Source organism: Cajanus cajan, chromosome 9 (assembly GCF_000230855.2).
Source record: "Cajanus cajan strain Asha chromosome 9, NIPB_CcT2T_4, whole genome shotgun sequence".
NCBI classification, from domain to species: Eukaryota; Viridiplantae; Streptophyta; class Magnoliopsida; order Fabales; family Fabaceae; genus Cajanus; species Cajanus cajan.
In genome coordinates, this window is record NC_138525.1 from 13,715,033 (window position 1) to 13,779,345 (window position 64,313).

General features: G+C 31.3%; 3 protein-coding genes and 1 long non-coding RNA gene across 6 annotated transcripts; 3 read left to right on the forward strand and 1 right to left on the reverse strand.

The window, feature by feature from the left end:
* Positions 1-2,273: 2,273 nt before the first annotated feature.
* On the forward strand, positions 2,274-4,175 carry LOC109792661 (cyclin-A3-2). 2 transcript variants are annotated; one of them, XM_083064036.1, is made up of 5 exons: positions 2,274-3,153; positions 3,244-3,476; positions 3,564-3,639; positions 3,716-3,792; positions 3,905-4,175. In XM_083064036.1, exons 1-5 carry the CDS (start codon positions 2,929-2,931, stop codon positions 3,945-3,947), a joined length of 654 nt encoding a protein of 217 aa, XP_082920162.1. In that variant the 5' UTR covers positions 2,274-2,928; the 3' UTR covers positions 3,948-4,175. The 2 variants fall into 2 exon arrangements, with proteins under 2 accessions (XP_082920162.1, XP_082920161.1); XM_083064035.1 differs by having other exon boundaries at positions 3,716-4,175.
* A 5,112-nt stretch (positions 4,176-9,287) lies between these two features.
* LOC109791465 (uncharacterized) lies at positions 9,288-11,012 on the reverse strand. Its single transcript, XM_083064155.1, has one exon. The coding sequence runs from the start codon at positions 11,010-11,012 to the stop codon at positions 9,288-9,290; it is 1,725 nt and encodes a 574-aa protein (XP_082920281.1).
* A 24,152-nt stretch (positions 11,013-35,164) lies between these two features.
* LOC145951773 (uncharacterized) lies at positions 35,165-41,582 on the forward strand. 2 transcript variants are annotated; one of them, XR_014429695.1, is made up of 3 exons: positions 35,197-35,623; positions 36,590-40,260; positions 41,308-41,582. It is a non-coding gene; the product is annotated as an uncharacterized LOC145951773 (long non-coding RNA). The 2 variants fall into 2 exon arrangements; XR_014429694.1 differs by lacking the exon at positions 41,308-41,582 and having other exon boundaries at positions 35,165-35,623; positions 36,590-40,296.
* A 5,730-nt stretch (positions 41,583-47,312) lies between these two features.
* Positions 47,313-48,029, forward strand: LOC109816964 (MFP1 attachment factor 1). The gene has a single exon (XM_020382140.3). The coding sequence runs from the start codon at positions 47,400-47,402 to the stop codon at positions 47,784-47,786; it is 387 nt and encodes a 128-aa protein (XP_020237729.1). The 5' UTR covers positions 47,313-47,399; the 3' UTR covers positions 47,787-48,029.
* Positions 48,030-64,313: the final 16,284 nt, after the last annotated feature.

Consider the following 64,313-nt stretch of genomic DNA (forward strand, 5'->3'; position numbering starts at 1 on the left):
TTTATATGCTAGCTGATCTATTTTATTTGGTTATCAAACTCAAAAGATTCTTTTGGTAAAATTTGATTTTGAATTTATCTATTTAAGATAATTAAATGTAACAAATAATATATACTTTTTATTAAAATTTTATTTAGTTATACAATTTTATAATATTTATGAGTAAATTTTGTTTGCTCATAAATTGTTCATGAGTTATAAAATTATCTATACTTACTATATATATATATGAGATATTCTTTTTAAGTTTTCACATATTTTAGGCATTTATATTCTTTAATTATGTATTTATCTTTTTTTCAATACCATATCTCTTTAGACTAGAATAGAAAAAAAATATAAAAAAATTAATTGTCTATTGTATTAATAACATTACAAAAAATTATGTAATTAGTGGGGTTTTTTTTCTCGTGATTTCAAGAAACTGCCAGAAAATATTATGTTTCTGGCAGTTATTTAATTGCCACAAAAAAATAATATTTTCAGCAGTTTAAAACCGCCACAACATTTAAATATATGTTCTACCTTTTTATACTCCACATGGCAACCATTTTTTAAATATTATTTTTAACAAAATAAAAATAAAAAAAAAATTTATGCAGGTCACAAACACGTGTAATTCCCTTCACTTCACCCTTATGTATTTGAAGATAAATTTATAGAAACTGATTTAATAAATCCTAAACCCTATTGCCTAGAAGGTGCCAAAGAGTTCATCCAATAAATTAAAAAAACAGAAATTTTGTGGCGGTTTAAAACTGCCAGAAATATTAAATTTAGATGAATTTTGTTGCGATTTTAAACCGTCAGAAACCGTAAAAGATGTACCATTAAATTGCATTTTGTGGCGGTCTAAAACCCCCACAAAGTGATTGAATTTTCTGACGCCATGTCCAGCGTGTGAAAAATATACACACCGGTTTCGCCGATGTGGATGCTGGTAATACCATTTGTGGCGGTTTTTTAACACCAGAAATTGTTAAAATAACTTCTACAAATCACACTTTTTTGGTAGTGATAACTATCCACTTATTTAAAAACTAAAAAAAAAAAATTATCCACTTATTTTGTAACTATTTTTGTTTAAAATTATTTTATCTTTTTTAATTATAAGTGATATTGTAATCTATACTATTTTTATTTTATATTATTTTTAAACAAAATTTATATAAATACGAAATAAAGATAATATAAATAGAAATAGAAGTAAAGTAACCGGCAAAGAAGATCAACGAGACAAGCGATCGAGGGATTTGTTTTAAGAGAAAATTTGGTTGAAAGTTTGATTGCACAAATTATATTATGCACCTTCCTAATAACTAAGTTTCCTAATTTCAAAATTAAATTGTCTATCTACATAAAAATCAAAATTACTGATCTAATATATAAATTATCAAAGATTTATTAAAAATTGAAACAAGTGTTATCTATAATAATATATAAAAGATATATTTTTTTTACTGTTTACTTTTTTAAAAATTATAAATACTCTATTTTCTTTTATTGATTTATACTTAAAGATAAGATAGAAAAAACATATATATAAAATAAAAACTATCCTCTTTAAAAATCATAATTACCCATTTTTAAATTTTTTTTTATATAGATACAAAGTGCCTTTTTTCAATAGTAGTTATAATCCTTTCAATTCTCGCTTAGATTAAATAATAATCTCCAAAACAAATATTTTTAGTAGGCTAATGTAAATTATAATGCTGAAAACTAAAAATTAAAACAAGTATATAATATAACGAACTATTGCAAAATGACGTGTCCAATGCATACTAGTTATCTCCAAAAATAAACTTAAATTTAAATAATCCAAAAACAAGATATTGCTGGAAAAGGAAAGTTTAACCGGAAGAAAGATGAAGATGATTTGAGGTTTGGGGTGAAATTTTTAGGCGCAAGATTTATCAAAAGATTAATTCCTAATAATTTATTTTAAAACATTAAAATTTAATTAATAAATAAAATATAAATTAAATAAGAAATCAAAAAGAATCTTTGAAATTATTAAGTTGGCGAATAGTTCTTAAAATATTTTACCTAAAACAAATATGAATAATAAAAGCACAAGTTTCAAAATTACCTTTTCAAAGATAATTTATTTTTAAAATTAATCAAGATTTATAGAGGTTTTTATTTTATAAGCTGATATGTCTTATTAGGTTATCAATCACAAAAAATTCCTAGTAAAATTTGATTTTTGAATTTATCTATAAAATATAAAATGATATAACAAATAATATATAATTTTAATTAAAATGATATTCAATTAACATTATTTGATATTATTTATGAGTAAATATTGTATATATATTTAAATATTTTTTTTTGCGTAATTTCCCATAATAAAAATCGAAACAAGTATATATCTTATTTATAACGGTTTCAACTTCCACTCGGATTCAATTTGATTGAAAATTTGATTGTTCAAATTACATTATATAAGCACCTTCTTAATTGATAACTCTCCTAGTTTCCTCTATAGAAAAGTAATTCAAAATCAATTTATATTACTTTAAAAAATTGGAATTTCAAAATTAAATTCTCTATCTAAATCAATTTGAACGATTTATTACGAGATTTAATAAAAATTTAAACAAGTATTATATTTATAACCACTTTGATTAATTCCCGCTAGGATTATATTAGATAATAATGTTGAAAACAAGTATTATATTATAGTAAGCAAATGTAAATACAATAATCTCAAAAACATGAAGCAAATAATAACGATATTACCGGAAATGGAAAGTATAAGTGGAGGGAAGATGAAGATGATTTGAGGTTTTTAGACGCAAAATTTAATAAAAAGTTTAAAATTGGAAGATGCATATAAAGAGGGTCAAAGCATTATCTTTTAATTTGCATTCTTGAACCTCCTTTGCTTCCTTCTCTTTCTCAACACTCTCCTATTCTACTATGGCCAACGCAGAGAACAACACGCACTCTTCTTCTTCTTCTGAAATATGCGATCATCTTCGTCCCTACAAGAAGAGACGCTACGTTTTGCATGGCTTCACCAACGTTGCCACGTCGAAAAAATCTGTATTACAATTTCAAAAACCCGTACCCATGTTAAAGAACCCTCGACCATTGCGTGATCGTTGCGTTTCTGATATTTACGAATACCTACGTTGGATCGAGGTACTAGGCTTTTCTTTTCGTTTTAATTTTTAAATCTTTTATATTTCAAATTATATCCTTAATTTCTTTGTAATGACTTGTGTTTTTCAGATAGATCCTACTAGGGCACCCTCACCTAATTATATTGAGAAAGTTCAGTGCGATATTAGTGCTTACACGAGGGCTATTGTTGTGGGTTGGTTGGTGGAGAAGACCGACAAATACGAACTTGTTTCGGATGTGCTCTATTCTAGTGTTGCTTATTTGGATAGGTTTCTATCCTTCAATAATACGCCCATAGACAAGATGCTATTGCTTGGACTTTCTTCCTTGCTTGTTGCTTCGTAAGTTTTCTAGTTGTTCAAATATATTTTGTATCAAGCATTTACCAAATATGAATTTTTAGCTAATTAATCTTGTTCCGTAAATAGAAAATATGAAGATAGGAGGGCACTTACTATTGAGGACCTTCGTTACATTGCGGGTTACTCATGCTCTAATCAGGAGGTGATTCTTGTCTTTCATTTGTTATTAGTTTTATTGCAGGCTTTAGCTTTGGATTTTGATGATTTTTGTTATGAAGGTTGTGAACATGGAAGCTGATATATTGAAGGTTTTGAAGTTTGAATTGGGTTCTCCTACTGTGAACACATTCTTAACGTATGTTTCTTTTTTGTTTTTATGTCCATGTTGGTTATTGGATTAATTTGGCTTGTACTAGTTTTTTCTTGGGATCTTGTCTCAATATGCTCTTTTTTTTCCTTGTTTGTAGGAGATTCGTTACGGTTGGTCAAGAGGATATTGATGTAAGTTAACTTTTATTTTAATTCATTTGTTCCACATTATGCATATAAGCTTCGAAGTGATTTTATTAATTACAATTTCTTCTATATTTGGAGAATTTTTCAAAAAAAAGAGAGAGTTATAATTACCTAATTTCTCAATTCAACATATTTATAAAAGAATAAAATGTTATAAAAATATTCTTTTTTTTTTAATTAAATAGTCTCTAAAGTAATTCTCTTGAGTATTAATACCTACCACTTTAGAATTCATATTTATTGTGTGTGCCAAATTTCATTACTTAACTACAATGTATTATGTCATTCGTTACAACACATTTTGGCTTTCTACTATTGCATTTTCTGCATGCTACAATTAATAACATTGAATAAGAGACACATTTCATTATTTGACTAATATTCTTCTCTCAATATGCAGAATTCTAGTCTTCATTTTGAGCCCCTTAGTCGCTACATTGCTGAGCTCAGTTTGTTCGATTATCATTGTCTAAAGTTCTTGCCATCTTTAGTGGCTGCGTCTGTTGTATTTCTAACCAGATTTATATTAAGTCCAAACACACATCCTTGGGTAATGATTTATTTTTTTATGTGTATTTGATATCCAATGTGGAGGAATTGCTAACTTGTTATTATTTTTTAATAGAATTCAAAGCTTCACCAAATCACCAGATATACACCTGCTCACATGAAGGAATGTGTTCTAAGCATCCATGACTTCTACCTTAGAAGGAGATGGAGTTCTGTAGAAATTGTGAGAGAGAAATATAGACAAAGCAAGGTAATATTTTAACTTGAATTATTATTTTAATTCTACTTGTCATATTGCATAATTATGTTGATTTCAATTGTATTTGGTGTTTTGGTACAGTTCAATTGTGTGGCAGCAACACCAATTCCTCCAGAGATACCCCTTTCATTTTTTGAATTTAACGAGACAGATTTTTAGATAATTGTAATTTATCAATCTTTCATTTGTACCTATTAATGTTGAATGACAGCATTTTGCCTTGAAATATGCATAGGCAAATATCAAATATAATTTTTTATGTATAGAAAACTTTATGTTCCTGTCACAAGAACACTCGTCTCCTTACTTCCTCCTTAGCAGCCTTCGTATCCTTCCGAGTCTTCTGTGCCGACCGAATTACTAACTTCGAGTGTGGGGAGGGTACCTGCAAAGGCACTCCGACGATCAAGTCAGTGTTCGGTTTGGAACAATAAATATGTTAGTTAGAATAGTAACGTACCTCATTTATGTCATACTACCTGTATATTTATAGTGACACAATTGGGCCTGGTGGGCCTTCAGTCTTGGGAGACGGGTAACCCTTGAATTAGTCTTAATCTCCTCTTAATCTGTCATGGTAATCAGCGCATAATAAGTATCTAACTCGCCACGTGTTGTTTGTGATCTACTTGTCGAAGTCCTCGGCTAGGCGTAAGGCCGAAAGGGTGTTCGGCCTCCCCTGAGGCCGAAAGGGTGTTCGGCCTAGGTCAATGCCGAGGTGTTTGACTCGTCCTTGATGGCCGATTTGTTGAAGTCTTCGGCTAGGTATGAGGCCGAAAGGGTGTTCGGCTTCCCCTGAGGCCGAAGAGGTGTTCGGCCTCCCCTGAGGTCGAAGAGGTGTTCGGCTCGGGCACCCCTCTCGGCCTATTGCCTGACCGAAGGGGTGCCTCCTATGCCTCATGGTATGACTCTTCGGTTCGGGCCCCCCCTTCGGCCTATCGTCTGACCAAGGGGGTGCCACATGGTATATTCCTTCGGTTCGGGTACCCCTCTCGGCCTGTTGCGTGACCGAAGGGGTATCCACAGGTACACTACCCCCCCAAGCCCGAGGATGAAAGACGAAGGGGTTTTAGATGAGAGAGGTTCGGTGATATTTAGGGTTTACAATATGGGGGGTCGTGCATTTTCGGGAGTCGCGTCGATTGGACAGTTGCATGCTACCCCCGCCTTAGGGTTTCGTGTTTTGGGGTTGTGTCGTTTGGCATGCAGGTGCATTTATGGTGAGACTCTTGGGTTGCCGTGAGCGGATTATATATAAGGTGTTGAGGTGGGACTCTTTTCCTTGTGCTTTCCCTTCATCACTTCGAGCTTTTCTTCTCTGAGCCGAACACTCTAAAAGGTTGGTTTTATATTTTGGTCTTAGTGATAATGGCCACCGAAGGTGTTACATTGTCGTCAGGGTCTTCGGCCAGCGAGGGGGGATCGGCCAAAAATCCGGATGCCGAGATGTTGGCGTTTAACGCCGAAGTAGAGACGATTGGGGGTCTTAGTGAGTCGGGCCCCGAGCGTAGTGGGGAATCGGGGACTTCCTCTGGGTCGGAATTGCCCGATGCCGAAATGAGTCCCGGGGATTATAGGCAAAAATTTCCCCCCTGTGAGGTCCCCGGGTACGACTGGGTTGATGGTGAAGTGGCGGCCTACTTCTCCCGTTTTCATGAGAGGGCCGCCGTGATACGCCTTCTTAGCCTTTGCACGTTGGGCCGATGGGAAGGTTGGGACCCTTATCCGATCATGCTTCGACGATGCCGAGCCGAAGGACCTGGGGAGCTCGATCTGGTTTTCCTTGCGAAGCGGGAAGAGCAGGGGGATTTCTTTTACATGTACGAGTGTTTCTTTCGGGAGTTAGGGATGTCGCTTCCTTTTGATGATTTTCAGATGGGGGTCCTCCGTGTATTAAACGTAGCTCCGACCCAGTTGCACCCGAACGCGTGGGCTTATATGCAAGCGTTTCGGGTGTTATGTAAATACCATTACGTAGAGCCGACTGTAGGTTTGTTTTTGCATTTCTTCTGTACACGTCCGTCTAATAAGACGATTAAGTGGTTGTCGCTAATTCGAAACCCCGACCGACCACTGTTGACACCCTTTACGTCGTCCTTTAAGGGCTTCAAGTCAGGGTTTGTGAAGGTGATCATAGACCCTGTTGCCGGCAGAAATTATTTTTACGATGCCGATGGGAAGCCCCTTTTTCCTTTTTATTGGACTCGTCAGCCTCGGAAGTACGATGACTTCCCCGAGGATATGATGACCGAGGATGAATTGTCGGCCTTAAGTGTTCTTAAGGGATTGCCGAAGTGCATCCCTTCTAGATTTCTGGTGCTGCTTCCCAAATCACCTCGGCCCCGTTTTGAGCTAGAGGGTATGTGTTGTTTTACTTATCTTGGATCGTGCTTGTTAGGTTGATTTGTGACTTGGTGTGTTTTTGCAGGTTGGATGGCGCAGCAAGGTTTGGGCTTGTCATACCGGCAATTAATGAGGAGCAGGGCTCCGGCTGGGTTCTCGGCTGAAGATCATCGCAGTGTCGCGATTGATTCCCAGCCTCAGGTGATGGAGGCTCCTCAACCGACGCCCCCTACGACTGCTCTTCTAGACCCAAAGAACAGGAAGAGGAAGGACAAAGGGAAGAGAAGGGCTGACACAACCGGGCCGGAAGTTCCGCGGCCGAAGCAGCGCAGGGTTGAAGGGTCTTCGTCGGATTTGGCGGTCCCTTCGGCCATTGTGGCCAAAGACTTTTTGTCGGAAGAGATCCGGCCGGCGAGGATGATGTCGTCGGATTTGCTATCGGCGCAGGGTCACACGATGCTTGACGTGGCGTCTCCCTCGGCACGGTGGGCTATGGCCTGTGAGTTGCATGTTAGGGCAACGACCATTTTTAGGAAGATGGCCTTGGAGCCGATGGGTGATCTGCACAACCTTCAAAAGAGTTTGGAGGAGACGCAGGCGGCCCTTCAGCAATCCCTGTCGGCGCAAGAAGTACTTTCTAATGAGAAGGCCGCGTCCGGTGCTGAGGTTGCCCGCTTAAAGGAAGCCCTTGCAGAGATGGAGGATCGGGCCGTGGCGGCCGAGGAAGCGAGGGTTCGGGAGGCCGAAGGGGCCATTGCTCGGGAGCAACAGGCGAAGGTTGAGGCTGAAGCTGCTATGACTGCCTTCCGTGCCGAGTGCGAGGGCAAGATCGTGAAAGAGCACGAGGAGGGTTTTTGGCATGCCGTTCGGCAGGCAACCCATTTCGGTGATTTTCCCCCTGGTTTTTCTTTTGAATTGAGCAAGGACTTTTTCCAGGGGGAATTCATGGACTATGCCGAGGCGCCGGATGACGTTGAGCCGGACAATGCAGCCCCGCCTCGATCGGCCCCGGTCGAAGATCCTGGGACGACTCTGAATGACGACGACGACGATACCGAGCAGACAACAAATGCCGACTAGTTGGCTTTCGGCTGCCATATTTTGATACATCTGTTTTGTTGTTGATGTATAGGGATAGGGTATACTTTTTTGTTTCTTTTGATTCGTTTGGCCGAATGAGCCAATTCTGACTGTACCCCCCCGGCCGTTAGTGCCTTTTTTAACTTGAATGAAATTTTAGTTCCTATTCATGCTTCCCATTTACTCTTGTGTATTTATATGGAGCTTTCGCACGGATACGTTTCTAATAGGATTTACTTCAATCGGGTGAGGTATACCTTGGAGCGAATGAGATTGCTTCAAATTAATGTAAGATTTCAACATTGGCCGAGCGAGGCTCCTCGGGAGAGAATCAAGTTTTTAACCTTGGCCGAGCGGGTGACTCGGGAGGGAATCAAATTTTCAACCTTGGCCGAGTGAATGACTCGGGAGGGAATTAAGTTTTCAACCTTGGCCGAGTGAATGACTCGGGAGGGAATTAAATTTTCAACCTTGGCCGAGTGAATGACTCGGGAGGGAATTAAGTTTTCAACCTTGGCCGAGTGAATGACTCGGGAGGGAATTAAGTTTGCAACCTTGGCCGAGTGAGTGGCTCGGGAGGGAATTAAGTTTTCAACCTTGGCCGAGTGAGTGACTCGGGAGGGAATCAAGTTTTCAACCTTGGCCGAGTGAATGACTCGGGAGGGAATTATGTTTTCAACCTTGGCCGAGTGAATGACTCGGGAGGGAATTCAGTTTTCAACCTTGGCCGAGCGGGTGACTCGGGAGGGAATCAAGTTTTCAACCTTGACCGAGTGAATGACTCGGGAGGGAATTAAGTTTTCAACCTTGGCCGAGTGAATGACTCGGGAGGGAATTAAGTTTTCAACCTTGGCCGAGCGGGTGACTCGGGAGGGAATCAAGTTTTCAACCTTGGCCGAGTGAGTGACTCGGGAGGGAATCAAGTTTTCAACCTTGACCGAGTGAATGACTCGGGAGGGAATTAAGTTTTCAACCTTGGCCGAGTGAATGACTCGGGAGGGAATTAAGTTTTCAACCTTGGCCGAGTGAATGACTCGGGAGGGAATTAAGTTTTCAACCTTGGCCGAGCGGGTGACTCGGGAGGGAATCAAATTTTAACTTGCAATTAAATTGGGCATATGAATGATTCAAAAGAACTGGTTTCATTGATAGGGTGGGCCGAGCTGCTCGAATGTTTTCCAATATAGGATGTCTGCCGAGCTCCCTTGATCAACCAACGTCTTCTTAACCACGCAGTTGTTGATTTCGACACTGATGACCATTGGGTCATCCTGTATCGGGTCAACCCCTTTGAAATCTCGGTCGGTAAATGTGATAGGAGGCATGTGAATGGTTGCTCTTCCCACGGCGTTTACCGACTTGATTGCTCTCAAGTGTCTTCTTCGGGCGGAGGATGTGCTGCCTCCTCCCGCGAATCCTCCAGCAATTGTATTTATCACCCTCTTAGGTTGACTTCGTGCAGGCTGCCGATCACTTCTCTCGGGGGTCCTACTTCTTTCCCTAGATCGACATCTTGGGGATTCTCTGTCACTGTTTCCTCTCCTTTCCCGAGAGTTGTCATATCTTCTCCTTCCCGACGGCTGGGTGAAGTTCTGGAGATGGCCAGACTTGACAAGGTCCTCAATGCGGTCCCGGAGAGCCGTGCATTCCTCGGTGGTGTGCCCCCTGTTTCTGTGAAAATGACATGTCTTGGTTTTATCCGCGTGGGGCGGAGTCATGGCTCGACGTGGGACTGCTAGGATTTCTGTGGCTAACGCCTGCTCTAACACCTTAGCTCTGGTGGCGTTGAGCGGTGTGTACTGTGTATACCGGGGCCCCCTCTGTGCTCTTTCTCTGTCGAGGACGTCCCTCGGGCGTGGTTTTGGGTTGTGCTCCTTCTCAGCTTCCTTCCTTCCTAGAAAGGAGTCGGAACGGTTCTGGTTTCGGAACTCGGCCAACTCCTCCATCTGCATGTACTTCGTGGCTCTTTGTCGAAGCTCATCCAAGTCTCTGGGTGGTTTTTTGCATAAGCTGTTCACGAACGGGCCCGGTCGCAATGCTGTGGTGAGGTGGTGCAGGGCCACTGCGGGATCTAGATTTCGAATGGACAAAGTCATCTTTCTGAACCTTTCCATGAAGGCTCTGAGGGGTTCCTTCTTTTCTTGGCGGATATTGATCAACGCAATGGACGTGAGTTGATGAGGTCGACTTGTAGCGAACTGTATCACAAATCGGGAAGATAAAGACGTGAAAGAGTCTACCGTCCCGGGTGGAAGTCTAGTGAACCAATTGAGTGCGGGTCCTTTCAAAGAAGTAGGAAAGACTTTGCACATGACTGCGTCGTCTTCGGTGTACAATCCGACCTGTGTGACGAATGCATCAAGGTGTTCTTCGGGGTCAGCAGTTCCATCATACTTCTCCAGAGTTAAGTTTTTCCAATTGTCGGGTAATCGAGACCCGGCAATGTCCGGTGTGAAGGGTGTTCTTCCCTGCCTTCTTTGTTGATCTTGCGTTGCGGCGGTCGGCACTCCCGACGCCCGAGGAATAGTAACTTCCTTGTACCATCCCGAGGATTCGCCATGTTCCCGGGTCGACTGATTTTGTGCGTCGTTCGTGGGCTGCCACGTCCGGTTATCGCTCCTAAGCTCGGCGTTCTCTCTTCTTAAAGCTGATAACTCGTGAGCGTCCTTCTCTCGGAGTCTCCTGAGTTCCATCATTTCGGCTCTTAACTGTTCGAGGGCCGAGGAGGGGTTAGGCTGCTGAGATCGGTCTACGTATGATTCCTCCATTCCGTCGTTCTGATCGGCTCGCCGTATGGGAGTACCTCTGGGCATCCCGTAAGGGTGCTCGGTGACTACGTTCTCTTGCTGACTTCTCGTAAGTACCATCTTGCTCCGGGGTAGAAGATCGCTCTAACTTCGGGGTCGAAAATCGTTCTAGCTTCGGCCCCACGGTGGGCGCCAAAATGTTCCTGTCACAAGAACACTCGTCTCCTTACTTCCTCCTTAGCAGCCTTCGTATCCTTCCGAGTCTTCTGTGCCGACCGAATTACTAACTCCGAGTGTGGGGAGGGTACCTGCAAAGGCACTCCGACGATCAAGTCAGTGTTCGGTTTGGAACAATAAATATGTTAGTTGGAATAGTAACGTACCTCATTTATGTCATACTACCTGTATATTTATAGTGACACAATTGGGCCTGGTGGGCCTTCAGTCTTGGGAGACGGGTAACCCTTGAATTAGTCTTAATCTCCTCTTAATCTGTCATGGTAATCAGCGCATAATAAGTATCTAACTCGCCACGTGTTGTTTGTGATCTACTTGTCGAAGTCCTCGGCTAGGCGTAAGGCCGAAAGGGTGTTCGGCCTCCCCTGAGGCCGAAAGGGTGTTCGGCCTAGGTCAATGCCGAGGTGTTTGACTCGTCCTTGATGGCCGATTTGTTGAAGTCTTCGGCTAGGTATGAGGCCGAAAGGGTGTTCGGCTTCCCCTGAGGCCGAAGAGGTGTTCGGCCTCCCCTGAGGTCGAAGAGGTGTTCGGCTCGGGCACCCCTCTCGGCCTATTGCCTGACTGAAGGGGTGCCTCCTATGCCTCATGGTATGACTCTTCGGTTCGGGCCCCCCCTTCGGCCTATCGTCTGACCAAGGGGGTGCCACATGGTATATTCCTTCGGTTCGGGTACCCCTCTCGGCCTGTTGCGTGACCGAAGGGGTATCCACAGGTACACTTTACATGTTTTCAGTTTTCATTGTAGTTGTTCCATTTTAAGATGTGCAACATCTCTCTCTCTCTTTTAGCAGTAAATAGGTATTGAATTAGTTACTTAAACACTACCATTTTGGTATGGATTTTTCTTTTGCTGGCTTGATCAACAAATGTATATGATAGAATATAATTTATTTTTTAGTAATGATATTTAGATAGACACTTCATTTTTTAATACTCACTCTACATTTCTCATTTTTATTTATCTCTTTTTGTTTCATAATATATTATCTCATAGATTCTTAGACAATTGTAACTTACCGGTCTTTTACGTGCACTTGTTGATGCTGAATGAGAGAATTTTACCTTTAAGTGCATTGGAAAATATAATTTTTATGTATAGAAAACTGTTATATATTTTCATTATAGTTTCTTCATTTTAAGATGCCCAACATCTCTATTTTTTAGCAGGAAACAAGTGATGAATTGGTTACTTTAACACCGCCATTTGGTATGGACTTTTCCTTTGGTGGTATGAACAAATGTATATGATATTATATAATTTCTCTTGTAGTAATGATATTTAGATAGACACTTTATTTTTTTAATACTCACTTTACACTTCTTATTTTTATCTATCTCCTACTTAAATATTTTTCTCTCTGAGTGTTAAATAAGCTTGTGACGTGTCCAAAAGTCATTTTTGTTTCACACGTTAGCGACAGTAATGGAGGCTGTGGGGAAACATTATCGAGGAAAATCCATAAGACAAATTTTGTTACTCCTACACCTGGGTTGTCTCAATTGCACAACCAGTAAACATTTCATTAATATAACAAATGGTGCGTTATAAATGTTGCAGAACTCGCAGTGCAGTGTATCGGTCATAAAAATCTCCTAATAATTTTCATTATTAATAAAATATATATTTTGAACTACAAAATATGAAATCAATCCTTTTTATTATAAACTATAAATGTGCTCCCAAGCTTTCTTCCCGATAATAATACCAACAACTACAATTTTCCACTTAATATACATCCATAATAAATAAAATAACCTTCATGCTTCACACTAACAAAATATATATATGCACACAATTCAAACCTTAAAATTATTAAAAATAATATGATTAGATATAACAAAGGTGGTTAATTTAGTTATGAATCATGATACAAATAATTTTGTAGAATACACAGTAGAGTTTTGAAAAGAAATTAGATAAGTAATAAATTTTACATTTATATTTTTTTAATTTAATTTCCCATAGTGTAAATGGCATATATAATGTGATGCTATAATTGAGTCAAGCAAACCTTATCTCAACTTAGCATTTAATTGTATTAAATATTTAAAAAAAGTTTTATTATTTATAATTGTACTAATTAATTCGAATAAGATTACATTTGGTAAAAGAGACAAAAAAAAAACACCTCTAACTTTGTAGGATAATTTTTCCTTTTTTTTTTATCTATTAGAATTACAAATACAATAACAAAATTTAGACCTTAAATCTTGTACATATTACTCCTCATCATTAGGTTGACTTTAGTGGTCAATTTTTTCTTTTCCTTTTTGTGCAAGTTGGAATCATGTAAGAAGGTTGTGTTTAAAATGTCAAAATGAAATTGGGTACGCCAATTGGCTAATTCTAGCCTACTAAGTCTTAAGGGCTTTTTATTCTATAAATTTTGGATATTATTATTGTAACAATCCAATAGGTCACTACACTTAATATAGTATATTTATTATGCAACAAAAATCATAAAATAATCAATTGCACTAGATTTCCCATGCAACAATCACCTGGATATTCATCCAACATATATATGTATAGGATGCATAAAACTTAAAGCAGTTTATGTCAATATAACTTAAAACATAAACCTTATCGATAATCAAGCATCTATACACAATCATACTTCATCAAAGTAGTATACTTAAAATAGGTCATTTTCAACATGCCCTCCACCCATAAGACAACCATTCAAGCTAATCTTACTGTACTCCTATACCAAATATGATCATTACAATTCAACTACAAGACAAAGAAAAGGTAAGCTTGTCAAAGAATCAACATAGCAAAAAGTAATGAATCTACAACTTATACAACATAAACAACTTAAACAACATCAAGCTAGTTCATAGCACAACATCAACTTAGTATCATCAGTTATAACTTTCAATCATCATATACATCTTACAACATGAACAACTTTAAATAATAAATACATTGTCGCACATATCAACTTATGGAGATCTCCTACAACAAAGGTGATCCATTTAAGTGAGTTTGACTTACTGAATCACTACATATAACTTATCACAATCAGGTCAAGTAGATACAACTTCAGGCCTCCCTATGCACCTGGTAAAAAACTTAAATTGATTTCTTAAGTTTCACTACTTAAACTAAGAAAGTCTAGTATTACTATCAGGATAGAACAACTTAAGTGTGAGTCTACCACGACCTTAGCATACATATCAAAGTCTCACATAGAATTATTCCACTAATTATCCACCAAATACTACGTATCTTTCTAGCAACCAGTTAAAGATTTTACCCCTCAACTTCATACCTTAATCAGTTGGTCACTTTATACATATATGACTTAACTTGACCCCCATATTGTTTCCACATAAAACCTAGAGGAGACAACTTAAAAATAACTTCTCTTTTAGGAGTCAACTTACTCACTAAAGGATTTCAGCTTTGAACTCTCAAAGCATCGCAACTTATATTCACACAATGAGATATTTTAATTTTTAAAACAACTTTATTCTTCTATAATTTTTATGTATCTCAACATAGACATGTATCTCATCACCACATGTCAATACAATTTAACAACTTTAAATCAACTAACAAGTCACAACTCAGTCAACTCTCATTCATTAGCAACTTAATTACAACTAAAGCAACTTTAAACATCATTATAAATCAATGCATAATGAACTATAATCATATAACAATAGAAATCATGAGAGTAATCAATATACTACACTCATTCTCAACACAATAAAATATAAACAAGTCTTTCATTCAAAAAGCCATGCTCGATGCCATCCTCCTTGTGCCCGATGTTAATGAGGAGTCTTTGACTCGCCTGTGCCCAACCTGTAACGACCTGCCATGTCTCTATACTTAATGGAATCGCACTACTACTAGTGAACTAAGAAAATATTAAGTTGGATAACTCATACATACGGTATATATATAGGAATAAAAATAACTAAATTTCTTAATTACAAAATAATACGCCATATATGTACAGTCATCCCAAAAATAATATTCCCTAGTGCCGGTCAAGCACAGACAAAATCGTTACCTAAAATGGTAACACTAACACGAGGATCAAAGCTCCCTGTCTCGCAGCAGACACCTCAACTCCAAGCTAGCCCTGACCTGCTCCCATACCAAGTATGATCATCGCAGTTCCACCACATGGAAAACAGAAAGGTAAGCTAGAATTCACAAATCAATCATACAAGTATAGAACTATAATCTATACTACACAATCATCCAACCATTAATCATATTCATAGAGTCTCACCATACACTCTATCCAATACTACTCATGCATAACATACAATGCACCAATCATGAAGTCAAACACCACACTTCATCATATTAATAATCATGCAGTAAATGCATCTCATGACAGATATCAATGCATATCAATCATCTAATGCGTCGTCACGCATACACCTAGGAGATCTCCATAACAATAGAGCTGTATAAGTGACATTCCATCCTACCGAAACCACCCCAACCGTTTTCACGCCCAATGCGCCCGCTCGGTCACAGCTAAACAGGATATATAATCCTCACTCGGGTTTACTCGGATGATGTCACTTACACAATTGGAAGTCCAGATCCACCGTCAGGTATAGCACAGCTGGGTACGGGCTTACCACGACCTTGGCATGCATTAACCAAGTCAATTGTGGAGTTCGCCCACCGACTATCCGCAAGGATCCACGCACCTTCCCGAGTACTTGGTTAAGGGAATAACCCTCGACCTCATACCCCGCTCCAACACTAGCTAAGGACTTAGAGGAGACTCACCCAACCCAGTGGCCTATCTGAGCACCACTCTCCCAAATCTAGTGGCCTCCCAGAGCACCACTCTCATATATCAGTGGCCTATCTAAGCACCACTCTCAAGAGACTCTATGTGAGCTCTTCCAGTTCGAAAATATTTTTCCTCTCCTCAAGTCCTAGGCTAGACTCATGCCATAAGGCATCACATGCAATAATGCATCATACATCATAATAGTCTACCCACCATCATGATCAACAATCATACACATGTCATAAGACATCACATGCAATAATGCATCATACATCATATATGGTCTACCCACCATTATGATCAACAGTCATACTCATATTCAAACATTCATACGTATCATCACAAAGCATACATATGAATCACACCGCACCATACATCATATATCACACATATATGATCTAACATTTTAACTTTTAACATATTTACGCTCGGCGTAGCCTGAGCTCGCCCAGCCTAATCCCAACCTGAGAGCCCTAAGCTCTTTCATGCCTGGCGCACTCAACCTGCACCTAGCCTAATCCCAGTCAGAGAGTTCAGAAACTCTCATCCAAACCAACAGCCACATGCAAACACAAAACACAATACATAGGCTCCATACAACTCAAAATAAACTCAAATCTCACATGCATCCAACCTATGCATCAAAATCATCAAAATCCTCTCAAAACCCCAAAAGATGAGATTTTCTTCAATCATCTATGGATTCTCAACATTCACGCACCTATTGAGTTTCTAAACTCACATGCAACTTACACAACAAACATTCTAGCTTCCCTTACCTGAAGATTGACTCAGATAGCCAAAGACTGAACAAAAGTAGAATTTCCCCTCGAGGCTCAACTCGGAACTTCAGTCCTCCCAAAACAAGCTTTCTAATCTGAATTTCAAGAAAAGACAGAAGGAGTTATTGATCTAGAGGAGAAAAGGAGTTAAACAGAAAAATTTGGGAGAGAAAGGAGCTCACTGACCCAGAGACCTTCTCTCTAAAACTTCTCTCTAGAATCAGAACTCCTCACGGCCCCCCCCTCACCCCTATTTATAGGCAATCCGGAGAGGCCAGAACGGCCCGTACCGAGTTCGGAACGGCCCGTTCCGAACTCCCAAATCACGCACAAAAACTACGCCCAGAACGACCCATTCTGAAATCAGAACGGCCCGTTCTGGGACTCATCCGGAACTGCCCGTTCTCCCTCTGGAACGGCCTGTTCTCCCTCCGGAACGGCCAGTTCCCAACCACGAATTTCAGTTTAATTTAATAGCTTGGAACGACCCGTTCTAGATTGGGAACGGCCCGTTCCGGGCTACTAAATCAGCCACCATTTTTTTTTAAGCTACGTTACACAACCCTAAACCCGCCAAGCCTGCCAACCTGTTGGCAATTTTTTTCCATTTTTTTTTTGCATTTTTTTAATGTAATGTGGGCTTTCTCGCCCGCCTGCCAACCCGCATTTAGGTGGGGTGGGCCAATATTTCCAACCCTTTTTAATGGCAATTAGGCCCAACTCGGCTCGTTTTTGGTGGGCTAGGCCAAAACAGCCTGGGCTGACCCATTTTTCCACCCTACCTATGTTTGATGTGGGTGAGGTAGAGAACCTCTATGTTAATCACGCTTGGCATATATAAAATTATGTCTAGTCTCATCCAGGTAAAGAGCCTCTACCTGACTCACACCAGATGCCACAAAACATGTGTTTGACATCGCCCTAGTAGAAAGTCACTAACTTGATCACCCCTAATGCCAATACACCTGAGCCCGTTGCCACAAAACTTGCATCCAACGTCCAGGTAGAGAGCCACTAATTTAATCACACCTAACACCAATACACCTGAGCCTAGTACCATCAAGTCAAATAACTCCTCAACTAATCATGTCCGGTGCCTCTCATTTCAATGCTCGATGTGACCAAGTTAGAGAGCTCCTCATTAACCAAGCTCGGCTCTACCAATCTTGCACTCGACATTGTCAGGGAAGACAACCACTAACTTTAGCCATGCCTAGTGCCATGAAGGCACACTTAACGTGATGAAGATTTTCACACTTGGGAGAATCCTCAATTTGGTTCAAACATGCAAGAAACTCATCCAAACTAGCACGCATCGCAATCTTTAACATACACACAACTTATGTGATCCATTTCCAACACAAAATATAATATGCATTAATCTCAATTCAAGAAACATAAAATTCTATCCAAAACACCTTAAAGGACTAAAAACTCAACAACTCATCATCTCATGATTTCACATGATTTTCAACTACAAATGATGATTTCAAACAACAAGTGACAATTGTACATCAACAACTTTAAGTCAACAAACTTCCCTTAATCTAAATCACTCTAAAATGAGAAGAGGGGAGGAAGAAGGAAGAACTCAAAATCTTCATACAACTCTTAGCCTTAGGTTCTCGGCTTCCAGGCTTTGAATCTAAAAATCTATTCTTGTTGCTCAACTAAGGGAAGGATCTTACAAGGTCTTAGAAGAATCAAAAGAAGCAAGATGTTTTCTAGCTCTAGAGCTTATCTCCCTAACTTTTCTCCAACTTTTCTTAAGAAATGAACTTATGAAGTTCACGTGTTAAGAAAAAACTTATATATCATTCCCTAAACGCGTGGTCAACTTGATCCTAATTGGAACTATATCAGTGGCAACTTAACACCCAAGGGTTCCTTAACCTTTAGAGCTCTAAAATAAGAAAAATTCAAAATAAATCAACATATATCATATAATTAATTAATCAATAAGATTAAAATCACACATTATTACAATTATGCTTTTGTTAAATACACCTCCATTAAATAATAATACACTTCTCTTATCCTTATTTTTTTATTATTTCCTAAATACCCTTCTTTGGAAAATATTTTTTTAGAAAAAAAATATACTTCCAAAAAATATTTTTTGGAAGACAAAAAATACACCTCTAAAAATCAACTTTTTGAAAGAAAAAAAAATCTCACAAATAGGATTGAAATGGCCACACATTTTTATTGTGTTGATTACATTATGAAAATATGTTTCTATTGTGTTTAATTAAATATAAATAATAAAAATAAATTCTATTGTGTATCTTATTGGATATTGGCATACACAACAAAAATGTACCTCTGCTTTGAATACACAACAAGACCTTATTTTATTTTATTTTATTTTATTGTATTTATGTTATATTATTTAATCTAATAATGACTCATGTAATTAAGAAATATTTTTTAATGAAAAAAATATATAATGTGATAGTTGTTAGACTTAAATATCCTAAGAGTAGTTGCATATCTTTGGAAAATTTGTTTTTTATTTAAGTGATCATGAGAACAAGAAATATCAAGAGTTAAATAAAGGGTTTCAACACCATCATAGAGATCAAGTAAAGGAAGTAAGAGAAGAAAGAACAACTTATTAGAAATTCTGAATTCCATTATAGATCCAAGTATGTCTTATAAATTTCTTATAGAAGTTACAAAGTATGATAGTAGTAAGAAATATGCTATTTAAGGTCTCTAGAGTGTAATTTTCTTGTATAATAAACACTATAAAATTATACATGATCATAAAATTCATTAATTTAATCTAAATACACAATGAAAATATGGTTTTGTTAACTCACAAAACTAGAATTTTTTTATATTAATTGAAATAATTATGATACAAGTTACTTTTTATAATAATAATAATAATAGTAATAATCAAATTAATTATTATACAAATTATCATAGTTCATATTGTAATCTTACTTGCTGAGAAATGTCCGTCCAAAGTCTTTAGTTCAAAGTCCTCAATTCACAAATCCTTGGTGCTCTATGTAACACCCAAGTTTTTATATTATTTTATTTTATTTTATTGAGGGTAATTTGATAATTTTTATAAATGTATAGGGGTGATTTAGTAGCTCAGAACGGGTCGTTCCGGAATTTGAATGGGTCGTTCCAAACTACTAAAATGAGTGTGAGTTAGTAGCCCAGAACGGGCCGTTCCAAAATTGGAACGGGCCGTTCCAAACTACTAAAAAGACTTGTAATCCTAGTTCAGAACGGGACGTTCCAAATATTGTTGTTATGGATTAAATGCAACTTCAGAATGGGCCGTTCTAGTTTGAGAACAGGCCGTTCTGGATGTGAATTTTACACATAACGTAAGAGTTCAGAAAGGGCCGTTCCGGATTCAAAACGGGCCGTTCCGGCGACGCCTGATGCCTATAAATAGAGAGCTCTGACACTCCTAAAAGCACACACTTTTCATTTCTGACTTCTTTTTCTTCTACACTCTCTGAAGAGCAAGGGGAGCCTAGAGGAAGAGACCAACAAGATCCAGTTTTAACGTCTTCTTCTGCTTATTCGGGTAAGGGGGAGTGAGAAACCTCGCTCAGGAGTGTGAGAATAATTGTTGGGTAGTAGGATTGACCCCCAATCCCTTGCTTGATGCATGCTCCTAGGAACAGACAAAATACGAATGTTTTCTGTTTTGATTTCTGATTCTTCTGTTGTACTCCTTATTGAATGAGATGTATGAATATGTGATTAATTTTGAAAATAGATAAGTTTTGATATGAATTAGAGTGCTTTGTGGGTTCCTATGGAAAACCCTATGAGAAAACAGGAAAAATATGAGTGTTTTCTGTTTTACTTTTTGAATGTTCTGTTACGTTCCTTGTGTGATGTAGAGTGTAAATATGTATTTGATTTTGAAATTAGATTAGTTCTAATATGAATTAGAGTGCTCTGTGAATTCCGTGAGAAACCCTATGAGGAATAATTATAAGTATGACTATGTGAAATAGGAACAAACGACATTAGACATGATATTGTGAAATGTGATGAAATGAGATAAGTTATAACTATAAGAATGTGAGATGTGATGAATGTGAAATGTGAAGTGATGAGTCCATGAAATTGTGAATGTGTGACATGCATCATTTGCATTTATGAGCTAATCAAGTGTACCTTTTGGTCACCAAGTGATGTAACCAGCTAATTAGGTGTACCTTTTGGTCACCAAGTGATGTAACAAGCTAATCAGGTGTACCCTTTGGTCACCAAGTGATGTAACCAGCTAATCAGGTGTACCTTTTGGTCACCAAGTGACGTAACCAGCTAACAGGTGTACATTGTGTCACCAAGTGATGTAACAAGCTAACAAGGTGTACCTTGGGTCACCAGTGATGAAATGATGAGAAATGTGATTATGAGATATGTGACTGGCGCCACATGCATTTATGAGTCGAGTCCATGAGATCATTGCATGATGAATGATTATGCATGTGTTATTGTTATATGTATAATTTAAATTTGTACCTAAATAATGTGTGACTATGACTGTGATTGTATGAACTGTGTGTGTTGCCTAACTATTATTTCTACACTTAGAACCGAGTGAGATGTTTCTCACTCCCTTGTTGTTCCTTGTATGTGTTTAAAATTGTGTTGCAAGTGATCATCAACATGAGGATGTTGGTGATGAGGCTTAGGCTTCAGTTGGGCATGCTCTGATAGGATATGTGACATCGGGGCATATCTAGGCGTAGTTAGGATTTCATTAATGTATTTTGTTTGGAAAAACTTGTGTTTTATCTTTTCCGCATTTGATAATGTTTTAAGTTGATGAATGTGAATTCTCTACTCTCACGTTATTAGAATTGTTGTTTTATTTCTAAATATTTTTAACTCAATAAGACGTTCTTTTTATCATTATTTCATATGTATATTGGAGTAGAGAGTGTCACACTCTGAATTGTAAATAGTGGTTGTACTTGCAAAAATAACCACAATGACTAAGTTAGTAGATATTTGAATTGTTCGAGTATAATTTTTTATTTATTTAATGTATCTTATGAAGATAAAATATATATATATATATATATATATATATATATGATAAAATATTACCTTTAAAGATCTTGTTATATAAGTGCATTCAAGGCTTTTTATTATTACGTAATGTTCATACTTTACTTTTTGTAAGGCTTGAATAGAAAAATGTGTTTGATAGGTCAATCACTTCTCAACACATGGGAATATTATGTTTGGTCTAAATAAATTATATTGAATCTATCATGTAGTTGCAAAAGTCTCCTTGATATAAGGTCAAGAACCGATAATTATCCGCCATGAAAATTCAAGACCTATCCAATACAATAATTAATTTCAATATTACAAAAAATTGAAACTTGTATCATAATTAAATGAATTAATATTAAAAAGGTAAAATATTGGTAACTAAATTATATTGAATCTATCTCAAGGTCAAGAACTGATAATTGTCCGCCATGAAAATTCAAGACCTATCCGATACAATAATTAATTTCAATATTACAAAAAATTGAAACTTGTATCATAATTAAATAAATTAATCTTAAAAAGGTAAAATATTAGTAACCAAATTAATTTTATTAGAAAAGTTATTCTATGAAGAGTTAAATTATAACATAAATTACTAATAATTTATATAATAATTAACTTGCTTAATATTAAAAAAAAACATTTTGTATCATAATTATTTTGATCAATAACTTCTATCTGAATTAATTTTACTTTTAAAAAAAGTAATTTGTATTATAATGTTTTACTTATCTCTTGCTTGAATAAATTAGTTTAAGGAAAAATTCTAGGACATTGGTGTGAAAGAAAAAAAAAAACTCGCATTATAATTAAATAATTTTTAATTAAAAAATTCTGTGCTTGATTTTGTTCAAATATGATCATCTTTTTTAAAATTGACATTATTTATTTATATAATTAGAAGGCATAACTTTTTCTCACAAAACAACCAATTTTAGAAATTTAATTATGATATAATTTATTTTTCAATCCTAATTGATTTAATTATGATGCAAATTAACATGATTAATCAGGATGCAATTTATTCTTTTCAATATTAATGTTTCTCAAAAAAACCTCCAAAATATTAGTCTCTCAACTCCAACTCAACGTAAATCGGATGTTTGATTTCACTTTATATCTTTTTTGGGTTCATATGTGGCTCGATCTTAACTATTGAGCTTTTTGCTTAAAAAAAATTATTGGGATTTTGTTAGACCATGGTATTGCTACGAAAAAATAAAAGACCTGAAAAGAGGGGGAAAAAAGTGAAAGACAGAGAAAAAAATCAGTAGAAGAGCGAGCATTTACAATAAGACGAAGGAATAGGAATGAAAGAGCAAATAAAGAAGAGATTTATATTACTAATATTATTAGAATAATGCTAACTGATAAACACGTGTTGCCAAAAATAATATTATTGTTATCTAAAAAAAATATGCACATCACTAATGGGTAAGGGAATATATATATATATATATATATATATATATATATATATATATATATATATATATATATATATATATATATAAGAGGAGAGATCCTTTTACTTTAGGAGTAAGTCTATCTAGAATTATTCCGTTCAATAACTCATGTTCCACATCAAATTTTAACGATCCAACCGTTCAATTTAAAGTTCTTAATGTATAGATCAAATCTGCAAATTTTTAGAAAATTTGAAAATCATTTGATACTTCGTTTCATTAATCCGAATCAATGTATAAAATGATTTTATGATTATCCGTCAATTTGAATTAATGAAATGAAGTATCAAATAATTTTCAAATTTTCTAAAAATTTGCAGATCTGATCTATGCATTAAGAATTTTAAATTGAATGGTTGAATCATTGAAATTTGATATAGAACATGAGTTATTGAACGGTGTAAGTCTAGGTAGACTTACTTCTATAGTAAAAAGATCTCTCTCTCTCTCTCTCTCTCTCTCTATATATATATATATATATATATATATATATATATATATATATATATATATATATAACAACATCAATATAATTTTTACTAAGTATTACATCTTCAATAATTTTATATTAAATACGAATTTTGAATTAATATAAAATTTTGTATATATAATTTAAAAGTAAAGAACTTTCAATTTAACGGTTAAATTTATATAATTTATATTTAATATAAAATTATTAAACAGTATAATATTTAATAAAAATTATACCAATATTATTATAACTTTTATATATATATATATATATATATATATATATATATATATATATATATATATATATATATATATATATCAGTTTATTTTGTTATAGATGATTTTATGTCATTTTTATGGCACATTGATATTTTAATTCTTTTATCTCAAATATGAAGTGATGTGACTCTATAAAATGTGTTTGAAACATGCATTATTCTTTGTATTATAAGAAGCATTCATACTTTTACTTTTAACCTTTTTTCTTTTTGTCCTTTCCTGGAACACTCTCATTATGTACCGAAGCACACTAAAGACATTAAACACCATAAATTAAACCGTACTTATGAGCTTAGAGGTTAAGATGGATTTTGTTAATAAGATAAGACATGTTTTCCTTTCTAACTATAATCTCTTTTTCATATTTCACTAAAGCCAAATGTAATTTTGTTCAAGAGAAAATAAAGAGAGGATCCACCAATGAGAAAAGAAGAAAACAAAAAAAAAAACAATAGGTAGCAAATTAATAATAATGACTCACGCAAAACTATGAATCAGATTGTTTTTTTACTTAAAAAAATTTAATCCATTTCATTGTCAATATTATCATATAAAGTGGTGAAGTTCAATGACCTTACATTCTCCCTTTCTTTTCTACTGTTTACTAATGCACAGAATAAATATTTTTCAGGAAAGACATACTCCGTACATATTATTCGTATTTTTTTTTTTACATTAAATTGGTTAAGTTGTATTAAATTTTTGTGAATGTTTATTAGTCTCTCCATTTCAAGATAATTATCACAAAAGAAGAAAAAATTTGCCATAAAATATTTTCATTTGAACATTTTAAAATAGTATTAATTATATTTTTCTATATATATTCTTAACGAATACAAAAAATGATAAAGAAAACATATATTATCGTAAATTCATAAATAAAAATTCATAGATATGTGTAAGTTCAATTGGGATTGAATTGCAGAAGCAAAAATTGGGATTTAATTGGGTAAATTTTAAAAATCGAAATACGATCCAATCTAATTAAAAAGAAATTGAGTTTCCTATTTTTGATTTGTTCCATTTTTTTTCTTTATTCAGTTTAATTTTTTTTTTAAATTTTCATTGAATCAAATCAGTTTATAAATACACTATTTTTTTTTTTTTGGTATAAGAAGTGAAATATAGAGAGAAAACAAATAGACAGAAAAGCAATATAAAAAAAAAATATACGTTGCTAGAATAGATAAAAATATGATAAAGTTCATTCACTTGTTTGGATAAATTAAATAGAAAAAAAAAAGAATAAAAAATAGAGTAGGAATAAATAAATAATTTTCTATACTAGTTAAAACTATAATGTTTTACTCTATTGTTTTCTCTTAACATAAAATTATTTATTATTTTTTAATTTTATATTATAAACAAGTCTTTAATTTTTTAAAAAATAAAAATACACAAAAATCATCTCCAAATCCTAAGAAATGGGGAGGAATTTTTAAAATGCTGAGACCCATAAAATTGACACCTTTTACTTTGCCATTTCACTTGATCACTTCCAACAAAACAAGAAAAGAAACCACACAAATTCAACTATTTTACTCCCTTTCATTTTTTTCCCCTTATAAACCACCCTATCCAAAAATTACTATTTACTTTGCTACTTCAAATGCCCAATCACTGATCACTATAGAAGCTTAGAGGAATTATTTAAAAGACGAAATTGAAGTGTGCTTAGTATTACTATTAGTGCTGGAATCTTTGACAAGACAAAATCAGGAAATTTTTCTACTTTTGAAATTTCACATATCTCTCCTGAAAGTGGTCAAGCTATGGTAGTGTACAAATAGAATGAAAATAGATCCAAAACCTGCAATTAGCAGACACATTTGGACAGAGAAACAAAGGATAGAGTGGATCAGCAAGCTTGCCCACTTAGTGCTACGGTTACTGTGAATTCACATAATTAACATTGCTTTGGGAAAACACCACCTGTCACGGAGCCACATGACAAAATCAAGCTGTTATATATATGATTTTATAATTTAAAAGACATTTTTTTTTATTTTTAAAAATTTTATCCTTAAAAAATATATAAATATAATTATTTTTGTTCAAGACCCATCTTTAAAGCATTTTTATTTTTTATTAAAAAATATTATTATTAAATTTAAAAGAAATTCTTTAAAATTTATTTTAGGTTTAATAATATGTTAGATGTACAAAATATCTACTTTCAACTTTCAAGAGGTAATAACTAATCTTTAAGCACCTAAAAAAAAACAGTAGTCTGACTCTCAAATGCTTCCATTCATTCCATGTCTCCCTCTCAAATACTTCATTCACATCATTTTGATCAATGTTTTAACATTTTTGCATATCAAAAAGTTACATAATTTATTTTATAAAATTAGATATATTTCTTAGAATTAGATTAAGAATCTAGCTTAATCTTACAAAAGATAAAAATTGTTTCTACTTATATATTATTATAACTTTATTTTTAATCAATGTGAGATATATGAGAATATTACTTATATTTCTTAAATCATATATCAAGACTTTACAATCTCATTGAATATAAATTAAAAATATTTTTAAGAATTGTTTTACTAAAAAATATTATACATTTTCACTTGAAAAACTCAAAACAAGACTTCTAAATTTGTATGTAAATAAATTATTAATGGTCAAACAAAATACATTCATTGTCCAGGTGAAAATCTAAAAACGCTTAATTCATAGACATAAGTCTTTACTATTTATGTGTAGAGAATCAAAGTGTATAATAGCAGTACCCTGTGGGTTTAAACTTTTAATATCCACAATCAAGCCATTTATTCAGGCATTTCTGAACCCCGTTGGTTGATTGGTCTCGCGCGCATGACATGACCACTCAAAAGCGTCCACTTTAAGCAAACATTGCTTTCATTGTTCATTGTTTATTTTCACAATTGTTGTACTAACAATAAACAAATGGTTACTTTAAAAAGATTCTGCAACATACGAGTCATTGAATTTGCATGCCAATACGCCATGCAATAGAAAATAGTCGGAATTAAAAGCCCTTGGAAGAATGAGAGGGCAATTATGGATGATGGCTGAGCTCAGACAGGGACACGCTAGCCTGCTACTGTTACGCATACCAAAACCATAACCATAAAGGAAAAATGTTACATGCACATTCTCACTTTTTCTTTTTCTATTGTTAACTCAAGTTTATAAATAATGAGAGCAATTTTGCATTTCGTTTCACATTAACAAATTAATTCATTTCTGAGTCCAAAATTGATTTTGCAAGTGTTTTAACATGAGTTAAGACCAACAAATTATTAGTTTAAGTGATATCTGAATTGGAACTCTTATACAAGTTCTTGAATTACAATTTTATGAATATTCTATATCAATATTTATACATTAAAAAAAATGTGTTTAAAGATGAATTTGGGTCAAGTTAACATAAATTTATATGAAAATGTGGATCCTCAAAGAAAATCAAAACATAACTCATACATACACTACATATGTAGCTTTCACGTAAATGTAGAATGATGATGTGATTCTATACTCAATTTTTGCTTGCGATATTTTATTATCCTAACGGTTTTTTCACACGGTAAAGACACACATAATTTGAGTTTAAACAATTTTCAATAATTTTCCCTTGTTTTTTTTTTAAATAAAGACATAGTACATAGATAAATTACTTTTATTTTAACATAATTCTAACCAAAATAAATTTCATTCTAAATCGATTTCATGATAAACTGATTTCGCAATTAAACACTCATCCAAATACACTAATCAATTAATCATTCTTTATAGAATGAAACATGTTTTTTTTAGTAAATAACTAAATAAATTTTATTTAGTTTTAGTTTCTAATTGTTTTTTTTTTATAAACAATTTTTTTCACGTCAAAGACCAAAATATTAGTTGCAAAAAAAAAATAGAGACTAAAATGAAAATTAATCAATAAAATTAAAAAATTAAAACTAATAAAAAAAATATATTCAGAAATTAGAGTAAGAAAATAAGAATATATTTATGGCGTGTTTAGTTTCACATCCGCCACACTTAATTCACGTCAAAAACGTGAAAATAAGAAGTAAAAATTTCTTATTTCTGCATTATCGTGATTTTTGAACATGAATCCAGACACACTATTAATCTTTTGTGTGTCTCAATGAACTTTAATTAGAGAGAGTGTGTGATTGATTTTACATTTTTGAAACTAAAAAAAGGTATGGCAAAAGGGAGCCGGAAGTTGAAGAGTAGAAGTTGCACATATTCAGGTGAGAAACAGTGATGAGTGTGTCCTGCGCGTAGCAGAAAGAAATGGTTATTAGAAGCAAAACTTGGGGGGTTCATAAAGGCGACAAGCGAGGCCAGGACAAGGAAATAAAGAAAAGCACAAAAGCCAAAATCTGAATACAACGCATACATAGGCCACAGAAATTGGACTTGGAGTGACCCTTATTTTGGGGACTGAAAGCGAGAAAGAAAATCAGAAGCGCGAGAGAAAAAGACTTCTCGTGAAACACACAGAATATAATATATATTCAAGCAAAAGCAACAAAAACCCCCTCTCGTAACATGTGCCCCCCCTTTTTGTCCACTGTCTGCATTATCAAAACAGTAATCCATTTCCTTAACAAAGTTTAACAATAATTTATACACGTTACCGAAAGATAACAGTTTCTGATATGACATGCTAAGCGTGAAGAAATTCTTTTAATATAAAAATGTTGTTTCAGGATCAACTCAACATACAGTCCAAAATAAAAGATTAATCTTTTAAAGCAAAGGTCGTTTTATTCATAATATTATTTTTTAATTCAAATTACAGTTTTGTCTTGCTAATAATTCATAAATAGAATTATTAATCACATGTTTTTATCCGAAAAGTTTAAATTAGAGTAAAATGGTAATTTCATATAAGGTAATCAACTTTCTTTTTTAATATTTTCAATGAAATTACTCATTGTCTGTTTATCATATGCATAAGTTCGAATAGAAAAACATAAAATAAAAAAAAAAAAACTGAATTTGATATCAAAAGTGGGTCAATAATCACATGTTTGTTTAAGAAATAAGGTTATTTCTTGGTAATATGATATCACCTTAAGTAATCATTTTAGTAAAGAAAATGTTTTGAAAATAATGTTCCTCTCCTGAAAACACTGTATTAGCTTTTCCCTTCAAACAAAGCCTGTTAGCTTTTTCTCTCATCTCAGATCATCAAGTGCCCTTTGCCTTCCTTTAATTCCTCCAACTTTTTGAACTAGCACTGCACCCAATATATGTATGCATCTGTGTTACCACCCTCTCCTCTCCTCTGAAGCCACCAAAAACATGCACTTTCACCAGTGCTCGCTTGTTGGGGGGTTGAAGAGGTTCATGGTTTTTGTTCTTCTCACGTTCCTAGTCTGTGGTGAAAAAGAAGAGCCTTCACTTGTTGTTGATCAGCACCACCAGCCACATAACATGCCAGAGAAGCAACACAAGCTGCATCCACGTTACCCCTTTGGCGTTTACTTCTCACAGAAGAGGAAGGTTCCTAATGCATCAGATCCTCTCCACAACCGTTGAGTCATGTGTCAGTTTTGATTATATATTAAGTGAGTCACGGTTGCAGCAAAATGAGAAGATTAATATTGAGGTTTGAGGTTGGTTTTAATGTGTAGAGGTATTGTTAGCAAATTATTGTCAATTATGATTGGATATTATGGGGGAAGAAATGAAGAATGTTGTTGTTTGCTTGTTGTAAACTACGCCAATGCTTATACTACTTAGCTCGTTCTTCAGTTAGCACTTTTTTTTTTTTTTTTTTTTTCTTTTTTCCACTTTCATATGTTGTATTTCAATCTATACAGGATGTGTAAATTTTGAACATATAGTAATGTTTACAGTGTCTTTTCTTTTTCTTTGGCAAGTGTCCTTTCTTTTGTTCTTTTTCGGTTTTGTCTCTCCCTTTTTCCTTTAGTATCGATTCCAAATTTCTTTTTGAACTTGACAAGAAGCACGAATAGAAAATACCTGTCTGACTGGTGTCGGAGTCCCTAGTGTGAGATACCCTTCAAACCATTTTGTTTTTTTACTTATTTAATTTCTTGGTGGAAAATCTCATACAAATTTAATACTTATTAGCCTTTTATTGCGCTATTAATGGATAGTGATAAAGACAAACCTTTTTCTAACTTTTGAATGTTTTAGGAGATCAAATATTATTATTTTTCCTTAAATTTTAAATGATACTGAACCAGTGTGGAAACCAACTTCAGTAGTTTAGTTACCGAAATTGAACAGCAAAGAATAAGAGTGAAAAGATTGAATGATAGAAAGAGAGGGACAGGGAAAGAAAAGTAGTGAATAAGAATATTGTCTTGCTTTATTGAATTCGTTGCATTCATGGACATCATAAACAGTGTTGCTACTTGCTAGTGTAGCTAACATTCAAGTATTCAAACACTCAAAACAGAATTGTTACTTCTCTCTGACCATCTGTTGCCAACTCTGCATCACAGAATGTATAAAGATTGAAACTAGGACTAGCTGTAATTAAGATGAAGTAATGCCTTAAGGTGGCATTCTTTTATCTCAAAGTCCATTGTGCAGCCTTCTAGTATTCCTCAAAGGGTCACTGCATGCATTGCTTGACCTTGTTCACAAAAATAAAAATAAAAATAATTCAGGTCTTGTAGTTTTAGTCCTCTGTTGTGACTGATTATATAGGTCTCTACACAGTGTTGACACTACCTTAGACTACTGCCACTTTTCGTGAGATTCAAACTACGCACAATTAGTTTATTAACCTTCTTTATTTAAACCATATGAGCTTTGACAAATAAATCATTGATGAAATTTGCTTGTGTAAAATGGACACTATCATCTTTCGATTCTTTGAGCCTCACTTCTCATAAAGTAATTTAGTGCATGTTTGATTCTCTATCACTTCGAGTTCGATCCACGTTACATAGAAGCTAATAGGAGTAGCTTCAGCAAATTGGGCATGAATTTTTCTAGAGGACATGGAGTTAGTGGACTCAGAACCAACCATACTCTTAGTTTGTCAAGACCTCTTTTCTCAATTCATGCTTTGATTGATGGAGGAGCTGCCTATGATTATGAGGCCTTTGACATAAACTAGAACATAGGTGGAAACCATGTCATAGAATTTGTTTCAATGTAGAGCGAGGAACCACATGTGTTTGTTGAGTTATTTGATCATGTTTGTATGTTATTTGACTTAATAATGTGTATTCAAACATGTTTTTATGCATTAAGGTTTTTATATTCAATTGCCTCATTCAATGGTGTGATTACAAGTTCAAAAAGCCTACTTTTCAACCCAAGTTGTAACATGATAAATTGTGTGTGGAAGCATGAGTACTAAAATTCGCAAGTGTGTTTCACTTACTGCAACATAAAAACATGCCTATTTTGTGGCCCATTGACTCGTACTTATTTTTGTATATTTGTAAATTGTAGCTATGTTGCTACCAAGAGGGCGTTTTGTACACACAGTAAAAGACCAATTCTTAAAGGAAAAGCTAATTAGCATTCATAGCGTGCACTGGGGAATGGATCTATTTCGGCGATGTTTTTCGATAGATGAGATTTTAGCAATTCAAAAAAAAAATACAATTTTTTTTATTATGAAGTAAAATAAAATACATATTTTATTTTAGTAAAAGATTTAAAACACTTAAGAATCTCTCTCCTTTTTTTATTTATAAAAAATTTTAAGTATAACTTCTTAAATATATTTGGTGTTATTTTTCGATTAGAATCAGTTTTTTACTTCGGTAATATTCATTTTCATTTAATATAGATTAAATAGATTTTAATTATATACATTTAAGAGATAAAACTTTAATTTTGATTAAAGAATAGTATTAACCATATTCAAACAATTGTATTTAAATTTTATATATTTTTTTTTATTTTATACAAAACTTAGGTACATTTTCATATATTTGAGTTGTGTTGTATTGTTTTCAATCAGAATTAATGTTTTATCTCAATAATATGTATATATATTTAATATAAATTTTATAGAGATAAAATTTTAATTGTGATTGGAAGACATTACAAACCATGAGAAAATCTATTTCCCATTCTTAGAAGGTCAGTTAGGAAGGAAAGGATTCACGAGCTTAGAATTAATTTATAATAAGCGTTTCTTCCTTTTAAAATTTATTTTTCAGTTGTTGTGAAATTTATATTGGTTACATTTACATTGACCATAAGAAAGCTGAACTTTTAAGCAAAGTCACACGGTTTTCTTTAACTCTAAACAATAGTTAAACGCTAGCAACTTTATAAACTTGTGAAGATTCTAATGATCAAGTATGGTTCTTTATGAGTACTTCATACTCTTCGTATGGGCTTTCAGAGGGATTAGTCAATGCCTATTTTATATTTTGAGATTATAAATGAACGAGACCATTTCTCATTATTAATATTCTAGAATATGGATTTCACTTTTTAGCAAGATCTTTGTAGGCCATAAAATTAGGGCGATTAATTATATTTGGCTTAACCGATTAAAGTTAGCCCCACTTGGGTCAATACATTTTTCAGGTGAGTTATGGCAGGTCAATTTAATCGCGAAATAGAAATTTGTTGTCCTACTTTACTCTATTATAGACTATCGACTAAACCGGTGAGTTTGTGAGCTTATTTTTGTTTTATTAAAAGTTATGAATTTTAGCAAATATTTATGGATGTCCTAAAACAAAAGTTTACGGATAACACTATGATTTTTTTTTCTTTCAAATTTTAATTCAAAGCATATTTTCTATTTCAATTTAGTCATGAAATAAAAATTTGTTATCCTACTCTACTCTATTATAGATTATGGAACACACGGGTGAGTTTGTGAGCTTATTTATTTATTTTTATTAAAAGTTATGAAATTTAGTAAATTAGTATTTTAGTTTGTAAAATACACAGACATGTTTATTATATATAATACAATTAAAATTTATAATAAATTATATATGTATATATTAATAAATATTATGTTTAAATATATATATATATATATATATTATATTTAAAATTAATACATACAAATATTTTAAATATATAAATTATATTTTAGATTTATGATAAATAATTTGTATTATAACAAAAAAATTATTTTTAGTTATTTATAATTTATTTTAAAATATTAATATTTATTTTTATAAATAATTACGATAAATAAAAATTGAATTAGATAAAAAGTTAAAAAAATTCTTGCAAACTTTCTCGTTGAATAAAAATTCCTAAAAATACTTTAGTGCATAATAGATGTTTGTGTTTAATATATAGAAGTTCATATTTATAGAACTACTACAAAAAGTTTACAGATAAAATTATAAAAAAGAAATTCAAAATTTAATTCAAAGTATATTTTCTAATTCAATTTTTGTTAACTTTACTATAAACTTAAGGTCTAATATGAATAAATAAAAACAAAAAAATATACATCATTTAAAATAAAAATAAACAAAATTTGACTAACATATATGTAGATTAGCCACATGGAGCAACATAAAATCGGGACAAAGATGTATCGAGCCAAAATTAAATTTGGTTGAATTTTTTTATATTTAAAATCAACTCCATTTAAATCTTTACAAGTAAAATGTACCTAAATCTTGTAGGTACTCACAAAAAATATATTTAATGAGAAGGTATAAACTTGCATAATAGAAATGAGGTGTGACTATATAGAATGGGGATTTCCTTGCAAAATTCAATGTAGATGGAATGAGTATGGATATTATAATACCCACCTTGTGACTTTACACTTTTATTTATATATAATTAATTGAATAAAATATTTTACATCATAATATAAAAAATTAAATTCTAATTTGTACTTCTTTACTTATTCAATTAAAATTTTTATTGATATTTTTTATTATTATTTTAAAAATTTTAATCCTTAGTCTTTCATGTTTTTAGTTTTTTTAAGGTATTATTAGACCAAAATAGTAATTAGCTTGATAAATATGCATTTACAACATATCTCATGATGATGAGATGAATATATAGTGTATATATTATATATATATATATATATATATATATATATATATAATATTTATATTTAATTACTAATAATAAGTTTCTTAACAAAAATAATTTAATTTAGAATTTAGAAGTGTTACTATTATACGAATGCAAAGTTAATGCTGCAAACATTTACTAACCTTTTCACATTTATAGATTTGTATTGTCTTGCATTTTGTATTTTTAATTGAGTGTTTTAACTAGTGATTGTGAATTTTTAAAATTTCTCAATTATATTTAACATTTATGATCTCCATTAATAAATTTGAAAATTTGAAATTATAGAGAAAGATACATTTTTTAACATAATAGCTTGTTAATTTTTTAATAATAATAATAGTTTTTACAAATTAAGAATGAATAAAAACCACAAAGTCAACCTAATTGGTAGAGTTGGGCAGTATACTTGAGAGGTTTGAACCATAGTGCAACCATTAAATACCAAAAAATAAAATGAATAATTTAAGCGTAGCCTAAAAGTCTTGTATAAAATAAGTTACTTAACTAAGCTTTTAGGCTAGGTAGACATTTAAACATGTTAAGTCAGACCTTAAGAAAAATGTATATAAAACATAAATAAGACATATTAGACTCTAATCTTGCAAAGTTTAGCTAAGCTGACCTGTTTCAACTCCTGCTAATTAATGATAAAGTTAAATGATTATAATTTATATTTGAAACTTTAAGTTTTTAATGTAGTTTGATTATGACTTATGTTTGAATGATTTAAAACTGAAATTTTCATTTAGTTCTAACAATTTTTTAATTAATATTTTTTTTATTGATTTATTAATTTTACTCACAAGTAAAATGAAAGTATGGGTATATAAGTACTAAGAGGGTATGAAAATAGAGATTAAAGTTGTTATTTGAACGTGTATAGGGATAGGAATTAATACCATTTTTTTTTTCAAATGCGAGTACTCAATACCTTACCCAAACCCTACCCATTGTCATTCCTAACCTAATGTAGCTATATATGGTATATAAGGTATGCGTATATAATACCCTACCCATTGCCAATTTATGTTAAATGTTCCAAATGTGTGTTTGGTGTAACATCCCAAATTTTATTCAATATTAATATTAAAAGGGTTATTTTTTTTATGTATGGGATTATTAAAAGTTAAAAAAAAAATGTGAAAAATATTTTATAATATTATTTTGATGAATAATAATCTTCAATCAGAATTCAAATCAAATTTTTCATGAATAGTATTTTATTATTTGAATAGTAATATATATATAATAAATGTAGTAATTATGAATTCAATCAGACGAAATTCAATCGAATTCCAATTCCCTTCATTTGAATAAAATATTATTATAAATAGTACATTTTGTAATAATGTATTAGAATCCAAATCAAATCCTAACATGGCCTCTTCTAAGTGCAGTAGCAATGTGAATGCAATTGGCAAAGCAATAATTGTGAATGTATAGCAATTGGCAATTATGTGCGTAGGAAATGTGATACGTGGCAAAGCAATTATATAGCAATCATATAGCTTTAGCGTAAGCAATTACGTAAGGGGATAAGATACAATTGTGTAGTAAGTGAGATTTCATTTCCTATAAATAGGCTCCCATTAAGACATGCAGCAACGGAAAAATTGAAGAGACCGTATGATAATAAAAATCTGATAAGTGTGTATTTCTAGGTAAGGGGAGGAGAACTTTATCTCTTTAAAATTTTATATACTACTATGTTTATTTATTTATGTTATTTTAGTGGGGTGTCCCTAACCTCACTATATTTATATATTTATTCAGTGAGGTGCTTCTAACTTCACTATATTTATATATTTATTCAGTGAGGTGCTTCTAACTTCACTATATTTATATATTTATTCAGTGAGGTGTTCTTAACCTCATTTAACTACTTAACTTTTAATTACAATGTTTATTTATGTTATTGTTATATTTATTCAGTGAGGTGTTCCTAACCTCATCTAACTACTTAACTTTTAATTATTATGTTTATTTATTTATGTTATTTTTATTATTTAGTGGGGTGTTTCTAACCTCATATATTTGTTTAACCTTTAATTACTATTACTTATTCTATGATTATTCTTATCCATAATAATTATTAATATATTCACATTTTATATTGTTTAATTATTTTATAATAATTGTCATTGTCATTTAATTAATTAGTGCTCTTAATATATTTTATTTAAATTTGTGTTATTTAATTAAAGCTTAAATAATGATAAATTCTTAAATCTATTTTGAGTAATTTTTTATGATTAATATAATTTGTTAAAATGTTTTTGACTCATTTTAAAGATAAATAATACTCTATGGCCATAGACGATAAAGTTTGAATTATTTGTAGCTGGAGGTTTAACCTTGGGGATTTAAATGAGTAAGAAATGAAGGTGAAATATCCTTTTGTTGGTTGCTGTTATAATGATGCTCATTTATCCTGACTAGTCACTACAAGTATAATTCAAATTTTATTGTATCACCAAAAACTAATATTTGATCGGTATATATATTTATATTTAATTTTGTTTATAAATAATTCTGTTTATTCTTTTGAATTATTTTATTTATTGGATATTGTTCTTACTCCTTTCTTTTCTTTGTTTTTTTTTTAAATTAAATATATTATAAAATAGATGGATCAACTTGAGATTCCAGATCATTTTGCTGTTGTTGTTATTGCTGTCCTACTTGGAAGGAAATCGGAATATGGAGGCTATTTGATGGATTTGTTATAACTTTACTTGTCAATCATATTATTTTAATTGAAATTTTCTTTCCATTATGAATATAAATATTGTATTGAAAGGGTAAGGAAGAGGAATAATGTGTAAATTAATACGTTATTCTAAATATTTTAGAACGATATGTCATGTATTAAATTCACAAAATAATCTTTTCTTTACTTTCATTTTTATTAAATAAATATATAGATATTGTTAATGATATAATTGCAGAAATATTATAAAATTTTATAATTTTTATTATATAAATTGGGTATTAGAATTTGGGCGTTACATTAATGGTATCAGAGCGGTCGATCCAATCGGCCGTGAGTTATGAGTTTACTATGCTTGTTTGGTAGACGAAGTCTATAGTTGCAGTGATTAAATTCAAGGAGGATGTATGTCGAGAATTGGAGTTTTAAAATTTTTTTTTAAGGCTAAAGTGTACGTCTTTGTTATTATTATTTTTATATGATTTGAAAGTTATAAATTATTCCTAACTAGGAGGCACTGCTACCTTTACTGGAATTAATTTATATTTCCTTTATTATTTTTAAATCTTATTATATGATTTATTAAATTTGATGATTACATATTGATTTTTATGGGCTAGGATTTTATTTTAGTTTCTAAGTTCTTTGTGCTAAATATGTAAGTTGTTTGGTTTAGGATTGTAGGAAAGAAATTTAAATAATGATTTGGAAGTGTCTTAAGGTATTTTTGGGGCTTTAGACTTTGGTGCACTCTTTTGCTGATCAATGCAGGGAATGTTTTAGCTGCAGTTTTGTTATGCTAGTACACGTATTATATTGACAAAATTGGATTTTATGAATTCCATAAAAGTTGTAGTCTTGGATGTTAACTTGTCAAGGGCACCAAAATCAGGTACAATGGAGATCTAGAACTTTCGTTAAGACTATTTTAATAAACAAAGGTCTAGCTGTTAAACACTGATTATATCTACTACAATCTTTGAAATTTTTAGCTAAGTATATGACCATTTTAGAAATTTCAAGTCTTTATAAGAATGATAGCTTATCCTGTTAGCTTTCTTTTGGTGATTGGTTTGAGATCATTTGGTGATAGCCTATATAATTTTCTATGTATCATTTTCTTTGATTAGTTGTTAAAGGGATATATATATATGTTATCATGATATTTGTGAGTTATTAGGAAATCGATTTTTTTATGATATATTGAGGTGTTATCTCGTGGATCAAAAATTTCTTTAAGGTCGTATGATGTTATGTGGTAAAGGTTGTTCATGTACAGGCTATACGGAGTAAATAGTGATTGATTCATACATGGTTAGGGATGGTATATATGAAGGTTTATAGTAGGTATTCTAATATGATTTGGTATGCATGTATGTTGATATGAGGATAGATGACCTTAGGAATGAATTAATGAAGGTTATGTGTTTAGTGAGATTGACCTTAGGATGTGATATCATCATATTGGAATTGAGAGTGAAAATATATTCAAGACAACTTTATGTTAAGTATAAATTTTTATTGTATGAAGTAGATTTGCTAGGTCCTATGATTTTTTTTATAAAAGAAATTCTAAGATAATATTACTTTTGTCTGGGTTAACCAAGAAGAGAGAATTACCTTTATGAAATAGTAAGTGTTATGTGGTAATATAGTAATGCTTTGAAGACAGGTTTGGGTGAATTATTTTCATAACCTTGAATTAGAAGTTGTAATAGTTACGCTTGAAATTTTGGAAACATTACTGGTATGATTCTAAGTTTGAGATATTTAGTGATCATAAGAATTTTACATATTTGTTTGATTTAAAGGAATTGAATATGAGACAGAAGAGATAGTTAAAAACTGTTAAGGATTAAGATTTTAATCTCAGTTGTTATTCAGAAAGAGTCAATGTGGTGGTCGATACTTTGAGTAGAAAAACTCTATATATCTCTTCTTATCGTTAGGAGGGATATCTTTTAGCTCACATTAAGAATTTAAGTTTGATTTGTGAAATTACTCCTAGTAGTGTGAAACTAGGTATGACTCAAGTAAAGAATGGACTATTGAAGGAAATTAGAGAAACATAATTAGTTGATTCATTTTGATGGCAAGACATGAAATTATAAGACAAGATAGTAGATATGAGGTTGCCTTGGATATAGATATGGTGGTAAGACTTAGAGATTGATTATACGTATCTAGTAAACTTACGTTTAAGTACTTGATCCTTGGAGAGGGTCTTAAAAATTTAAATAATATGGTGACAAATGCCTTAAATAGGATGATCATTCATCTATCATTTTTGAAAATATAAAGGTTGAATTTAATTGAGGAAGTTAGAAGTTTAAGCAAGATGTGTAAGTTCACCCTTAGGAGCATCAAATTGAGTATGTTGAAAGGACTAATAGATTAATGGGTGTGATTAGAGGACCTAAGAGTTAAATTTTTCTTAATAAGCCAAGTGGAAAAGATTGGTAGAGGTATAAATAACCCTTTACGCTTGGAAGTTGATGGTGTTTTAAGATAGAATCTATGTGCCTAGTAATTTCGAATTAAGGAAGATGATCTTAGAGGAAGGATATAAAAGTACTCTTAGTATTCATTTAAGAAATACTAAAATATATCAGAGTGGCGCAGCGGAAACATGGCCTAAGGAGAAAATAATTTGTATACTAGTATATAGTATGCCAAAAGTTTAAGGTGAAACATTAGAATTTTTTTTGTTGATATTTTTACAATCTTTAGATGTCCTAATTTGGAAATAAGATTTTATGAACTTAGTTGTAGTTATATCTGATATGCTTAAGAAATTTGATCTTATTTGAAGTATAATGGATAGGTTCGTTAAGTTTGCTCACCTTGGAGAGATTGATAGATTTATACATCAATATGGTATTAAGATTATGTGAGAGTTAGGAAGCAAACTGCGAGGAGCATAACTATTCCTATTTTCAAGAAAATTTCGGGGACGAAATTTCTAAAAGGAGGGGAGAATTGTAACATCCCAAATTTTATTCAATATTAATATTAAAAGGGTTATTTTTTTTATGTATGGGATTATTAAAAGTTAAAAAAAAAAATGTGAAAAATATTTTATAATATTATTTTGATGAATAATAATCTTCAATCAGAATTCAAATCAAATTTTTCATGAATAGTATTTTATTATTTGAATAGTAATATATATATAATAAATGTAGTAATTATGAATTCAATCAGACGAAATTCAATCGAATTCCAATTCCCTTCATTTGAATAAAATATTATTATAAATAGTACATTTTGTAATAATGTATTAGAATCCAAATCAAATCCTAACATGGCCTCTTCTAAGTGCAGTAGCAATGTGAATGCAATTGGCAAAGCAATAATTGTGAATGTATAGCAATTGGCAATTATGTGCGTAGGAAATGTGATACGTGGCAAAGCAATTATATAGCAATCATATAGCTTTAGCGTAAGCAATTACGTAAGGGGATAAGATACAATTGTGTAGTAAGTGAGATTTCATTTCCTATAAATAGGCTCCCATTAAGACATGCAGCAACGGAAAAATTGAAGAGACCGTATGATAATAAAAATCTGATAAGTGTGTATTTCTAGGTAAGGGGAGGAGAACTTTATCTCTTTAAAATTTTATATACTACTATGTTTATTTATTTATGTTATTTTAGTGGGGTGTCCCTAACCTCACTATATTTATATATTTATTCAGTGAGGTGCTTCTAACTTCACTATATTTATATATTTATTCAGTGAGGTGCTTCTAACTTCACTATATTTATATATTTATTCAGTGAGGTGCTTCTAACTTCACTATATTTATATATTTATTCAGTGAGGTGCTTCTAACTTCACTATATTTATATATTTATTCAGTGAGGTGTTCTTAACCTCATTTAACTACTTAACTTTTAATTACAATGTTTATTTATGTTATTGTTATATTTATTCAGTGAGGTGTTCCTAACCTCATCTAACTACTTAACTTTTAATTATTATGTTTATTTATTTATGTTATTTTTATTATTTAGTGGGGTGTTTCTAACCTCATATATTTGTTTAACCTTTAATTACTATTACTTATTCTATGATTATTCTTATCCATAATAATTATTAATATATTCACATTTTATATTGTTTAATTATTTTATAATAATTGTCATTGTCATTTAATTAATTAGTGCTCTTAATATATTTTATTTAAATTTGTGTTATTTAATTAAAGCTTAAATAATGATAAATTCTTAAATCTATTTTGAGTAATTTTTTATGATTAATATAATTTGTTAAAATGTTTTTGACTCATTTTAAAGATAAATAATACTCTATGGCCATAGACGATAAAGTTTGAATTATTTGTAGCTGGAGGTTTAACCTTGAGGATTTAAATGAGTAAGAAATGAAGGTGAAATATCCTTTTGTTGGTTGCTGTTATAATGATGCTCATTTATCCTGACTAGTCACTACAAGTATAATTCAAATTTTATTGTATCACCAAAAACTAATATTTGATCGGTATATATATTTATATTTAATTTTGTTTATAAATAATTCTGTTTATTCTTTTGAATTATTTTATTTATTGGATATTGTTCTTACTCCTTTCTTTTCTTTGTTTTTTTTTAAATTAAATATATTATAAAATAGATGGATCAACTTGAGATTCCAAATCATTTTGCTGTTGTTGTTATTGCTGTCCTACTTGGAAGGAAATCGGAATATGGAGGCTATTTGATGGATTTGTTATAACTTTACTTGTCAATCATATTATTTTAATTGAAATTTTCTTTCCATTATGAATATAAATATTGTATTGAAAGGGTAAGGAAGAGGAATAATGTGTAAATTAATACGTTATTCTAAATATTTTAGAACGATATGTCATGTATTAAATTCACAAAATAATCTTTTCTTTACTTTCATTTTTATTAAATAAATATATAGATATTGTTAATGATATAATTGCAGAAATATTATAAAATTTTATAATTTTTATTATATAAATTGGGTATTAGAATTTGGGCGTTACATTTGGTGTTACTTATGTTGCTTACTTGAGTCACATTATCACAAGCCAAGGTGTTGCTCCTAACTTAGAGAAGTTTCAAGTCATTTTGGAATGACCTATTTCGCATTTTCTCACGGCCCTACAAGGATTTTTGGGCCTCATATGTTTCTATAAGCATTTTGAATGCCACTACACTATGGTTGCTTCTCATCTCACTAATCTTTAAGACTGCCATTTTTACATGGAATAAGGAGCCACAATTGGCCTTTACAACATTGAAGGAATGCATAACTACAACTCATGTTTGTGGGCTTTCGATGTGACATCCTCTACCCCATATACTAGACTAGCATATAATTCAATAATTATAAAAAGAGATTTCCAAATAATTCTACTAAATAAGATAAAAGTCCTAACTTAGATAATCAACTAAAAACATAAATTCCTATCTACTCCCTAATGTCACATCTTCTCAGAGCTCTCCCAATACAAGGTCTAAGCCTCATCTCCAACCTCATCATTCTCATAATAAGTCTCGTGTGCAACCATACACCAAAACAAACAACAAAAGAAAAAGAAGTGAGAAATATCTTATCCCAATTGTCGGTGTAAGTTATGATTGAGTAGTCATACACAAATAAAACAACAAATATACATTTGTAATTTATATCAATAAATATTAACATCGTTTCAATAGCATGTAGTTCATAATATTTAACATTCACAATTCTCAATTAACCAAGATACAATTATTATGCTATGACAATGCAATAGACAAGGACACTCCTAAACTATATGCATGTGACACTAGTAAAAAGATTATAAAATGTTGCCCAAAGTTCAAATAAGAGTAGCCTAGGAGAACATATTGGGTCACAACCATCACAACATACTACACTAGGAGAATATACATTAGGATGCGTTAGGATAATAATGTTGCGCAAGTTACACCCTATGCACACAATGGGCAGAATTGAGGTTCCCAAAACCTAGTTATCCCCAAGGTCATGAATCCCTAGTTTTTACATAAGGGGGACCTTCCTTGGTGGCATATTCCATATTGTACCCATTTAAAAATCAATTTATGCACATAATGCATACCATATAGAACTCTTGTGCAATTTCATGTTCAACACAATTCATCAATTATACTCATATATACTTATTCATCATTGTATTTATACACAACATTAAGCATAATCGGCTAGGACATTCTTAACCAAACTTTCACACATGTAAGTTAAACTTAGACTTCCATTCATATGATCATCACATGGTCCACACATAACCCATCGCAACCGGCTAGACAATTCTCAACCAAACTTTCACACAGGAAGTTAAACTTAGAGTTCCATTCATACGACCATCACAAGGTCCACACACAAATTATCATATGTTCTATCACATCATTAACAGATTGATCACACAACTGGATTCTTACAAAAAATATACATTTGTTAAATGATCATTTTCTCCCAACATGATTCATAAAATAACTCTAATACAATTCATACATAGGATGATAAGGGACACCCTACACCCAATGTATTCCAAACAGAGAACACACTTCACTCTCTAGAAGGGTCACACCTACCGCAACCCTTTCGCGCCTAGTGAATTTACAAAAGAGAGCCCCTTAGAACTCTCTCGCCTGATGTGAAATCTTTTATGTGTAGCTTCAAAATCACAAAGAACATTTTGTGGATTTCACACCTGATGTGATTCTTCTCACGCTCGACATGAACGTCACAAAGAGCAACCCATGCTCTCTATCATGCTTGTGCTTGGCAACCACACATGGCACCTAGCATCGCATTTGTACAGACGTTGCTACAACAAATCATGAATTTACACAATCTTGATCAACATATACATTTGCAAATTCAATCAGTAAAGTTGTACATAAACACATGAATATTCAATTCTATCCTATCAATTTGCCTACTTCTTATCGTTACTCCTATTAATTTGGTTTATTCCATTTTTAAGGTTCCCTTGGGAACTCACAAGCAAACATAAATTCACAATTACATAGATTATAATAGACATTACAAACATGACTAAATAGTGTTGAATCATGCCTTAATGTGTTTTAATAATAGCAAACTATTAGTTTCAAGTTTTAATATGGAAGAGTTATCATGTGGAGTACTAATAATTTTGTTCAAGTGTTTTAAAATTGTTTTGTTTAGTATTCAGAAGGATGACAAAGTATTGCAACTAAGAAGCTTTAACAGATAGCATTTGATCTTATTGAATTGAGTTGTAACAACAAGGTCTTGGCTGTTTAATGAGCACTTAGTGTTTACTGATCAAAGAAGTTCTAGATAAACATTTCCTCTCAAGGGAAATGCCTTGAAGACTTGGCTTAGGAGACCAATTCTTTAAACCATTCATCATAAGGTTTCAGTTAAAACTGGACTTCTTAGAAGATTGGTACTGAAGTCTCTGCTCAGAAGTTTTGAATAAAAAGTTTGCTTAGAAGGTAACAACATCTATAGAAAAAGCTGAAAATAGCAAAAAAAGAAAGTATAGTTGAGGTCAACACTGCTTAAAAATTAAGCTACCTATAATGAATCTATTTTGTTGGCTATAAAAGGAAGATTGTTGGATCGAATGCTTACTACTAGGTCAAAAGCTATAGTTGTTAGTCATGATACAACTCTTTATACTTAATCATAACAACTCAGGTGCCACGTGTCAAATGTAACTTGACCCACCTAGGCCTCCACCATGGTGCACTTGATGTCACCTAACAAATAATCTCCCCTTCAGTAATTGCTTCTGTTAGGAATCGAGCATGTGACCTTGGCTCTAATACTGATTGTTGGATTGAGTGCTTACCATTATGTCAAAAGTTATAGTTTTTAGTCACGGTACATCTCTTTCTACTTAACCATAGCAACCCAAGCACTACGTGTTGATAGTGACTTGACCCACCTAGGCCTTGAGACAATTAATGCCACCCAGGCCTTGTAAGAGAAGCTCTTTCAAGTAGGTACTACCTTTCACTACTTCCCATCTCAGGATCTTTTCTTTAAGTAGTGTTAGATGCTCAACCTTTTCAAAGATTGAGCTTTGATACCAAATTATGGAGGAAAGAGAGACAATAAAAGTAGGGTTGAATAGTGTCAGTCATATAATTCACAAAGACCAAGGCTACAAATTTTAAGCAAGCAAGATCAAAGAGGTGCAAATTACACATACAAAACACATATTCGATTAATATCCTCAAACAATCACTAATGCATTCCCTTAGGGTTCTCATAGGAACCCATAGGGTAATTTAAGATTCAAAATTTCATACCCAAACATGAAATTAGAGGCATCGACATTTACATAAGTAACATAACATCAATAAGCAACAAAGAAGACAAAGACTCTTTTGGGAAGACCCCTCACATTAAAATAATAATAGAGACAAAATTGGGGTCAACCGCATCACCCAATATACCCTATGCCTAGAGTGAGACTACTCACTCTTCCTCTTACCTTGATGAATGTTAGAAGATGGACGTGGATCTCTAGAGTGTTCTCCTACCATTTCTGGTTATCCAAAGTCTTTAGAGAGCAAGTGTACATAAAAATAGTAAAAAAGCGTAAAAATAAAAACTGATCAAAAAACTTCTTTTAAAAACTTTAACTCTCTCTTAACTCCACAGCTAAAACAATTGACTGAAATTACAATTTTCTCCCCTCAAAATAATTAAATAAATAAATATTTTAATAATAAAATTTTATAATATATCCATATAAGTATAAAAGAATTAAAAAAATTATCAAAACCAACCCAAATATTTTAAAAAATACAATAATTAATAATTAACATAAATGTAAGTTTAATAATAAAAATTGGGGTGTTAAAAAAAAGGGATTTAGTTTTTAAATTTGATCTAGAAAAGGCCTATGGCCGAATTGAGAGAGTTTCTACACCACACCCTTATTACCAACAAAAAAAAAATCAATTGATTACTATTTTGTTTTTATGTGTATGCATTTTGAGAAAATTAAAATCAGAAACAACTTATTATAAAACGAAAAGTTTAATTGATTACTATTTTGTTTTTACGTGTATTACTATTCATTTCTTCATTGTATTGCAAAAAATAAAATAAAAAGATGTTAGACATATTTTTTTATTTCTTCTCACATTCATCTAAATCATATAATTATATAATAAAAGGGATTATCCCATTTGATTTACACAATTTTTAAAAAATAATTTTCTTTAAATTTTTAAATAATAAAAAATATTATTAAAAATTAATTATTTTTATAAAAATAAGATTTAAACTTAAAATCTTTAAATTTAAAAATCATAACCAATACTAATTAATTTATTAAAATATTAATAATTTTTAAACATTTTTATTAAATAAATATTTTGGACTCCTCTTCTCTCCTCTCTTTTTTCCTAGAACAAACGGAATGTATGTATGTCTTTGTTTTTTTTTCCTTTTGGGGGAAAGGGCATAAGAGGAACAAGTTAACAAATACTGTCTGGAGTTCGAAAGCTTGAGCGCTTGACAACAAAACAATACATTAATTGTGGACTCACATAAAGTACTCACTCACTCTAAAATCCACAAACTTAAAAGTAATTTAATTATATATACGAGGAGAGATTGGTTTATTCGAGGAGTAAATTTATATAAATTTATTTTATTTAATAATTCATGTTTTATATCAAATTTCAATGATCTAACCATTAGATTTAAAGTTCATAATTTACAAATCAAATCTGTAAATTTAAAAATTATTTAATACTTCATTTCATTAATTCAAAATTGAATTAATGAAAAAATTATTTTTAATTTATTTTGAATTAATAAAAATAATTTTTAAAATTTTAAAAAATTTGCAGATTTGATCTGTTTATTAAGAACTTTAAATTTAATAGTTAAATCATTGAGATTTGATATAAAACATGAATTATTGAATGAAGTAAGTTTATCTAGACATACTTCTAGAGTAAACGAATTACTCCCTATATATATATATAAATATATATAATTTAAACGAGAAATTCTAATAAAATAATTTAATTTTTTTTTAAATTTTAAATATTTTAGAGTGAAATGTTTTGTTTATACTAAAAGTTTATAAAGAATTTGAAATATAAATATTAGTAAAATTCTTTAAAATCACAGAATTTCAAATTTTTAAAAAAGTAAGAATTTTAATTTTTTTCTTCTACTTCTATTTCTTCTTTTTTAAAGTCCACTTAAAAATATCTATATTTTTTTAATTATTGAATATTTTTAATTATTAAATATTTACTAATATTTAATTTTATGAAATTTAATCTTAATATATATATATATATATATTTATTCATGATAAAAATAAAATTATTCTATTTAAACTATATGAATTTAAAATTTTTAAAATTAAATTAATTTTTTTAAAAAAATATTAAAAAAAAATGATAGAAACTGGAATAAAATAATTGGAAATTTAAAACTTCTCCCAAAAGACATATTAGTATACTCCTTCAACAACGGTCACTTTCTTTAATCGATAGAAGGTAACCCGTCCTCCCACAGTCCCACTCCCACCCTTGGATCTTCCTTACAAGGCAACCTATTACCTATCCCACCGGTCACCCGTTGGTCACAACATCCCATCCCTCACCCAAACACAAGACAACACACACACCCTTATATATTTTCCCACACCTTAAAAAAAAATCCACTCTTCGGCAACTCACGAACCCCACATCCTCGTAACAATGTCCGACTCCGAAACCACACCCGAAAATTCCTCCGCGCCGCCGCACCCCGACACCGCCGTCTCCTTCAGCATTTGGCCCCCCGCTCAGCGCACCCGCGACGCCGTCATCAACCGCCTCGTGGAGACCCTCTCCGCCCCCTCCGTCCTCTCCAAGCGCTACGGCACTCTCTCCTCCGACGAAGCCTCCGCCGCCGCCCGCCAGATCGAGGGCGAGGCCTTCTCCGCCGCCGCTGCCTCCGCCAACGCCTCCACCGAAGGCGTGGAGACGCTCCAGCTCTACTCCAAGGAGATCAGCAAGCGCATGCTCGAAACCGTCAAGGCCAGAGCTCCGCCCGGTACCGCCGCCGCAGAGGGCGTCTCCGCCGCCGTCTCCGACGACCTTTAATGTATGTTTTGGGAGATTGTAGAATTGGAGAGATCTTATTTTACCTTGTAATTTGGGTGAAAAAACTGTTTCTTTTCTATCTAACTTGGTTGTCTCTTTTGTGTGCGCCTAGGCTTTTGTTGCATCCAATGGTGGTAATAACAGAAAGCATGAGACTTAGATACACTTCCATGGAACTTTAGTTACTAAAAGTACTTGAGAAACTGCATTCAAAAGTTTTGTCTTATTTTATTTTATTCTCAATTATGTGGTGTTTGCGTGTTGGGTGTTTCGGCTTCAGTGATGCATTTGCATGCTATTTCGTGTTTGTGTTATGAATTGAACTTGCTGGATTTTGTGCGTGATTGAAATGGTTAGTAATAGTTAGATGGAAGATGGTGATGTTGGTTTCTCTCTTATGTGCCAATTGAGTTTTATTCTGATCGCTTGTAGGTAGTCTTTTAGAATTTAGATACCCCACTACTTAGGAGACAATGTAGATTGGTTGATTTTTTTTATTTATTTTTTATTTCTGCAAAAATACTGTTTCCTTGAAGGTTGAAACTTTCCTCGGCAGAATTTTCAGTCATATAGGAAGAGTCTAATTTTGATACAATGTAAATTATCAGTACGAGCCATCAAGATAATTTTCTAACTTTTAAAAGTAATTATTATAAAATTTAATGAATTTCATAAAATTCTGAATTTCGTTGATATGTTTGATTGACAATGTAGAGATGAGTATATTCTAATATATATATATATATATATATATATATATATATATATATATATATGTATGTATATTTGCCTTTTTAATTTCAAGTGATGCTGTGGGGTACCCTTGTTAATATTTATTTTGACGCGCAGTTGAATCTACTATTTAGTTGCTATTTGGAAGTTATATGCTTAGAAATGTTAAGATTTATTTACTGCATGTTTGAATCAACCACATGCTAAGATACCACCCAATGGTAAATAATAATCTTTCAGAATTTTGTGTTTCAACTTAAATTTTGTAACATAAATTATTGTTCACTTATATATTCTTTGATAATAGTATATTTTAGTAGATGTGATACTTAAAAAAATGATAATGGTACTGCTTATGTTTTGCCAACACTTTAGAGGTTGATTGTGTTAATCATGTGTTATGTAATTGATACAAACACTTTAGAGATTGATTGTGTTAATCATATATTATGTAATTGATACTATGTCAATTATTTTTGCCTTGGATTCTATGTTGATTAACATCACATTTACACGTGTCTCTTTGTTTATGGAGGCTATGAGTAACAACTTTCTTATATAGCAATTTTGATCTAGCGAATGCTCGTGGGTGGTTCAATATCTCAACTTTAAGAAATTAAGTTTACAAATTTATAAAATCAACTTGTAAGTGGGTTAAGTTTCAAATTCAACCTTATAAAATTAACTTATAAAATGAGGATTATTATCTATTTATGTACAATAATTTTATCATGCACTAATCTATATGAGATCTTCAATACATCTGACTACATTTGTGGTTCAAGGGTTCAAGAAATTGAAACATGAAAATGAAAAGTATTCTATTTTATGTGCAACTATCTTCTTATACCTTGTCAGACCTCAATTATATACATATATGGTTGGTTCATGACCATAATCCTTTTCTTGTTGAGAGTTAAGGGTGTACATGGATTATATATATATATATATATATATATATATATATATATATATATATATATATATATATATATATATATATATATATATATATATATACTGATTCAATTTGATTTGGAACCGAACCTCATTAAATCAGTTTTGAATTGATTTTGATCAAGTTTTATGAATTAAACTGTTTTCAAAATGGATATGATAAAAATCGAGTTTCAACACATTTTTAAAACCAGATTTTAAAAATCAGTTTTTAAATCAGATTTTTTAAACCAGTTTTTTTAAAATCAGATTTTTTTAATAGTTTTTTTAAACCAGATTTTTTTAACCAAATAAAACAAATTACCAAAGATCTCTTAGCATTTGGATAATGGAAAATTAGTATCTCTTAGTTATGTTACTTTACTTGTTTGCATCATGTATGTGATGTCCACATGCAAAAATAAAAAGAACTTTAAAAATAGACCATAACTTGAAAAAATAAATACATGCATGAAAATAATTCACAACACTATCAAGAATTAGAATATATATATATATATATATATATATATATATATATATATATATATTAATTCTTAAAAAAAACTTGAAAATATCTAATTCAAAATATTCTACCAATTATTTGCTTAATTGGCTTTGTGACTTTCAACTAAAGTTGTATCTTTCAAGTCACACTAAAATATCAAATTCAAAATATCCACAAACTAATCACTATGGTCATATTATATCCACTAAAATACCCACCAGTTAAGTCAAAGCAACTTGAACCATAAAGAATTACAATGTTCAAACCATATCAATAATTAAATAATTCATCTTCAATAATCACCAAGCTTAATAGAGGAGGTCGAATAAGTAACATCCAATGGAAAACATTTGTTGCAAAATGAAAAAAAGAAAACTTAATTATCAAATCTCTGGTCGTGTTTGTGAGAATTGGAAAATCTACTCGAGTTAAGCTTCCACCAATTCAAAATATCCAAATTTATGTGGCTTTTTTCTAAGGCTTCTTCCAAATATTTGTTTAATTCAAGTTTATTAGAGCTAGTTGATTGTAAAAAAATGGGTATAGCCATAAAGGTCATCACTACCTCCTTTATTGAGTCAAACATTTTGTGAGTTAACTTCTCCTTTATCTCTTCCACCATTATTCTCTTCAAAAAGTAATTTCAAACTAGACTTGACTTTTTCTTTCAAACTAGATGCCAACTCACCATCAAAACTTTGATTAATCAACCAATGCATGAACTATAGTTTGTATCTCGGATTACAAGAGTAATAAGTAAAAACATATTTAGGAGACCAACATTGTTCTAATACTTATCATGTTTCTTCTTCATATTTCCAGCCATAGTACATACACTTATATCCTTATAATTACACATTTGGTTGATCTTATTGCTAATTCCAAAGGCATCAAACATGTACATATTGTTAGTTACATAAACTGAACTAGACATATGCAAAGTAGCATCAGAAAACAATTTTAGAAATGACAGGATTATGCGCACAAATTCTCAACCACCATATGAAGGAACACTCTTTACCTTTTCCTAACTCTTCAATATATTTCTTATCTTGCATCTCAAGCTCTTCAAAAGTCTTATGATGTTTCAATCAGTAGGTAGAATTCCATCTGCTTTTCACATCCAAGCAAACAAGTCTTTTATATTCAATATTTTGTTGCTGAACACATGTCTTGAATTTAGACAACCTAGAAAGGGAAGATTGTATATACTACATAGCACCATGAATTCTTAAAATAACATCAATGTTATCTTTGAAACCTTCTTTCATAATCAAATTCAGAGTATGCACACAACAATGCATATGAATATACTCTCCCTTCATAGACGAATTGTAAGACCTTAGATTTTCTACTAATATAATCATTTAATTATTATTTATTTTTATATTTATTAAGGTTATTTTCTTATAATTATTTTAATTAATTAAATGAATTTTATAAAATATTTTAGAGGCTTTTAATAATTATAAGTATTTTAATTAAATAATAAATATTTGTGAAAATTATTTTGTATCATATTTATTGAAGAAATATGTGTTTTATGACATTTTAATATATATATATATATATTGTTAATTACTATTATTGTATTTTGTTATAATTAATTGGGTTGATGTTAATAATTATTTTAATTATTTTATATGTATATGGATATATTTTAATGTTTATAATTAATTGATTTATTTATTTTATTAAATGAGGGAAATTTTTTGTAACTAGGGTTAAAATTTTTAATTGTTGGGTTAAGAGGGAGTTGAGTTTTAAAAAGAGAGGTTTCTAAATAGTTGTATTTTACGTTTCTCATTCTTTCTTATCGTGCATTTACGCTCTGAAGGCTTGGAAAAACCAGAGCTCATAAGAGAACATCTTAGAGATATATGTCCATCTTCTAGCACTCATCGAGGTAAAAAGGGAGTGAATACTCTTGCTTTGGGTGTTGGATGTATGTTGGGTAGTGGGATTGATCCTCAATCTCTTCTTTATTTTCTCTATTATATGTCTTGTGTATGAGGGGTCTTCCCAAATGTGCCTTTATCTTCTCTATTTTTTCTTGTATGTTCTAATTGATGTCAATTGTATGTATATGATTGTAATTTTTGAGTTTGGCATGTAGTTGCATGATTTTGGATTGCTTGTAGTTCTTGTAGGAAAATCTTATTTATAGAGTAATGTGAAGATTGAGGTTATTAATTGCATGAGTATTTGAAATTGGGGTTGAATTTGAGTAAATGATGGTATAAATAATGGAGTAATATTAAGCTTTAATCATGATTTTTACCGATTGGTTTGAATTTTTGGGATTTTGGGTTTACATTGTGTGACTTTCGCAGAGTTTGTAGGTCTCCTACAAACTGATGTCACACCGATTGTCAAATGACTAACGTTGGGCACCATTTGATGTTTTTCCTACAAGTTTTAGCGACCTCAATCACGTCGGGCATAGGTGTGACAGAGAGTTTGTGATCCTTTTTGCGCCATACGCACTAATCATTATCTCGGGTGTGATATTGTTAGAACCAAGTCTTATGGTCTTCATGAAATTTGTAGCTTTGGATGTTACCTTTCAAATTCCATTGGAATCACCTAAAAAGAAGGTTTAAACTCAAGATACAATAAAATTAGTGAGCAAAGGTCAGATTGTCAAATTTAGACTGAAACATTATGATTTTGTAATTTGTAAAAAATAGTAGATGGAAAAATTAACTCTTGTGGTCAACATGGAAGATGTAGATAATTGTCTTAACTTTCCTAAGAAAATTCATATAAACTTGATATCATATGTATATCTTTAGATAAGGTATTTGGACCACATGATGTCTTAGAAGATTAGGTGATGGAAATATAGTTTGGAATGATGATGATGAGTAACTTTATCCTTTAAGTGATTGATCTTATGAATGATTGAGGTACCTATATCAATGTTTAGAAAATATAAATCATGGGAGAAAATAAGTGTAAATAAGTTATGATGTGAATTAATTATTAATGACTTGAGGTGTTTTGGTGATAATGATGTCTTACGACTTAATGTGTGATATTGATGAGGTTGTGAGATTAGTTGAGTTATTGATTTAAATCCTAAACCTTAAATCCTAAACTTAAGACCAAACTCATCCTTCATCCCATCCTATTGAGCTTATGAGGGGTATAAGAGAATATTAATACTCCTTAAACTTTTTGCATTTTCTGTTGTTTGCTTGTACTATTAGTGTAAGAGAATATTAATTCTCCTTTATTCTCTTTATATTTCTATGAGTTTTTTTATTATCGACATTAACTCAATTATAACAAATCAGGATGTTATTCTACCTATTGTCTTCCTATGTATAGCTTTCTTGTACAAAAGCTCAGTAGCATTCGTAAACTTTACATTTTCATAATTATATCAAAGAGATTAATTTCTCTCTCTCTATTGGTTTTTTAATAGACAATTGACATACATATTGCCATATTGATCTTCATCTGGCTCTTGAATAATACTTACAAAAGAGAGGAGAAATTCATGATAGAAGACATCTTCACCAACTTCAAGCAGGTCTTGTGGAATATATTTGCGAACACTTTAAATGCAATAATTAGAAAAATTAGTTATTGTTTTAATTACATAATTTTAATATTTTAATTAGCCTCTTTATGTCATGTTATTTATGAAAGGTTAGCATAATTCATCATTTTAAATAAAATATTATTTACTTATATTTATATTTTTAAATATTTTATTACATGAGTTTTTTCACAATAGTAGTCTATAAAGTTTCATAATTTTAACTTCAAAAAATTTATAAATGACATGATTATAAAGTAATAAATAAGTCATTAATAAAACATAATGGTTTAAATAACAACTTGGAAGAGTTGCAACTATTGTAGAGGTTTTATACTAAAAGTTATTTATAGTGGAAAGAGTAAAAATTAGTGATCTCATTGGAAGCAACAAGGTGAATTGCTACCATTATGGATGTTCTAATCTAGATTTCGACTAACTTACTTCTACACAAAAGTAGGGGGTGATAAATGAGTCCATTTATCTATCATCCATCTGATCCATCCACAAATAAATTCATCCAATTCATCCATTTAATAAAGATAAACAATGGATTGGATTCAATTCAACCATTTAGTTTTATGGATAATTAGTGAGCTATCAACTACTTTTTCACAATCCATTAGATTACAATATGAGATATTTAATGGATTAAAATTTTAAAAGACATAAAAAAAGTATTTTTTATTTTATTTTAAAAGACTATATAAGAATATAATGACTTATAAAAAAAAGTGAAATAAATGAAATATTTTAAGAAATAAAAATTATTTAATTTTTAAATATTACTTTCATGGATGGATTGGATATCCATCCATCAAAAAATTATTAATGGACAAATTAGATAAATTTTTTTTTTACTTTAAATGAATTGGATTATTTTTTGTACTTTTAATAAATTTAAATAAATTATTTTTATCCAATCTATTATGATCCGTCTAAAAAATTATCCAATCCATTTATTTGTCATACTTAAACAAAAGTAAGAACGGTTAAAATTCTTTCATTTTAATGCCTTAAAAGATTATTTTTTGGACTTGTTACAAATCATTTAAACTATTCCACTACTTAAAATTTTGTACAAGTAAAAAATAAAAAATAAAAACGTGGTACGGATCCATTAGAGCACGGGATTAAGCAAATTGATGCAGCTTGGATCAGAGCCAAATCTGTATACCTAATTCTTAGCTGGCCCAGGCTGGCCTTTTGTAATCCATTTAAAGCACTTTGTAATATTGGTCCATCTTAGTTATAATTAACTTGTGGGCCAACGGACCTTTAAATTGAAAAGGGAAAGGAAATCAATTACAATTTACAAGCCAGGTCTAAAATTCTAATTTCCTACAAGTTTTATCATATTGTCTCTTTCTTAGTCAACATTTAACATACTATTACTATGTACAGGATAGTAATTTTATCCATACTTTGAGTATGTGAAGAAAATATTCTCAATGAATAAGATAATTCTTTTTCTCTCATGAAAATGGTTCCGGAAACAGAAATTTACTCGTAAAATTTAATGAGAATAAGTGCAAGTATATATATACCTATCTTGTCTAATACCATAATTAATGTATATGTAATTTGTAATATATATACAGTATACTAAAAAATTACAGTAAAATATATTTATTTTAAATTATTATGTAACCGTATAGTTATGTTTGTATGCATGATTTAAAAATGGATTTTTAATTTAATTATAGCATTTGTTTGATTACTTTATTGATTTTATATTTAAATAAAATACGGCTAGCAATTAAGAGCATCAGTATATAGATGCTTAACAGATAAAAAATGAGAATTAAAGTTATTACTGACACTACTATAAGGGTGAATACATGTATTTTTCTTCAAATGTGAGTATAAAAACAAATATTATAACTACCACAACCATAAGGGTGAATACGTATAATTTTGTGCAAGTCCTAGTGTTTTTAAGGTAGGATTTTGGTCTTACGATTTCATCCTAGTTTACTGCATAGTTTTAACTCTTGGGCCGCAAGCTTTAGCCCAATATTTTTTATTGTCTTTGGCCCATTGTTTCTGGGCTTCCAATCTTATGCATGGTTCAAAAAGAAACACTGAATATATACTTTTTACAAATATCAACAATGAGTGTCTAATATATTTTATTAAATAATTTTTTATTTATGAAATTGTGAACTTAGTATGTAAATGAAAAGATACATGAGAATAATACTAAGCGAAGAGAAACGTGGCAACCTCTTAGACTCTCTCTCCTTTCTAGTTCCAATTTATGTTGTTGGTATTCAAGAATGTTTTAAAATTTAAAGATTGCATCAGTTAACAAAGATATTAATTTATGGTTCATTAGTTTAATTCTAATTTCTATATATATATAAAGTGCTAAAACAATATGAAATCACAAAATCTATGTTAAGTTAAATTTTAAAATAGGTTAATGTCTCTATTCTATGGACGCAATTAAATTAACTTTGATAGGACTATTTTGATAGAATTGATCTTAAACTATTAAATGTAAATAAGAGATGTGTGTTTAAATTAATTTACATTAAAATATGGGTCATAAAGAATTTTTTTTTAATTCAACAGACTATTAAATTCTTAGGTTATACTAAATTACTCTAAATGATGTGCGTGTGAAATAATGGATAAAGAGTTGTTTCAATTTAATTAGTAGTTTTTAGTTCGTGTCTTGGATATACAATTATGTTAAATATTTAGAAAGAAAATAATCTTTTATGGTGTTCTCTTATGCGACTCAATTACTTAAACAAGATTATTTTTATCGAAGGATACATGAGGTATAAAAATAAAAATAAAAAAAGAAGAAGATAATTAAGTGACTTTAGTTAAAGCAAAATTTTATAGTGATATATTTTTCTCTCCTAATTTCTCGTACAAGGTGAAAAAAAAAATGGAGAATAAGAAAGGATTAATGAAATTCGGCAAAAGTACCTGGACGCAAGTTTTGTTCACATAAACCTTTAGGTTTAATTAATATCATAATTAAACTGTTTTATGGAATAATAAGCACAATCAAACATTATGATGCACTTATTAAATTAAAAAAAATAAATAATTTATTCTTATTCGCAAACAGCTTATTTTCTTGTCTTCATCAATACATGTTTTATGTACACAAACAAACTGAATGTTCGGATTGCTGTTCTTAATTCTATGGACCACTTTTGACAAAGGCAGCAAAAAATTTGGACTCGTCTGTTAGACAATGAAGACTTTGCCACCCAAACTTACTAACTCGTTCACGAATTTCACATGCTGCTAGAGGCAGTCTTTGACATTCAACATGTTTATTCATCATAGTACGTTGACTATTAATTAATGTCATGATTATGATATAGATTCTCACGGACTACCTTGTTTAGAAACAATTTGGATGGAAAACTATTAAACTTCGAAAAGAACTAGGAAATTAAAATCAATGTGGCGGAATCATATAATTGGCTTAAGCTGTCGGTAACATATGCACCATTGGAAAATATTAAGTCCGTCCTATGCTAAAATGTTGAATAAGCTTATACCTTTCAAACTTCATATTTGAATCTACTACTAGTACAACTAACTTGTAACACGAGGATCAGTTTGGTACAATTGAAAAGTATGGCTTGGAGTGATCATGTGTCTAAACATATACACGTGGGTAAACTTTGACAATTGAAAACAAAAATTCAACAACATAAAAAGAAAAAGGATGGACATTGAAATCATCTAAGCATTGGTATTGTTACGAAGAACCTTTCATGAAAAGTACACGAGTTTACGACTATGTTTTTAACTAATTGGGATGAAGATAAATGTATGAGTGAGAGAATATGTGATTTGGGAAGAAATGAAAAGTAGTAGTAAAAAAACACAATTTTTATTTTCAAATTCAAATATTATTTTTTTATTATATTCCAGGTATTTTACATTGATTGAGGTGATCTTATTTAAGTTGAGTAAGATTACTATAAGTAACTAAAGTCTCTTTGAATATTTAACACATCTATATATTTAAGATTTTAATTGAAGTTCAATAGTTAAACTGAAACAATTGCATATTAGTTAATTTACATGTTCATAGATAATATATTAAAATTGTGCAAAGTGGGGGTTTATTAAAAAAAATAATAACCTAATAATGACAAAGACTAAACATATATAATAAGACAATCTCTTTAAAAATTGATTTTAATGTATATATAAATTAATTTTAGTTTATAAAAAAAAATATTATTATTTGACCCACGTGTTATTATGAAGAAACTTGTTTTCATATTAAATTTTAATAATTTATGCGACTAAATTTACTTGATTTATCGTAACTCTAAACAAAAAATATATAAAAAAGCTTTTATTGTATATGTATCACTTTGGTTAGTATAGATTTTAATGCATGTATTAGCAATTTTATCAATGAAAATGAGATGTAACATATTTCATTTTTTTTATCTATCTTTACTTGTTTTTATTATTATTAAAATGCCTAAAATTAATATATTCATATCATCTGGATATATATACCATGATATATACATAAGTGTAAAATAATTGAGAAAATAAAATATCTGTACAAATACACACACATGTAAAGTAATCCATAAATTATGAAATAAAAACCATAAGTTGACGATCAAGCAACATCTATATGGTTACACCAAATTAACCCAAAAGAACTTGCAACAAGCTATTGTTCAACATGGTCACACAAAATAGGAACTTCTCTCAAGCTAACCCTGTTATACTCCCATGAAATATTATGATCATCGTAGTCCAATCACTAAGAAAATATGCAAGGATAAGTTAGATATTCAAAGGAATTAAGATGTAACAAGTATAAATGAAATAAAAATATACTATTAACAACAATATATAAACCACCCAACATGCATCTCATGGCTTACATCATACAACACTCAACATGGCATCAACAAGTTTGAAAGACAAACAACTTAAGCAAATCAAAATTACACCACAACCATGTAAAACCAAAACATATGAACAATATCAAATTACACCACATCAGAATTCATATGCATATACCACAACTAATATGTTGTTACACATTCACCTACAAAGATCTCCTACACTAAGATGAGAAGTCCTAGTTGTTTGACCCTACTAAACTAACATGATCTTTTTTCACACCTTTTACACTTGCTAGATCAACAACTAAGTTTGAATACAATGCATAATTATATGATTTCTTGGATGTCGTCACTTAAATTAAAAAGTTTTAGTACCACCATCAAGTATAGCATAACTTGGGTATGAACTTACCATGACATTGATATGCATTAATAAAGTTTCATGTGGATTACATCCCAACTAATTATCCTAGCAATACCACACATCTCTCTAGTAATCAATTAAAGGTTGTAACCCTTGACTTTATATATTATTCCAACCTTAACTAAGGATCTGGAGGAGACTAAACAATCCACTCCAAGTGATAATGCATACTTAAGAAGGGGTTTTTCAATAATTGAGCTCATAGAGCACCACACTAATATCCACAAAATGAGATATCCAACTTTCAAGAACAACCTTTCCTCTAGTCCTAAGTCAATCAACATGCTTAAATGCTTGTAACATTCGTAGCATCACACCTCAATAGTGTATCAACACAACATTCCCAAATACCTATAGCACTCTCAACATCAACACCTTAACAAGCCAAAAAATCATGCTTAAATCAAGTATACAACCATCTATATATATATATATATATGTGTGTGTGTGTGTGTGTATGTGTGTGTGTTATCCCAAATCAATATACATATAACAATTATCACCAATCAACATACAACATGCCACAGATTCACCTAACCTCTTTATGTTACCATTTAATCATACAAATAACAATAAATTTCAAAGCAACCTATGCTTGGTGTCACACACCTCGCGCTTGGTGCCATTGAGGTAAGAAACTCTCTACCCCGCCCATGCCCAACGCCATTTAACCCATGCCTGGTGTGGACTAGGTAGAGGCCTTTAGGCCTTTACGCTTGGTGTGGCAAGGTCCCACACCCAACCCCAAATCAAGTAGAGACAAGTTATGACATCCTCTACCTCACATTCCATAACACATGATATAATATAAAACGAAATAATCTCAATATAATAAATAAACTAAAAATACATACAAGTAGAAAGAGTCACATTTTAACATAAACTAGACTTAGCAAAAATAACAAATTACAAAGGAAATAAAATCAAATACTTAATTTAAATAACATAAATGAAATCCTAACTATCCTAACTAATATTTGGTGTCACGTGTCCTATTAGAGAAAAACCCAATATTGAGGTCTAGATTTCATCACCAACATCCTCAACACCATATTGATAATCACTTGTAACAGTCACAAGAAAATAACACAAAAGAAAGGGAGTGAGAAACATCTCACTCTAACTCACGGTGTAGGAATGCAAACCAACTAGTCAAACACAAATAACACATATAATAAGATATAACATATACAATTATACATCATCATATTTAACTCATTCATAGCATAATAAGCAACAACGGGTATGATTATAATGCATATGCAATGGATACAGACTATATGTTAGCATGTGGTGCCAATAAAAACATCACACTTATACATTGCCACTAACAACACACTAAAGTAATTTAGAAGTACATGCTAGGTCACACCCTCTATGAACTCTCTCTAAAAGGACATAGTACCAAGGTTTGGTTAAGATAGTTAAACCACACAAGATACATCCCGTACTCATGAGAGCAGGACTAAGACTTCCAAATCGAGTTATTCCCAAGGTTGGTTCCCAAGCTTTTACACAAGGGACCTTCCTTAGCGGTGTATTTCATATCGTATTTTTTGGAAACATTTTTATGCATATGATGCATGGCAAATAGACTCCATGCATTACATTCAATGACGTGATAGTTTCATAAATCACATGTTTCTCATATCACATCACTCATCATTCATATTCAAGTACTCATATATAAACATTCTTTCGCATTCATATGAACATCTCAATACAATAATTATAACATGGAATTTAATAGAAAAAATAACAAAAGGTTTACAGTTAGGATGATGCCTAGCAGCACACGCACCATGCTCAGCGCAAGTCCTTCAAAGGACCACAATAGTCTCTGTCCAAACTGCACCTTGCGTGATTGAGCTTATGCCTAGTGAGAACACCATTGAGAGCTCTCTAGAGTTTCCATGCTTGGCAAGAGTCAGCTTACACCTAATGGAAGTGTCACAGGTAGCCCTTGGAGCTTCCACACCCATCGAGGGTCATCCCATGCTTGGTGTGAGAGACCTTGAGAGCAAACCTTATTCTTGACCTCAACAACGCTTGGTGCGGTCCAAGTGGCATCCGATAACATATTAGAAATTGCACATATACAAAATCACAGTGAGGTATTCAACTTTCTAAAATAACTTTTCCTCTAATCATAAGTCAATCAACATAACTCAACATAATTCCTTAAGCATTCTAAAAAAAACAACTTGCTTAACTTTTCAACATATAATTCAACTTACAACTTTCAGTAATTCAATCATCAATATACATTATCCTAGATTAAAGTATAAAGAATTAACATCATATATCAACATACAACATGTGAGGGATACAACTATCATATATATGATTAACACTTAGTCAAAAAATCAACATATTTTCATTAGGTGACTCATGCCTAATGTCATTCTCCCTGTGCTCGGCATAAATGAAGCAAAGAGCCTCTGGCTCGCCTATGCTTGATGCCAACCAACCAGTGCCCGATATGAATGAGACAGAAAGCCCCTGGCTTGTCCACGCCTGATGCTGACCTAATCATGCCCAACATAAATGAGGCAAAAAGTCTTTGTGACAATCAAGCCTGATGTGGCCAAACCCATGCCCAAGATCATTTAGCCAGAGAACCTCTACTTGTCTAGTGCTAACCTTAGTGTCCAACATCCTCTAAAAGCTTTTATCTTGATCACATTTGACACCTAGGGTCCATTATCATCAAGTTAGAAAGCTCCAAAGGCACTTACACTTGGTACCATTCAACTCATTCTTGACATGGCCAAGTTAAAGAGCTTTCATCTAATTGACACTTGACACTGTTAATCTCATGTTTGACATTAGTGAGGCAAAAAGTAGGGTATTCATAAAACTATTTTGAACTATATTATTTTGAAAAGTAAACTAAACTATAAAAAAATGAAATATTTTTTTTTTATATAAAAACTACACTAAACAATATCTTAATTTCACTTCAAAAAACTAAATTAATATAAAATGCAGTATAGTGCACTGTAGTTATATATATATAAAATGTTATAATGACTTTTACATAATTGATTGTTGTATTCAATATGTACAAGTAATGATTTTTATTATAAATAAAATTATGTATTTTAAAGTTTTTTTTTAAATATTGTTATCCAATTATATATTAACATGAATAATTAAAATATTATCTTTTTAATAATTATTTGATAAATTGATAATTTTTAATTAATTTGACTATATAAACAATGTATTAAGATTAAAATTTGTATTAAAACACACTAACTATAAATCAAATTATAAAACACTTAGAAAAATTCTTATAGTTATTTTAAATCATGCTTTTTTGTTTTCATTTGTCTTATCTATGTATGATTCATCTTTACTGTTGTCATTACTACTTTTAGTTAAATGCAAATGAAAAAAATGATATGTAATGTATCATGTGCTTTTCCCTCTAAATATTTAACAACACTATATATTTATATATAACTCAAATTCGAGAGAATTAATTGAGTTGAAACAAATTCCTTACTAGTTGATAGAACTATTAAAAATTTAATTCAAACTAAACTACTAAAAGACTAAATTGAACTAGACTATAAAAAAATTCAACTATTTTTTTTATAAAAACTAAATTGAACTTAAGTTTGATTTAAAAAACTAAATTATTACAAAAAATAGTTTCATTCAATTCAAATCACAAGAAAAAGTTTGATTTAAAGTACAGAAATAGTTTAATTTAGAACAAAGTATAATTCAAGTAGATAGAACATTGACTAGTAGTTTCATAATTACTTATTATGTAAATTTTAACTATTTTTCCTTAGTTTTTTGTCAATGATTTTTGGTAAACAATTTTGACTAACTTAAAACTTAGAAGATTTTAATTTTTCCAAATAAAACTGTGTTAGACTCAATTTAGTTTATTAGTATAAAGTTTGAGAATAAGAGTTAATTTTAAATTAAAAAATAGATTTTTTTATAATGTAGCTTAGTTAAATTTATAGTAAAAAAAAATTAATTTAGTTTAAATTATAGTGTAGTTCAAACTATTAAAATTGTAATTAACTAAATTAAAAAATAGTTTAGTTTAGTTTTTTTTGAACTATTTTAAAGTTTTGTTTAATTTATATGAATTACTTTTATAGCTTACTGTAGTTAAGATGTAGTTTAATTTAGTTCAACATTTTTGACTAACCCTCCCTAGTAGAGAGCCTTTGACATACATCATGCATGGTGCCATGAAGCTACATCCAATACAATAGTAATTTTTGCACTAAACAAAATCACGAGTTTGGCTCATCCAACCTGAATTAGAAATTTTCAACATGCAATTCATTCAATAACATATATGCATCACAATTAGTTCATTTCCAACAAGAAACACCACATGCAACTCATCAAAATCATCAATTCCCCATCAATACACCACAAGAACAACAAGCCCTCACCCTCAACATCTTAATTCAAAAAATCAAACCTCATAGTCATAAACATGTACCAATCAACAGGAAATCAACAACAAATTCAACAAGAACAATGAAGAGCTTTTCTTACCTCTAAAATTTTAAGAGAACAGAGGAGAAGGAAAAAAAAAGTCGAGACCCTTTGAAGAACTTCACACCAATCCCTTTGATATCTCGAATTTGAAACTCTTCAAGCTTGAATCTCTACTATAATCTTATACACTCACTAGTGCAAAAATTAGATTTAAAATCGGGGTTTTAAGATCGGTTAAAAGGTGACCGATCTTAAAAGTCACACACGGTGACAATTTTGTAAATAATGTGAACACTTTTAAGATCGATTAAATTTCACTACAAGAAAATTCGCTATTACAGACGGCCAGAATCCGTGGAAAATGCCAAAAATCCGTGGGTAATAGTGCATTTCCGACGGATTACCGACGGACACTAATCTGTCGGTAAATTGCTCGTCTGAAATATTTACTGACAGATTTTTATCCGTGGGTAACTTTCCGATGGATTTTCCCACGGATTTATTCGTGGGTAATTACCCACGGATTTAACCACGGATATATCCGTGGGAAATTACCTGAAGGAATTTTTCGTGAAAATTATATTTTTTTTTAATTTTAATAAATTTATTAATGTAACAACCCTCATATTTGGCCTCTCAAGGGTTCTATTTCACGATATTTCATTGTTTAGCGTGTTTTATCCTTATTTGTGCAATTTTTGGGAAACTTTCCAGAAGGTCACCCATCCCTGTACTACTCCAGGTCAAACACGCTTAACTGTGAAGTTCTGATGAGTAGGCTACCGAAATGTATATGTATGTTGTCAGTATAACTTGTACAAATTAATTCATTTAAGTCATCCTCAAATATACAATCTCATATTTGTACTGTAATAATAATATATAATAATTTTATATTACAAATAATAATAATTAATAATAATAATAATATATTTAATTATTATTTATTTATATGTACTTACTTTTATAATTAACATCTACTTATTTTTATTTAAAATTATAATTTAAATTATTTAATTTTATAATTTATAATGATAATATAATT

Excerpts from the sequence above, each read along its gene's own strand:
- LOC109816964 (XM_020382140.3), top strand. The coding sequence starts at position 47,400 with ATGTCCGACTCCGAAACCACACCCGAAAATTCCTCCGCGCCGCCGCAC.
- LOC109791465 (XM_083064155.1), bottom strand. The coding sequence starts at position 11,012 with ATGGTACTTACGAGAAGTCAGCAAGAGAACGTAGTCACCGAGCACCCT.
- LOC109792661 (XM_083064035.1), top strand. The coding sequence starts at position 2,929 with ATGGCCAACGCAGAGAACAACACGCACTCTTCTTCTTCTTCTGAAATA. Across the intron at positions 3,154-3,243 it reads AATACCTACGTTGGATCGAG|ATAGATCCTACTAGGGCACC; the intron begins GTACTAGGCTTT and ends TGTGTTTTTCAG. Across the intron at positions 3,640-3,715 it reads ACTCATGCTCTAATCAGGAG|GTTGTGAACATGGAAGCTGA; the intron begins GTGATTCTTGTC and ends TTTGTTATGAAG.